Source organism: Hordeum vulgare, chromosome 5H, assembly GCF_904849725.1.
Source record: "Hordeum vulgare subsp. vulgare chromosome 5H, MorexV3_pseudomolecules_assembly, whole genome shotgun sequence".
Taxonomy (NCBI): Eukaryota; Viridiplantae; Streptophyta; class Magnoliopsida; order Poales; family Poaceae; genus Hordeum; species Hordeum vulgare.
Window position 1 is genome coordinate 127,884,132 of NC_058522.1, and position 72,089 is coordinate 127,956,220.

The following is a 72,089-nucleotide window of genomic DNA, read 5'->3' on the forward strand; positions in this document are numbered from 1 at the left end:
AACATACACGGAACTCAGTTCTTAAGGACGGTCTCAATGAGACAACCCACCATGTACGCCTACATGGCCTCTCATCACTACCTTTACCAAATCGTATTCACACACTTTACACTTACAAAGTAGGGCATGAACACAACCATTCCGATTCATCGTCCAAATGGCTCAGACCCGACACAACTCTAAGCATAGCAGGCACAATAATCAAGCATGGATGAGTAAGCACAACAAGGCTCAAGCAGTTGCTACTCATGCTAAGTGTTTTCAACTATTTACTGTGGCAAAATCAGGTAATGCAAAGGAATGGGTTCAACTAACGGGAACATGTAACAGTTGAATCGTGTTTGTCCTAATGCAATAAAAGAGAGCAGGAGCGAGAGAGTGGGTTTATATCAATATGCTCAAGGGGGTTTGCTTGCCTGACACGTCTGAAGATAGCAATGAGTCTTCATCAATGTCAATGATCACATCATCGGAACCATCGTCTACCGAGAGGAAACAACACCGGCAAACAAGAAAGAACAATAATTACTTCATGGAAATGCAACACTATGCTGCATGATCATGATATGAAAATGAGAAGTGGCAGGGCTAATATAGCTACCATTTCTTAAGTTGAAGCTAGTTTGAATTAGAATTCAAATATCACTTTAAGCAAGGTATTTTCCAGATAGCATTTTAATTGATTCGACCTGATGCTCAGGCATAACTTGTTTTATCATGCATGAAGATGGCATATTGAGGTACTGAGTTTTCCTAGCTCAATGTTTGGTCTTATTAATTGAAGTGGAATTCAAATGTATACCAAATTGTAATTCCAAACTATTTATTAAATTTACCCCAATCATCATTTTACCTACTTAACGATGTTAACTTTCTCAACCATGCATGAAAATGCCATAATCCGATTCCTTGAATTTTTCTGATCATTTTTCATATACAAATTATTTTCATTGGACTTACATATTATTTTCTATTATTTTTTGAAGTTTTCAACATTTTTTTCAAATTATTTTTTAATAGAAAATATATTTATTGCATCAACTCTGTGTCAGCAATGCGTCAGCACGTCAACTGGCCGGCCAGGTCAACCCTGACATCCTGGGCCCACCAGTCAGTGACACAAGGCTAATACCCGCTCAAACCAGATGTTAACTAGGCTTTGACCCCATGTGGGGCCTTGTGTCAGTGACTGGGGGGGGGGGGGGTTATTAGCGGTTAATGGCTGGCCACGTCGGCCCCCACCGGAGGGTGGTCGCCGACAACCATAGCCGCGGAGGAGGGCTCGCGGGAGTTGGCCTTACCGAGGCTACAGGGCACCAAATCGAGCGCGCTTTGCGTCTAAACGAAGCTGACGAAGTGGCCGATCTGGCAGGGGTAGCAGGAGGGGCTGAGGTGGCCGGAGAGGGTGCCGGCTACGAGCACTAGCGGCTGCCGGATGTCGGGCTCGACGGGGAGGTGTCTCTGGAGGGTTACTCACACGGGCGAGAGAGGGGAAAGGATCAGGGGCTCACTTCAGTTCCGGTTTTAGCATCGGGGAGGTCGGAGAGGCCCGGGGTAGACCAAATCGACGACGGTGGATCTCGGAGACCGGAGGAGGAAACCGCGACGATGGTAGCGATGCAGGGGGCTTCGGCTCGATTCCGATGACTGGAAGGTGCGACATGTCGTGGCGGAGAGGATGGGCAGTTCAGGGAGGCGCTTCTCTGGCCGGAGGGGCGTTGTCGACGGTGAGCTTGCTACGGAGTCAATGGCGACAGAGGAGAGGGAGAGGGAAGACGAGTGAGAAGAGAGGGGGAAGATGGGGACGACTCCCCTGGAGTGTATCCACTCGCCAGCTCGACGAGGAGGAGCGCCCAGGCAGGCAGCTGTGTGCTCCTACTCTCGAAGGCGGCGGCCACCTCCTCCTCTGCCTACTAGCAGTGGTGGAAGACAACAGGGAAGGGGGAATGGGCTGGGCCTGCAGTGAGCGTCAGGTAATATCCTACTTTTTTTTTTCTTTTTTTATTTGTTTTCTGGCATTTGATTTGAATTAAAAATGAGATCATATCATTTTAGAAAATCCTAATGACATCTTTATGTGACATAACTTAATTGTCCAATGCCACACAAATATCTTGAGAGTATATGACACTAAATTTTATATCTATAGAAAATATAATTCCACTCAAAATAATTGTTTGATTGAAACAAAAGTCCAAAATCAAATGTTTCTGTGATCAAAGATTTTGGTTGACATTTTTATAACATGCCAATGTTTTCACACAAAATTTGGAACATTATCTTGGATCATTTTAAGGCAGTTTTTATATTGCCTTTTGTCAAAATTAGTTTCTGAGGCTTGATCACTTCCCCATTTCAAATTCAAAGCAAATAAAAATGCATACAAGAATGCTTGGCTAGCAAAGTAAAATTTGGGTTGTGACAACTCACCCCCACTAAACAAGAATCTCATCTCGAGAATCAAGCGTAGGATAGGAGTAGATAGGGGACACTAGCAATCAGAAACTTCTCGATCCAACTGCCCTTCTCAAAGATGTTGATTCGTTGCATCAGGTTGATGTTGACATATTTGTCTTTGAGGTCTTCATCTAATATGACGACAAGAACATGAAGACTCTACAAGATTCGATCTCCTCAAAGATCGAGCAACTCAAGATTAACTCGTAGAATGAGAAGTAGGAACGTCCCTTGAGCTGAGACACAAAACACATAACACAGATGAGGGAATGAGGCATATGACAGAGGTTCAATTGGTAGGCAACAATCCCACGCTTAAATAGATGGTGACAAGGTTTCAAAGTAGCGAGGATTAAGTTGCCCTTCATACCATAATGGGGCACCTGAGGAGGGTGACTCGTAGAGTTATTCCCTTCAGTGAAAGAATTACTTTTGATGCAAATATCATTAAAACTCTTCATACCACGGTAAGGCAATTCACAATTGATCCTTTGAAAGAATTCGAAAGAATGGCATACTCAGTTTGGAAAGAAACTAGAGTTATAGAATAACTCGGCAAACGGAAGGCACATTCCAATTGATATCGAGGGTATAACCTTGTGTCTGAGCGTGCTCTCAAGAACTTGAGCATTTCCATATTCATGAAGGTTTACCAACATCCGTGCCAAGGATCCTAGTGACACAACATACTGCCATGATGAGAGATAATGGAGAATGTGAATGCAAGGAAGACAACACTTGCTCAGATTTCACCTTAGCTATGCCAAGGAAGCAAAATCTGGACGATCGGCCGAGATACATTTAGCCCTCCGCTTCTAATGTTCTCCTTGATGTAATAGAGTGACTCAACTTCTTGGTAACTATAACATCAAGTAAAGGTCGGACTTCGAGGCTTAAACGGGGTCCATGAGGAACAACTTTCAAAATAAGTCATACAACGTCCTCACGGGGAGATGGCTAAGGTTGCTGATACAAGATATCATAATATTAAGTCTTCCGGCTAGGTGTGTTAGCCACGACATCACTTTACCGGGTTACAAAGAGACCAATATTATAATTCTTGAGAAAAACCCTAACCATTATAACTGCCTGAGATTCAGTTCCGGTTGGTGACATGATGTTTCAGACTCAACATGTCTGAAAAGAAAGTTAGCAACACCAATCGATGAGATAACGTTGCGAGATTCTCAGAAAATGAACAGAAGACAACTCCAAAACATGAGATGGATTGCAAGACTCACGTGAACACAGTGTCCATGACAAACGTGAACACATATAAATCTTACAACAAAACACTACCGAGTTCTGGGTGGGAATCATCATTGCGGGTAACGAAGCCATGTGCAAATCCGTCTGGTACCTTCAGGAATGGCACTTAACTTCTTTTCCTCGAACAAATCAATCAGTGGCTTGGTGTGCTAGGAAATACATATGGAGAGAGAGGTTGCAAAGCTATCAAACCACAACATACTTCGCACATGCACGAATGATTTGGGATGATTCCGAAGAAAACAAAATGACCTTCTCAAATTCGTGGCAGCAACTTGCACAAATGCACATGAATTAGAGGAAGTCACTTCTTACACCTAACATATACTCGTGCACGAGACACGAGGACAATGTCTACAAAGGTTCCAGCACTAGCTTAATGTCCAACATAAATGAAAATGAAAATGTTGCCGATGGACTCAACAACAATTCATCGAGCTATCCATATAAATGGATTTCCACAACTATGTAAGCAAGGTAATAGCATTGGTCAGATCAAAGAATATAATGGTGTATTCTCAGAGAAATCCATGAGTAAGTCACCGTTACTAAAATCTTTGGTTCTGAGTTTGATTTGACAATAGCCCATACTCAAATCAAAATTGAATAAGATAATATATGAAAAAATTGATCACACAAATCAACCAATTACAATATAATCTTTCTTCAAGACTCACACAACAGGAAAGATATCCCTTTAAACTGAACTAGGTTTAGGCGAAGCTTTTATCTTCCAACTCCCTAAGTTGTTGATTAGCTTAACCAACTAGCTCGGGGTATCCAACACAGATTTCTTGGAGAAGGGTGGCTTATAGAGAAACCAACTTGATCATGAGCTCTATCATAATATTCAGGAAACAACCTGGTGATACTTCCGAGAAGATATTCGGAAAATCACGAACCAGCTGATATGTTATTAAGCTGGGGAACAATCTTGCTTTTCAGGGCAAGATGATATGATCAAAGAGCGGAGGATTGACACAATCCTAACCCATTGATCGAAAAGTGCACCATGAAACATGGACTAGGTAGCACGGTCATTCTTAGGATGATGACTCAATCACCATCACCATAAGAGTGAAATTATTGTCCAATAGATACCAAGCAATAACATTGCTAGGAGTATTGATTTCTCATATCATGGTTCACTTGTCGATATTCCGGTTACAACCAATACGGAAACCGAGGGATCAACAATGATAGCGAGGAGTACCACTACATCAAGGGTTCATAAGAGATGGTGCAATTCTCATGACATTCTTGACAAAAGAAGATAATACTCTAAGATAGAACAGAACAACAGCCAGATTGGCATTTTGATCTGCGGAATATAACTACTTTAACCCAATACAAGAAATGGATGTGGTACTGGAGTTTTCTTCTCCAGTCATTATGAAATAGAACAACTTGACAGACCACAGGAATAAAAGACATCGATGACACGAATGTACAACTACTCTTGACTATCCTCTCATAATGAAGGTCAGAAACAATTGAAGATGGCCAACCCAAGAGCACATGATTTTTCTGAATTGTGGATGCATAGATTAGTATGTCGAACGAGTTCAACATAATTCTTCCAGATAACCCATGCAGAAGGGCGGAGTTGGCAGAATGACAATATAGAGTAGAGAACTCATCACGAGCACTCTTGTTATGATCTTTTGTTCACAAAGAACTTCTGCCAGAGACGATCCATGGTATTGGAAGAATGATATACCATGAACCTTGGGAACTACAACAAGGTTACTAATCATTCTAAAGGAACTAGCAACACTATCAACAGAAGTGAGCAGAATGATCCTTGGATCCAAAGACCCAGAAATAGAATACCTACTAGCTAAATAATATCACGAGATGTTTTCGAAAATGATGGACAAAATTATCACACTAGGAGCTGATACGTCTCAAACGTATCTACAATATTTTATGGTTTCATGTTGTTATCTTGTCTTCTTTGGATGTTTTCTGTACCTTTTATATCTTTTTTGGGACTAACTTATTAATTCAGTGCCAAGTGCCAGTTCGTGTCTTTTCCGTGTTTTTGACTCTTTTCAGATCTGATTTTGGAACGGAGTCCAAACGGAAGAAAAACCCCGAAATGATTTTTTTCCCGAACAAAAGAAGACAGGGGCTTTTGGGCCAAGCCAGGTAGGCTCCAGGGAGCCCACAAGCCCCCACTCTGCCACCAGGGTGGAGGCGGCGGTGGGCAGGCTTCTGGCCTCCCTGGCCGACCCCTGACCTAGGTCTTTGGCCTATAAATTCCCAAATATTCCGTAAAAAATCAGGGGAGCCTCGAAAATACTTTTCCACCGCCGCAAGCTTCCATTTCCGCGAGGTCTCATCTGGAGACCCTTCCCGGCGCCCTGCCGGAGGGGACATGGGAGTTGGAGGGCTTCTTCTTCATCATCATCACCCCTCCAATGACTCGTGAGTAGTTCACTTCAGACCTACGGGTCCGTAGGTAGTAGCTAGATGGCTTCTTCTCTCTCTTGGATCTTCAATACAAAGTTCTCCATGATCTTCATGGAGATCTATCCGATGTAATCTTCTTTGACGGTGTGTTTGTCGAGATCCGATGAATTGTGGATTTGTGATCAGATTATCAATGATATATATTTGAGTCTTTGCTGATTTCTTATATGCATGATTTGATATCCTTGTAAGTCTCTCCGAGTCTTGGGTTTTGTTCTGCCAACTAGATCTATGATTCTTGCAATGGGAGAAGTGCTTGGTTTTGGGTTCTGCCATGTGGTGACCTTTCTCAGTGACAGTAGGGGCAGAAAGGCACACATCATGTAGTTGCCATCAAGGGTAAAAAGATGGGGTTTTTTTTATCATTGGTTTGAGATTATCCCTCTACATCATATCATCTTGCTTAAGGCGTTACTCTGTTCTTATGGACTTAATACACTAGATGCATGCTGGATAGCAGTCGACGTGTGGAGTAATAGTAGTAGATGCAGACAGTATCGGTCTACTTGTTTTGGACGTGATGCCTATAGAAATAATCATTGCATAGATATCGTCACGACTTTGCGCGGTTCTATCAATTGCTCGACAGTAATTTGTTCACCCACCGTCTACTTGCTTTCATGAGAGAAGCCACTAGTAAACACTACGGCCCCTGGGTCTATTCACATCCATCGTTTACATCTCCGCTTTTACTTTGCTTTGTTACTTTGTTGCTTTTAGTTCTCACTTGGCAAACAATCTATAAGGGATTGACAACCCCTTCATAGCGTTGGGAGCAAGTTTTTGTGTTTGTGCAGGATCTTGAGATACTCCTCCACTAGATTGATACCTTGGTTCTCAAACTGAGGGAAATACTTACCACCGTTGTGCTACATCACCCTCTCCGCTTCGAGGGAACACCAACGCAAGGCTCCAAGGCCACGTGGGGGGGGGGGGAAATCCTTTGCATACTTTCCTAGGAAGTCCCTTAAGGCGTAGCCGCAGCAGAAAGATCAAGCCAAGTATTCTCCCGTCGACGTGCCTATTTCTGGCGCCGTTGGAAGGTCTTTTGTTGCAGTAGCAGAAGTATTTCCGGCGCCGTTGCCAGGGATACACAGCAAACATCAGGAGCCAAAACACATCTAGACTCTTGGGTACTTTTCGGAGGTAACATGGTTTCCTATCACTTTAACAAATATGTCAAGGCAATAGAGTACCTCAACACAATGATTAGTGTGCTTTGTCTGGCCAAAAAGACATTAACTCGGGATGAGAGGATTTACAATTGCATTAGACTATTTAGAAACCTTGGAAAACTCGGACATCATAACGACTGCACGGGCATGAAATATGAGGCAGCCTGCAAGAAAACTGACAACATAACAATTGAATTCTTATGGAGACACTGATCCCGGATGACACTCCAGCATAGTAACTCTTCATCCTAATGAATGGAGGAGAAATCCTAATTCTTAAACCCTGTAGAATAAAGAAGAGGGTGACTCAGAATAAGAATGACACAAGGAAAGTACTAAAAGAGCCTTACGTTCCCTTCCACAAACAATTCCCTTAGATAAGTAAAGAGTTGCTAGACTCAACATCGACCAGTTTGGCTTGGTTATCCTACAAGCAATCAAGCTCTGATACCAAAGCTTTCGGGACCCCGATCCTGAATCATAAGAACCCAGCCTGTAACACATCACATCACTTTGAGGCCTCACGCACGGTAAACTCCACGGCTGCCACCTTACCTTGGCCGGGACCGTTTGCGTCTTTTGGCTCACGTATATGGATGTTACGCTAGTATTCAAATGACAAAGTACCCGGGTCAACTTGACTAGTTATAAACCCAAGTGGTACATCCGTACAGGGACAGGCATACATAACCCAACAAAGCAGGTGTTGGTCATCAGCGTGTGTAGACGAGTCGTAGCAAGCTACATGGACTCCATTACACCGCGTGGCATTTCCTCGAAGGGACAGACACAACAGCAAAGAAGGATACATGCCGGTGAATCAATGTGTCCGGAGCAGTAGCAAGCTACCAAAGCTCGGTGGAAACACAAAGAGGCATTTCCCCATAAATAGTACGACTAAAGGCACACAACTAGGTGTCGAATCCCACACATATAATGCATTTCATAACATACACACAATATGCACGATATGTGTATATACAACATGGTATCACAATATAACTCTATGACTCAAGCTTTTAATATAGGCTTATAGAAGTCAACATAGTATGATATTACAAACAGGGGTCTCGTGACACGTCACTCAAGTCATAAAACATCAAGCGGAAGCACAACATGTCTGGGTACAGACATCTACTATAAATGGCTAGAGGAGCCTGAAAAGCTACAACGACCCTACCAAAGGAACCAGACCTCTGTCTGGGATTCCCAAGCTATTCCGGTCAACATCGAACAGATCGCGTATAACCTTTTAATGAGACTAAATCTTCTCTGTAAAAACATAAATAAAGCAACCATGAGTACAAAGGTACTCAACAAGACTTACATTAGAACTATCTACATATGCATCATGTATCAATGAAAGGATTGTGGGGTTTGATTGCAGGAAGCCAACTTTGACTCTTGGCTAACCTGTACTACGACTACAAGTTTTTCTTTGAGGTGGGATAGCGCACACGAGTCCACATATTCACCAATTCAATACACCACTATGGATCCAGTCTTGTCTCCCTACGAGAAGGGCATCCATAGCACTCACACTTATCTTGCATGTTGTAGAGTATCCATTTAAATTGTCTATGTACCACGTAATGTTTCCAAGTAGTTCATATCTGAGGATGCGGCTATTCGAACAGATTAAATCACCCTGCAGGGGTATACTTCTTCACACATGCTCTCACCACTTAGCACCATATGCACGTCATGCATCTCGTCAACCTTCAAGCGGAAGCACTGGCGTGGGTGTCGGGCACGACCGTTAACCACACAAGACCCTAATCCAGGTTTATCGCCTATTTGAGACTGAACCCGCAAGGAAGTTCGGCCGAGGTTTCCTCTACGGCCCCAAACGATGTGCGCAGGGTTCCCAAGCCGACCATCCGGGTGACACTTGGTACACCGTGCCACTGTGTATGTACCGCACTGAAGCCTATCCCGTCGGGCAGAGCTAAACACGGCCGCCAACACTTTTCCTACAAACACCATAAACTAATTGCAACTCCTGGACAGAGGTCTAGGCGATTAATAAGCCGAGCGGGGCCATATTTCAGGGCCCAATGCATGGTAGTATCTTGTCTTGGAGAACATACACATAACTCAGTTCTTAAGGACGGTGTCAATGGGACAACCCACCATGTACTCCGACATGGCCTCGCATCGCTACCTTTACCAAATCATATTCACACACTTTAGTCTTACACAGTAGGGCATGAACAAAACCATTTCGATTCATCATCCAGATGGCTCAGACCCGACAGAACTCTAAGCATAGCAAGCACAGTAAGCAAACATGTATGAGTAAGCAGTTGCTACTCATGCTAAGTGGTTTCAACTATTTACTGTGGAAAAATCAGGTCATGCAGAGGAATGGGTTCAACTACCGGGAACATGTAACAGTTGAATCGTGTTTGTACTAATGCAATAAAATAGAACAGGAGTGAGAGAGTGGGTTTATATCAATATGCTCAAGGGGTTTGCTTGCCTGACACGTCTGAAGATAGGAATGAGTCTTCATCAATGTCAACGATCACATCGTCGGAACCATCGTCTACCGAGAGGGAACAACACCGACAAACAAGAAAGAAGAATAATTACTTCACGGAAATGCAACACTATGATGCATGATCATGATATGAAAATGAGAAGTGGCAGGTCTAATATAGCTACCATTTCTTAAGTTGAAGCTGGTTTGAATTAGAATTCAAATATCATTTTAAGAAAGGTATTTTCCAGATAGCCTTTTAATTGATTCGACCTGATGCTCAGGCATAACTTGTTCGATCATGCATGAAGATGGCATGTTGAGGTACTGAGTTTTCCTAGCTCAATGTTTGGTCTTATTAATTGAATTGCAATTCAAATGTATACCAAATTCCAATTCCAAACTACTTATTAAATTTACCCTAATCATCATTTTACCTAATTGGTGATTTTAACTTTCTCAAACATGCATGAAAATGCCATAATCAAATTCCTTGAATTTTTCTGATCATTTTTCATATATAAATTATTTTCATTGGACTTACTGATTATTTTCTATGATTTTTAGAAGTTTTCAGCATTTTTCTAGATTATTTTATAACAGAAAATACATTTATTGCATCAGCTCTGCGTCCGCAATGCGTCAGCAGGTCAACTGGCTGGCCAGGTCAACCCTGACAACCAGGGCCCACCAGTGAGTGACACAAGGCTAATCCCCGATCAAACCAGAGGTTAACTAGGCTTTGACCCTATGTGGGGCCCTCTATCAGTGACAAGGGGGAGGGGTTATTAGCGGTTAATGGTCGGCCACGTCGGCCCCCACCGGAGGGTGGTCACGTGCGAACATAGCTGCGGCAGAGGGCTCGCCGGAATTGGCCTAACCGAGGCTACATGGCACCAAAGCTGGCGAAGTGGCCGATCTGGCAGGGGTAGTAGGAGGGGCTGAGGTGGCCGGAGAGGGTGCCGGCGACGAGCACTAGCGGGGGCCGGAGGTCGGGCTCGACGGGGAGGTGGCTCTCGAGGGTTACTCATGCGGGCAAGAGAGAGGAAAGGATCAGGGGCTCACTGCGGTTCTATTTTTAACATCGGGGAGGTCACAGAGGCCCGGGGCAGACCGAATCGACGGGGGCGGATCTCGGCGACCGGAGGAGGAAAGAGCGACGATGGCGGCGATGCAGGGGGCTTCGACTCGATTCCGATGATTGGAAGGTGCGACACGTCGTGGCGTAGACGATGGGTAGCTCAGGGAGGCGCTTCTGTGGTTGGAGGGGCGTTGTCGACGGTGAGCTTGCTACGGCGTCAATGGCGACAAAGGAGAGGGAGACGGAAGACGAGTGAGAAGAGAGGGGGAAGATGGGGACAACTCCCCTGGAGTGTGTCCACTCGCCAGCTCGACGAGGAGGAGCGCCCAGGCAGGCAGCTACATGCTGCTGTTGTGGAAGGCGGCGGCCACCTCCTCCTCTGCCTACTCGCACCGGTGGAAGACAACAGGGAAGGGGGAATGTGTTGGGCCTGCAGTGAGCGTCAGGTAATCTCATTTTTTTATTTTCTTTTTTTATTTTTTTTCTGGCAATTGTTTTGAATTAAAAATGAAATCAAATCATTTTATAAAATCCTAATGACATCTTTATGTGACATAACTTAATTGTCCAATGCCACACAAATATTTTGAGAGTATATGACACTAAATTTTATATCTATAGAAAATATAATTCCACTCAAAATAATTGTTTGATTGAAACAAAAGTCCAAAATCAAATGTTTCTGTGATCAAAGATTTTGGTTGACATTTTTATAACATGCCAGTGTTTTCACACACAATTTGGAACATTATCTTGGATCATTTTAAGGCAGTTTTTATATTGCCTTTTGTCAAAATTAGTTTCTGAGGCTTGATCACTTCCCCATTTCAAATTCAAAGGAAATAAAAATGCATGCAAGAATGCTTGGCAAGCAAAGTAAAATTTGGGTTGTGACACTACTGCTAAGAATATAGCACATTGTTAATTTCATATTTATGATATTTCATTCATTCACAATTTACTCTGAGGATATAAGTAAAGCACAAGAGTAAACATCAAACTACTTTAAAAAGATATAAGTGAAGATCAATGAGTAGACAAATAATTAAGTAGCTACGTGAGAACTCTCTATCAATAAATATTTTCAGATCTGAGATTTATTTCGAACACCAAATAAAACGAAAATACATTCCAAGAATAGAACATGTCATGTGAACGAATAATAACTTAGGATCAGCGTAGGCTAACCGATAGTTGTTGACGAAGAGAGGTGGGAAGCATAGCATCCCCAACCTTAGATTCTTGAGACTTATTGTAATATTTACTTTGGGTGCCTTTTTCATCCCCAAGCTTGAGCTTTTATGTCTCTTTCAATCTTCTCATATCCCGGTTTCACCTAAGTCTCGAAAACTTCATCCATACAAAACTTGAAAAGAACTTGTGAGATAGGTTAGTACACATAAGAATAAATAAACACTTAATGTACTGAAAGGAAAATTTGCACCATATTTGTCAAACATTAGGTATTGTATACTATCATTTGCACAATTTTTATCTACCAATATAAGCCAGGAAAACTCTAGGATAAGTAGATAACAAAAATATGGTAGTAATTTGTCCAAACGGAACAGTCCGTAACAACCTATTTAAAAAGTGTACTTCTGTAACTCCAAAAAATCTTAAATTTTATTACATGATTTTTTTGGATGAATGTAGTGTTTGAAAATTTCGGGAACTTTCCACGTTTGAGTAAAATATCATAATTCAGATACTACAGCAAAAGTTTCTTTCTTTGTACAACACGCATCACATATGCAATTCAAGTATTCTACAAGCAATTATTGGGAATTTTTATTGCACAACAAGATAGTAAATAATATCTAATATGGAACAACAACGTAAAATGACGCTTGATACATCCCAAACATATCTATTATTTCTGCTTGTTCCATGATCTTTTGGGTGACATTGTTATATGTATTGACACTTTTATATCATCTTACACATATTTGGACTAACCTACTAATTCAATGCACCCAGTGCCAGTTTCTGTCTCTTGATGTCTATTTTGCAGGGACTTTTACCCAATTTTCCGAAGCCCGAAAAAATCCAGAAAAAATATATATGAAAAATCAGCAAAACAGAAGCTTCCGGATCACCGAAGGGGGGCCAGAGAGGGGCCAGGGGCCTCCCAGGCGGCCTGCTGGCGCGGCCAGGCCCTAGGCCGCGCCAGGAGGTCACCTGGGTGGGTCCCACCTCCTCCGGTGCCCTCCTTTGGCCTATATTTAGATATCCGTGAGGACACCCTCGTAGAATTTCTGGAACCGCAAATTGCTCCATCGTTCCGCCGCTACAGCGCTTCCGAGATCGGGAGTGTCAGGAGACCTCTTCCCGGCACCCTGCTGGAGGGAGGATTGACCTCCGGGAGCTTCTCCACCACCATGGACGCTTCTTGGATGTGCCGTGAGTAGTTTCCCTTGGACCATGAGTCCATGACCAATAGCTATGTGATTATGAGATTATGTTCAAATTGTTATATTTATATATTTGATTATCCTTTTATATTATGTTCCTTAGTGATTCATGCATGTTCTCCGTTGCTTTTTATTGCTTTGGCCAAGTAGTAGATCGTAACTCCAAGAGGGATCGTTTATTGTGGGTTCGGGCCCCTCGATGTCTAGATGGAGTGACAGAAACATGATACTAAGGGATGTGCTTGTTGCCACCAGGGAGAAAACAACGGTGCTTGTGACCACGGTTGCAAGGATTGTTTACCTTACGCATAGTTCGTTAATGCAACTATCCGTTGCTTTGAGTTTACACTTTGGATGGGGCTCGCAACTTAATACGGGAGAGATGTTCTGGATAGATATCTCAAGGTGGGTGATTAGTAAGTAGATGTTGATGAATAAACATTCTACTTGTATTGGTGTACTGCCCATTGCTATTGAACCTCTAACTATCAAGGAGAATAATTAGCATTGCAGTGCGATCATAACTCTGTCAATTGCGCAACTATGATTTGTTTACCCTAGCATAGTTTTTTTTCATATTTTGGCAGAGATACATCACTAGTGAACGTCATTTTATTCCGGTCCATATCACCATCATTGTTTACACCTCCATCATTTACCGCTTTCTTTACTTTTCCGTTGCAATCACTATTACCTTCCCGCTTGTGTTTTGATCCTTTGCAAACTATAAGGCCGGAGAGATTGACCACCTCTCTCAACTCATTGGGAGCAAACTTATTTGTTGTGTGTGCAGCTCCACATCTTCTGCTAGCGCCAGGGTGGAAGACACCTACTTGTTGAGCCTAGGAGTCCTCCTGGTTTGATAAACCTTACAATCTTCGTGTAAGGGAAATTTTCTGCTGACTACATCTCCACCTTCCACTTGGGGTAACCAACGAGGGGCGAGAAGTATATACATCAACTCGTCATCAACGCTCCAAGCAAAACACATATCCTGTTATGAATAAAATATATCTCCAAGTAAGATATATCGATAGTGTTGAAGACGAAAGAAGGGATGCCTTCCGGGGCATCCCCAAGCTTAGATGCTCGAGTCTTCCCTGGATATTACCTTGGTTATTCCTTGGGAAACCCCAAAATTAGGTTCTTGCTGCTCCTTTTTCTCCTCATATCGGTATCTCACCCAAAACTTCAAAATTTTCACACAAAACTTAACGAAACTTCGTGAGATGGGTTAGTGTAATACAGATATATCATTCACTCAGGTACTAGTAAGACAAGATTCATAATTTATGACGTAATACCTACTGTATTCTATCATTCCCATTATTTATATCACTAAATATAAGCTATGCAAATACTAAGGCCCTGTTTGGAACCATAATAGATTACAATAATCTGGATTATGAAGATAGATTATATAATCTGGTTTATAAAAATAATCTAGGTGGAGATGTTTGGAGGCCAAATTATATAAACTGTAATCCAGGTTTTATATTGTAAAATGACATGTCTGACCTCCGTTTTTTAGCTGCAAAGGTAATAATCTAGTATAGTCATGTTTGGAGGACGGTGGCGGTGGCAGTAGGTAATTATCTCCAAGTTTCCAAGGGTAATGGGTCATTAGTAATCCATAATCTGATTTTAGCTGGGGTAGAGTAGATTATGAGTTTTTAATAATCTGGCCATCTAGTTTTTATAAACTGCAATATAATCTGTCCTGTTTGGAGACATAATAGATTATAAAAATTGGATTATATAATCCGAGTGGTTCCAAACACGGCCTAAAACAAGCAAACTATGCATGCAAAACAGAATCTGTCAAAAACAGAACACTCTGTGAATATCTAAACAAACACCATACTTAACTGACTTCTAAAATTATGAAAACTTAGGACAACACATATATTGTTCTTAGAGAAACTTTGTAAAAATTTCAGCATTTTTTATGCTCCAGTAAAATCATAGAAGTCCTGCACTTGACGTAAAAGTTCTGTTTTTGCACAGAATCAAACAAGGAAGAATCCACACAACCCCAAAGGCTCGACTTGGCACTTTATTGAAATAAAAGACACAAAACATGATTACTACAGTATATTAATCATTTCAACACACAAAACAAGAAAGGAAAAGTGTTCGGTTGTCTCCCAACAAATGTTTTCCTTTAATGCCTTTATGTTAGGCATTATGATTTTAATGATGCTCACATAAAAAGTAATAGTTAAAAATGCAAGAGAGCATCATGAATCACGTGGAAATCCCATTTAAGTCTAACCCACTTCCTATGCATAGGTATTTTTCAAGCAAACAATTTATTGTAGGAAGAATCAACTTGCATAGGAAGGCAAAACAAGCATGACTTGAAAACTTTGAACATATAGGGAGGAAACTTTATATTATTGCAATTCCTACAAGCATATGCTCCTCCCTCATAATAATTTTCAGTAGCATCATGAAGGAATTCAACAATATAAATATCACATAGATCATTCTTTTCATGATCCACAAGCATACAATCCTTCTCAATCATAGTAGAGGGAGCAAACTCAACAAAATAACTATCATGAGATACTTGATTGATATAATCCAAATGAAAATTAAAATCATGATGGCAAGTTTCATGTTTATATTTATTCTTTATTGCATACATGTCTTTACAATAATCATCGTAGATAGCAAGTTTTTTTATCATAGTTAATTGAAACCCCTTACAAAATTGTGAATCCATCATTAAATAAAGTCACGACCTCTCCAAATCCAGTTTTATCATTATGAAAAGATTCAACACCCTCCACAATAGTGGGATCATTAGTACCTAGAGTTGACACTCTTCCAAACCCACTTTCACCAATATAATCATCATAAACAGGAGGCATACTTTCATCATAATAAATTAGCTCATCAAAACTTGGGGGACTAAAAATATCATCTTCATCAAATATAGCATCCCCAAGCTTGTTGTTTTGCATATCATTAAGATCATGGATATCCATAGAATTCATACTAGCAACATTTCTATCATGCTCATCATTCAAGGATTTCACATTAAGCATTTTTATAAATTCTTCCTCTAACAATTAAGCACAATTTTCTAAACCATCATTTTCATGAAAGACATTAAAAAGGAAAAGCAATTGAGGCAACCTAAATTTCATTTCTTGAAGTTTTTATTTTATAAAACCAAAGTAGTGAAAACAATAAACTAATAGATTTATTTGCAAGATCTAAAGATATACTTTCAAGCACTCACCTCCCCGGGAACGCCGCCAGAAAAGAGCTTGATGTCTACTACGCAACTTTATTCTTGTAGACATTGTTGGGCCTCCAAGTGCAAAGTATTGTAGGACATCAGCAAGTTTCCCTCAAGTGTATGACCTAAGGTTTATCTATCCATGGGAGGTTTAGGATGACGATCGGCTCTCTCAAACAACCCTGCAATCAAATGCAAAAATCCCTTGTGTCCCCAACACACCCAATACAATGGTAAATTGTATAGGTGCACTATTTCGGCGAAGAGATGGTGATACAAGTGTAGTATGGATATTAGATATAGGTTTTTGTAATATGAAAATAAGAAAAACAGCAAGGTAGTCAGTGCAAAACAACAAGCAAAATGTTGTATAAATGCTTGGAAATAAGGCCTAGGGTTCATACTTTCACTAGTGCAATCTGTCAATAATGCTAACATAATAGAATCATATGATCATCCCTCCACGTGCGACAAAGAATCACTCAAATTTCATAAGTAGGAGAGAACATAAGATGAAATTGTTTTTGGTAGTAGAACCACATGAAAGTTATCCTTTCCGACCAATCTATTGGGATATTCCTATAGGTGTCACCAACAGCCCTAGAGTTCATACTAAAATAACACCAATGATACATATCAATCGACCCAAATGTCACCTAGATACTCCAATGTCACCACAAGTATCCGTGGGTTGATTATCCGACATGCATCAAACAATTTTTGATTCATCATATTCAATCCAACACAAAGAACTTCAAAGAGTACCCCAAGATTTCTCTTGGAGAAAGTAAGACAAGATCGTGTATCAACCCCTATGCATTGATTACCCCATTATCACCAGGGAATCCACAAGTTTTGTACTAATAGATACATCAAGTGATCTCAAATCAATACTCAATCTGATATAACAAAATCTCAAAGGTAAAGATTCAATTCATCACATCAAGATAGCAAGGGACAAACATCATCTGATCCAACTATATTAAGAAAGCACGTGATACATCAAGATCATCGCATCTCAAGAACACGAGAGAGTGAGAGATATTAAACACATAGCTACTGGTACATATCCTTAGCCTAGAGGGTGAACTACTCCCTCCTCGTCATTGACACTGCCGGGATGATGGAGATAGCCAACAGTGATGATTTCCCCTCTCTAGCGGGATACCGGAAAGGCTCGAGATGGGGTTTTCTTTGATACAGAGAGTTACGGTGGTGGAGCAAAAGTTCTAGGTTAAATTTGGGGGGTTTATGGATTTATAACATTTTTCAGCGCTGGAAGCACACCACCCGGAGCCATGTGGGCCCCACAAGGTAACAAGACGCTCCCTATTGGCTTGTGGTCCATAGGTGGCCCCCCTCCGGTGGTTATTCGCTCCAGTATTTCTCATTTTCTCTAGGAAAAACACAAAAAAGTCTCAGGCGATTCTGAGAACTTTTATTTTCTGCACAAAAACACACCATGATAATTCTCGTGAAAACAACGTGAGTCCTCGTTAGTTCTAAATAAATCATGTAAAGTTCTTCAAAACCATATTAAAGTATTGTAAACATAGGAAAATATGGCACGAATACTTGATAAATTATCGATACGTTGGAGACGTATCACTCTTGAGTTGTGGACAAAGCTTCAAGATAAATATGGTGTGTCCAAGACTTGTAGGGATGATTGCTCCCCCTCCACCTTCGGCCGTGTTGTATTCTCAACTTCTTCTACTTCAGTGCATGTGATTTGTTGCAAGGTAATTATATGGTGAGTAGTGTTGGTTATTGCAATGATGACAATGTGCTTATCGTTGATGGTCCCTCATCACTATCTTATTGCAATGTCATATCTTTGGACTTTAACACATCGAGAACCTTATATGTGTCACATGCTTGTGTTCATAGTCCTTGCATATCATGTAGAAACTCATTGACCAAATCTCATGATGATATGCTTGCTATGTCTTGTTGCCTTGATAAAAATGTATCTATTCCCTCAATATGTTGTGCTAACAATGTAGAGGAAACCCAACACTCCATGGAACGAGATGTGGTCTTTAATGGTGCTTCAAGGGATCCTACATCATCATCTATTGTTTCTCACTTTTGTCTTATGGATAAGGCTTAAAAGGTATCTCCTACTTTGAACCCCAACATGTCTCTTGATGATGATTTTGATGCTAATGCGAATGAGCATATTGATGAAGATAATGATAATATTGCTTCCTTAAAAATTAAGGTGGAAATAATTTTTAAAGATCTTCATAAGAATAAAATTGTTCGTTCCAACTTCATGGAAATCATGTCTATTTCCATTGAGGGCAGGAAATAAATTGAGAATTTGGAAGCTCACCTCGAGGAGCATGAGGTCACCATTGAGAAAACGAAAGGACATGTGCATGAGTACACAAATGATATAGAAGATATTTCTCAAGCTCTTGAGGAAGAACAAACCACTAGGAATCTCTTGAGGAGACTTTTTATCCAGAACTGACTAGATTTAAGGTATATCATCATAAAGATCTTAAGATGGTTAATAATTTGAAAACTAAAAATAATAATATTGAAGTTCCACATTCTAAACTCATTGAGGACTATGAGCACCTTGAAAATGGCTCAAGGGTCATTAAGAGTTTGCTCATCGAACTCACCGAGTCTCATGCCCAACTTAAAGCTTCTTATTTAAAACAACTTTCCATGTGTCCTTATCCTCTTGTTGTTCGTGATGATGCTTATGCTACTAACCCTATATCTTGTGAAGCATCCACATTAAAGGAGAATGTTGAGTTATGGGCTCAACTTGAGTTGCTATATAGCAATTATGGGAAATTGGCAGAAATTCGTGAAAATCTCTTGAGCTCTTATGGTGATCTTCTTGTATCCCATAATGTCGTGAAGTTATCTCATTAGGATATGATTACTAAGGTAACAATTAGTGAGCCTCATGTGAAAATTAGCACTACATCTAGTTAAAATGCTATATTGCCATGTGCTAGTCCTTGTATCATCAACTCATAATGTGGGTACATCTTGTGATGAATTACATTCCTTGCCTTGTTGATGTAACAATGATGCATATACGTCATCTAGTATTTGTGTTGATACTAACCATGTATAGGAATTAAAGAGCTCAAGGCCCAAGTCACTTCTTTGAAGAAAGACTTAGAAAAGGCTCATAAAGTGAAGTCCACACTTGACAATATATTATGTGGGCAAAAATCTCCCAATGACAAGGATGGACTTGGATTCAACTCCAATAAGAAGAATAAGTCCAAAATCTACAAGAAGAAGGGACAAGAACAAGTGAAGAATTAGGAGAAGATTACTTATTTCAAGTGCAAAATAGAAGGGCACCATGTTAGATCTTGCCCATTGAAGAAGAAGCCCCATAGTGACAAGCAATAAGGGAAGCGACCACAAGTTCAATCTCATTCTCAACCTCATGTTGAAGAAAGGAATCTTACCAAGAAGAACTACTCAATGCTCGTCAAGTTAAGAAATCTATTGAGAAGAAAGTAAAGGGTAGATGTTGCTACTTATGTCACAAGAAGGGCCACTTTGCTTCTTCATGCACTAATGGTAACTTATCCAACCCAATTATTTTTTTATGATATCTATTCTCTTCGGAAGGAGAAGGTTATCAATGTGTTTTCCAAGGTTGTTGGTACTCAAAGTGGTGTGGTTAAAAGAACCACTTGGGTAGCCAAGCCTATTGTGACTAACCACTTCGGACCCAACTTAGTTGGCAACCAACAAGCTCAAACTGGATCAATAGGTAATGTTGTAGGGCATTGGAGACTTGGCTATCTCATGAAAAATTATAGGATCTTCATAACTTATATTTTTCTCAATCCAAGCCATTTGGATTATCATGTGTCTATCTTATATCCAATGTTCCTTTCCATGTTTTGGTTTTGTACCTTGCAAGTGTTTGTATATGTTGTGCTTCCTATTTGTTTATCTTGAGTAATAAAGTATGTATGGTGGTTTGAAAATCATGTATGTGTCAGTCTTGTGTTTTATCCTTTTTGTATATTGTTTGTATATTAGTTGTCTCTTATGAGAAATTAATGGATTATTCCATATTGAGAGAATGATGTGCTTTGTGCAACTCACGATCCCACAAATGTGTGTACACGGGGAATACCACCTAGTATTGATATTGCAAGACCATCTAGTCTCTATGTGGTATGTCTTACTAATGAGAAATTCAAATTCTATATAGTCCTTTAATTATATCTTGTTGGATTTTATGTGCCTCTTGTTAAGTATTTTGGGTTATCACATTATGGGGGAGTAATATGCTATCTGTACATTACAAGCGTAGAAAATGTGTACATTTGAGGTATTGCGAGTTAGTGTTGATATTGTAAATTATCTTGTTCCTAGTTGGAATATTAGCTCTATAAGGTCCAATTTGATTATCTCTTATCTTTGCGGCGTGAAGATGATATTGGTTATCTTTGCAATCTAACAATGGGAAATTATTTTCAAATACTGCTTGTCTTTTGACAATTGGTATTCTATTATGTGGTAAAAATTTCTAATGATCATTACATTGGACTTTCTCTATTTGTTAGTCTTCCTTGCCTCTTGTGGATCTTTTTGTACATATCTAGTGTTTCTATAGATATAGAGCAAGTGGTGATCCTATTTTGTGCATTTTTTTATTAAATGCAAATTCTATATAATGCTCATATCTTGGGAGAGGGGGGATATTTTTTTTTCTTTAGAACACTTTTATTATGCATTTATCATAAAAACCTTTGATCCTTATCAAGTGTGTCTTGGTGGAAGTCAATCATTTTATTTTTGTTGGTTTGTGCCATCATGAAAATTTTTCAAGGGTTTGGTTTGTTTAGAACCCACCTCTATTTTGGGAACCTATCATACATGTAATCACCACAATCATCATAGATAGGAGGCATGCCATGATCATAATAAATTGGGTCATCAAAACTTGGGGGGACTAAGAATATCATCTTCATCAAACATACCATCCCCAAGATTGTGGTTTTGCATATCTTAGCATCATGGATATTCATAGAATTCATACTAACAACATGGAAATCATGCTTATCATCCAAGTATTCAATGCAAAACATTTTATTAAATTCTTCTTCTAGCACTTCGGCACAATTTTCTGAACCATCATTTTCACGAAAGACATTATAGAGGTGAATCGTATGAGTCCACCTAATTCCATTATTTTGTAGTTTTATTTTTATAAACCAAACTATTGATAAACAATAAGCTAGAGGACTCAATTGAAATATCTAAAGATACCTTCAAGCACTCACCTTCCGAGTAACGGCGCTCCAAAAGAGCTTGATGTCTATTACACAACTTTATTCTTGCAGACGTTCCTGGGCCTCCAAGTGCAGAGTTTTGTAGGACAACAACAAATTTCCCTCAAGTGGATGACCTAGGATTTATCAATCTATGGGAGGTGTAGGATGAAGGTTGATGACCCAGTGGGACCAAGGGTACCACGACCCATCTACATGCCAAGTCAGGGTACGATGCATGCCCGTGTCACATCCCTAACCCTTAAGCAAGTTAGTCTTGTGCTCATGTCTTCTTTGCATTTGCATCTAAGAAGTTTCAACAAAAATAACAAAGTGGCAAAGGAAAAACCCAAAACCCTAGCCACTATTTCAATTAAAGGAAATCTCAAACTAGTTCAAATCAATGAACCCAAAATGGCCTCAAGAAATGTTCAAACTTTCTGATAAATCATGAAAGTAAATGAGCATTGGAGAAAACTATTTTCTTGACACCTTAAGCATTTTTAAATTAATACAAAAGCCACTGGTTTCAAAATTTAAATTTGAAATCAGAATCTATAAATTTCCAAAAATATTGGAAACTTTGGAAATGGTTGGGAATGCTATAACAATATTTCAGGAGGTCTAAAATAGTTTTTACTTTTTGTTTTGGAGCTGAAATAAATAGCAAAATAATAGTTAGCAAAATAGAAAAACAAAACAGAAAAAAAAATGGGAAACCCTTACCTGTCGCCTAAGCCTGGCCCGGCCCATCCCTGGCTCGTCCCCTCCCTCGCGCCAGTAGGAGCAGGAGGTGGCCGCCGCCTCCTCCGGCGCGGCCACGCACCTGTGCGCCTGCCTGGCCGCCGCCTCTTGCTGGCAAGGCCGGGGATAAGCTCCCCGAGGCCTCCCCTATCCATTCCCCGCATCGGCTCTCTCCCTCCTCCCGGATCTCTTCCTCCTCCTTGCTGCCGCCATTGGAGCCGAGCAAAGCTCGAGCTGCCCGTGCCCCTAGCCATAGGATCCCCTCCCAGAGCACGCTGTTAGCTCCGCCTCGTCGCCCTGGTCATCCCTGCAGAAGCCGAAGCCACCCCGAGCCCTGCAACGCCCGCGACACCATCGTCTTCCACCTCCGGCCGCCGGACCTCTCCCGTCGATTCGTCGCCCCCAGGCCTTCCCCGAGCCGTCTAAGCCCTGCTCTGCACTTCCCGTGAGCATGCGGTCGTTTCCCCTAAGTTTTTCCCGTCGATCCCCTCCTCTAGCTCTAGTTTCACCGGAGCCCGACGAGGACCGCCGCTGTCGCTCGTCGCCGGTAGCCCTCCGATGATCAGCTCGTCCTTCCGAGGGCACCAGCAGCTTCAGGTCGACGCGTAGATGCTGTAGAAGCTAAGAACCGAGCGTAGTTTCCTCTAAATCAAGGACCCCGATGACACCCGAGCCTTGGCCGCCGCTAAGCTCGTCGCCGGCGTCATCTCCGGCCAGATCAGCCCCGGCTAAGTGCAGAAATGAAGCTGCAGGAGGTGTGTCGTAACTCTGGTGCTCTCCGCGCAGCATTTGGACCCCTGTGCGCCGTTTCCGAGCCCCTCCGCCGTGCTGGTGGTCACCGGAGGCTCCCCGCCGGCGAGGACGACCTCGCCGCCGGTGGATCTCGGCTGGCCTGAGCCACTGACTGGTGGGGCCAGCCTCTGGCAAGTTTAAAACTAATAAAAATAAATCAAATAAGTTAATCAGTCACTGACATGTGGGTCCAACAAGGTTAATCAGTTAATTAAGTTAATCTTAATCAAAAAAATTGACCAGAGAGACTGACCAGTGGGTCCCACTGGTCAGGTTTGACTTTCAACGGCCAGATGGACCTGCTAATGTCATGCTGATGCAATAAAAGTATTTCTAGTATAAAACTAATTCAGGAAATTGCTAAAACTTGTAACAATCATAGAAATTAATCTGTAACTCCAATGAAAATAATTTATATATTAAAAAGTATCAGAAAAATTCAAGGATTCTGAATATGCTATTTTCAACTATGTTTGAAAAAGTTACAGAACCCTAAATTGTGGAATAAGGAATAATGCAATTCTTATAATTACTTTTTAAAATGGAATTTGGGAAAATATTCAAATTTCATTATGAATGCAATGATCACACACTGTCCTAGATACAAATCAGTACCATAACATGACATTTCATGCATGTTAACATCAGGTTGATCTGAGCATCAGGTCGAATCAATTAAACCGGTATCCGAGAATACCCGTTTGAATTGCTATTCAAATGTGATTCTAATCAACTCTAACCTAATACATGTTGAAAATAATAACTTATCACCTTGCATTCTCATGCCATGCTCATGCATCATTTTGAGTGCATATGATTGTTATTGAATGTTGCCATTCATTCGGTAGGCTCCGCACCCCCGGATTCCACCGAATATCCCTCTGACGGATATCGTTCCTCCTTTGAGCAACAAGGCAAGCAACCCTTTTGATCATCCCGATAATTCCCATGCTCTTGCTCGTGCACTTATTTATTGCATTAGGATCAAATGCTTCAACTTCTTTTGCCACGATAGTTGAACCCACTTCCTTTGCATGACCTAACCTTGTCATAGTAAATAGCCGAACCTTGCAACCTAGCATACCTGGTAGTTGCTTGAGCTATGATGTGCCTTATCCTGCTATGCATGCTATGCTTAGAGTTGTGTATGGTCTATCATCTGGGAGATGAACAGAATTGTGGAATGTGTTTGGTGAGCAAAGGTTGTGTGTTGAACTTGATTTGGTAAAGGTACCGGTGAAAGGCTGTGTAGGAGTACATGGCGGGTTGTTTCATTGGAACCGTCCTTAGGAACTGAGTTCCGTGTATGTATTCCAAGACTAGTTACTACCACATGCTGGGCCCTGAAATATGACCCCGCTCGGCCTATTAATCGCGTAGTACTCGGTCCAGGAGTTGCAAGTAGTTTCTGGTGTTTATAGTAATGCTGGAGGCCGTGCATGGTGCTGACCTGAGAGGTGGACCGTGATGCGGTAGGCAGTGGCACGGTGTACCAAGTGGCACCCGGATGGTGGGCTTGGGAACCCTGCGCTCACCGTTTGAGGCCGTGGTGGAAACCTCGGCCGGACTTCCGTACGGGTTACTCTCAGATAGGCGATAAACCTGGACTAGGTACTAGTGTGGTTAACGGTCGTGGCCGACTCCCTCGCTGGGCTTCCGCTTGAAGGTTGCCGAGGTGCATGACGTGCACATGGCGATAAGTGGCGAGAGCGTGTGTGACGAAGTACACCCCTGCAGGGTTATGATCTATTCGAATAGCCGCGTCCGCGGATATGGACTACTTGGAGACATATGTTGTTCATAGATAACTTCAATGGCTACTCATAAAATTGCCAAGATAAGCGTGAGTGTCGTGGACGGCATTTCCGTACGGATACGGAATGATTCCACGATAGTGTATTGTTGTGGTGTTAGTGGACTCATGTGCGAGAAATCAAGTTGTCAAAATTATTTAAAAATGCAAGTTGTCTAGCCACGAGTCATATGCTGGCTTCCCGCATGAAACCACACAATACCTTTTGATACCATGCATGAGTAGTTAGTTCTCCTAAAGTCTTGCTGAGTACCTTCGTACTCATGTTTGCTTAATAAATGTTGCAGAGGTTGCTAATGACCCTAATGGAGGGTTCTTCGTAGACATCGACGACGACGAGTAGCTGGTGTCCCAGCTACGATCTGGCCCTACGTCGGCTCTGTAGTATAGTCAGGCCATGTGCCTTCTAGTTGCCCTTTCTGTACCCAGACAGTTTATAACTCTTCCGCTGGCTTGTAATTGTATGACTGCTATTATGGGTCGTGAGACCCTTAATGTGTAATATTATGTGTGCGGCTCTTCCGAGCCTCTTAAATAAAGCTTGTATGTTTATGGTTATGTTGTGATGCCATCGATGTATCTATACATATCGATATGTCATGCGTACGTGTGTCTTACTTGATATGTATGGGGTTCGAATACCTAGTCGTGAACTTTAGTAGCACTCCTTACAAGGAAATGCCCCTTTGTGATCCAACGAGCCTTGGTAGTTCGCTACTGCTCCGGACACATTGGTTGACCGGCATGTGTCCTTCTTAGCTGCCGTGTCTGTCCCCTTTGGGGAAATGTCACGCGACGTAATGGAGCCCTTGTAGCTTGCTACGACTCGTCTACGTTCGCTGATGACCGACACCTGCTTTGTTGGGTCATGTATGCCTGTCCTTGTGCGGTACTGCCACTTTGGTTTATGACTAGACATGTCGATCCGGGTTCTTTGACATTGGATTGCTAGCGACACTATCGCATACGTGAGTCAAAAGACGCAAACGGTCCCGGCTAAGGTAAGGCTACAGCCGTGGAGTTAACCGTGTGTGAGACTACAAAGGGATGCGATGTGTTACAGGCTGGATTCCTATGGCTTAGGATCGGGGTCCTGACAGCGTTGGTATCAGAGCCTGACTGACTGTAGGATTACTAAGCCAAACTGGTCGAAGTTGAGTCTAGAATTGCTTTAGTTATATATAAGGGAATTGTTTGTGGAAGGGAACGTAAGACTCTTGTTCTCTTCTCAAGTTATTCTATTCTGGACATCCTCATCTTTTCTCCAGGAATTAAGGACTAGGTTACTCATCTTCTCCTAGGCTCGTGTTTCTGATCGGTAGATTATAGGACTACGGGTCGAGAGATATTGGGTTTGTTTTATTCCTAGGAAGCAGGAAGTAAGTTTGATGATCAGAGAGTTGAACTTGATAGTTGAGTGGTTACGCTATTCCATTTTTGGGTTGTCTCAAAATTTGTTTTTGAGCATTTACAGCCGTTATGCTGCCCAATTTTGCATTCGGAGCTCTAATGCTTTTGCATTACTCTCTATTACAGATGCCTGGCCGTCCTTCTCGTCAGGTGGTACGTCTGACCAGGTGCATTGATGTACCGGGTCATACGGCCATGCTGGTCAGGGTGATGTTGGTGTGCGGTTACCGCTGGTACCCCGAGTACACAGTGGAGGAACAGTACCGCGACTTCAACCAGAGCCAGTACATCTGCACTGTTAAGGTATTCCCAGACTACCCTAGAGCGGAGAAGCCAATCCATTGGTCCTATGGGTTGGGGGTCACTGTTGACATGGCAGTACAGGATGCTGCCTACTCAATGCTGACCATTATGAGAGCGAGACATGCACTGCTGCAGAATTCAGAGTTCTGCTATGTTCCGGCCTCTCAGCCTGGTGAAGAGGGATACCTCAGTGGAGTCTATTTTGATTCTTCTATGGAGGATCCACTACTGCAGTCCACTATTGAGATGCTAGAGAACAGAGACAGGGATGCTCGTGCTCTCCGCATGGAGCTTTATGCTACCCGTGCCCGTCTGTGGACAGCTTTGACGCAGCTGGCACCGGTAGTCCAGACAGGGTATGGAGAGATGGAGATGCTGAACCCTGTTAGGAACCATCTTCCGGCCCACGTTGACTGGCCAGCTATAGGAGGAGTCACACCTCTTCGGGGACCCCTCTTACCACCTGTCAGGGGACCAAGGCCACATCCGTGTCCTTATGGATCCCAGGGATCTCAGGCTAGAGTGTTTCCTGATCCGCAGGTTGAGCTTCCAGGTCATGGAGGTAATCTCTATGAGATGTTCTATGCGGATGCCTGAGCTGTGAGCGGAAGGATAGTATGGTAGTAGCCGTACGTTCACAGTCCTGCGTGACTTGTGAAGTGTGGTTGTAATGTGAAATGAATTCCGGAGGCCTAGATAAATAATGTATAGGCAGCTTGTAAGCCTCTGATGAGTAGTTTCACAATTTCAGTAGTTTGCTCTTCGGTTAAGGGTGTACTGAACTATGTAAGGGTGTGTATGAACCATGGTGTATATATAGCAGTTGCTTGTTACCATGCTGTTCGGATATTCATTTCCGCATTCCGTGTGTTCAGTACATTCTTAATCCATAGTTAGTATTGATATGATATTGGTCTAAGCTATGAGTTTGTTTGTCAGGATGGTGTTCACCAGGTTGAACCGTGCCCCTGCTCATGAGCAAGGTGAGGGTAGTCAAGCGTCGCAGGAAGACCTGCCTCACCCACCTTCTCTGGTAGAAGTGATGCTTGAGGTAGAAAGAAACAAAAGGGAGACCAACCGACTGCTAGAGCGTATTGAGCAGAATACGGCTCGACGACCTAGGAATGCTGCAGTGTCCCTCAATGACTTTGTGAAGCTGAATCCTCCAAAGTTTCATCATTCCATCGATCCCCTCGACGCTGATGACTGGCTGTGCAGCATCTCACGCAAGATTCGCTCTGCGAATGTGTCTGAGGCCGACAAGGTGACCTTCGCGGCGTATTTCCTGGAGGGACCCGCCAATCTGTGGTGGGAGAATTTTGAAGCTATGCGTCCCGCTGAACCAGTGGCCACATGGGCAGACTTGAGTGCAGCTTTTCGTCTGCACCATATTCTAGAGGGCCTGATGGATAGAAAGAGAGAGGAGTTCTGTGCCTTCACTCAGGGCAAGTTGTCTGTGGATGCCTATAGCCGCGAGTTCGGTAACCTCGCCCGCTATGCAACAGAGGAGGTGTCTACTGACGCCAAGAAGCAAGCAAGATTCCGTAAGGGTCTGAGCCCTGAGCTCCATCGTGATATGCGCCTCCATGAGTGTGCAAGTTTTCAAGCCCTGGTCAACAAGGCGATCAGTGCGGAGACTGGTCATACTGACTTCGAAGCCACAAGGAAGCACTCCCGTGACTTTGGCTCATCTTCTGGTTCCGCGTTTCCAAAACGCAGGCTGTGGGTTCCAAATAGTTCTCTGCCACCAAGATACACTCCGAGGCCATCCTACGTGGCGCCTTAGACGAATCAGGCCAACCCTCCAGCAAAAGCTTATGGTGGTCCAGCTAGCAATGCTGCACCACGTGCCAACCAGGTGATATGCTACAAGTGTGGAGAACCAGGGCACTATTCCCGTGAGTGTCCTCAGAATGTGGGTGCCAAGCAACCCGGAAAGTCCGTCGGGCAGGCCAAGTCGGGCAAAGCTTTTTATGTGAAGCCAACTCCTGCACGTGGCCGTGTGAACTATGTGTCAGCAGAAGAAGCTGCAGAGGATCCCGACGTCATGCTGGGTACGCTTCTTGTTAATCATCACCCAGCGTCCGTTCTCTTTGACACTGGGTCTTCTCATTCCTTCATTTCAGAAAGTTATGCACAGTTGCATAACATGTCATTTTGTGATATGCCCATCCCATTGGTTGTCCAAACCCCTGGTAGTAAATGGCAAACCTCTAGGATAACCTATGACAATGAAATTCTAGTAGACAGGCTAGTTTTTCTAGCCTCATTGATAGCATTGAAATCTTCGGATATTAATATCATCTTGGGCATGGACTGGATGTCAGCTCACTATGCCAAGATTGATACTCATTCTAGAAATGTCCAGCTTACCCATCCCTCGGGTGAGATAGTAAATGTCTCTACTCGAGTTGCCAAATGCCAACTCTATTCCCTAAATGCCAACACTCTTCCGGAACTTGAAGACATTCCGGTAGTCCGTGACTTCCCGGATGTTTTTCCAGAGGAACTGCCAGGAATTCCACCTGACAGAGATGTAGAGTTTGTAATAGATCTTGTTCCGGGAACTGTCCCAATAGCCAGAAGACCATATAAGATGGCACCCCTGGAGCTAGCCGAACTTAAGAAGCAATTAGATGAGGCCTTGAACAAGGGTTTCATTCATCCTAGCTCTTCTCCTTGGGCTTGTCCCGTCCTCTTCGTTAAGAAGAAAGACGGAACGGATCGGATGGTTGTAGATTACCGACCAGTTAATCTGGTCACCATAAAGAACAAGTATCCGCTCCCCAGGATCAATGACCTGTACGATCAGCTCGCTGGATCCTCAATCTTCTCCAAAATGGATTTGAGGTTGGGATACCATCAAATCAAGATTAAGAACGGGGACATTCCAAAAACGGCTTTTGTTACTCGTTATGGCCAATATGAGTACACCGTTATGTCCTTCGGTTTAACCAATGCCCCAGCCACTTTCTCTCGGCTGATGAACTCAATCTTCATGGAGTATTTGGATAAATTCGTCGTGGTATACCTCGATGATATTCTCATCTACTCGGAGAATGAACAAGAACATGCCGAGCATCTAAGGCTGGTATTGATGAAACTTCGAGAGCATCGCCTTAATGCCAAATTTTCAAAATGTGAATTCTGGTTACCAGAAGTGACCTATCTAGGCCATGTAATCTCTGGTAAGGGTATTGCTATCAATCTCAAGAGAGTTCAAGCAGTCCTTGATTGGACTCAACCTGAATCGGTTAAGCAAGTTAGGAGTTTTCTTGGTTTAGCGAGCTATTGTCGCCGCTTCGTCGAGAATTTCTCCAAGGTTGCAAAGCCTCTAACTGAACTTCTCAAGAAAGATAAACAGTTTGAGTGGACACCACAGTGCGAGCATAGTTTTCAAGAACTGAAAATACGCCTGACTTCCGTACCTGTGTTGCTACCACCAGATTTTTCTAAGGACTTTGTTATCTATTGCGACGCCTCGCGACAAGGATTAGGTTGCATTCTCATGCAAGATCGTCATGTGATCGCATACGCATCTCGGCAGTTGCGTCCACATGAGGATAATTATCCCACACATGACCTTGAGCTTGCAGCTATGGTCCATGCACTAAAAACCTGGCGACATTACCTTCTGGGTAATCGTTGTGAAATATTCACTGATCACCAAAGTCTGAAATATATCTTCACCCAGCTAGATTTGAATCTCAGGCAAAGACGGTGGGTTGAGTTGATCTCGGATTACGACTCAGGGATAACTTACACCCCGGGGAAGGCCAATGTTATGGCCGATGCGCTAAGTCGTAAATCTTATTGTAACAATTTGATGCTACAACAAGGTCAACCACATCTCCATGAGGACTTTCGGAAGTTGAATCTTCATATTGTTCCTCAAGGATTCCTTTCTACCCTGGTGGCGAAGCCTACTCTTAAGGATCAAATTATAGCTGGCAAAAAGCGTGACAAGGGTATATCACGGATCAAGGAGAATATTTTTAGCGGAAACGCTAAAGAATTTTCCATGAATGATCAAGGTGTTGTGTTCTTCCAGAATCGTTTAGTGGTTCCTAAGAACCCACATCTAAGGCAGTTAATCCTTAAGGAGGCTCATGATTCTCCTCTCACCATTCATCCCGGTAGTACTAAGATGTATCACAACCTACGCCAGAGGTTCTGGTGGACTAGGATGAAGAGAGAAATTGCTAAGTTCGTTGCTAACTGCGATGTTTGTCGTCGAGTTAAGGCAGAACATCAAAGGCCTGCTGGCACCCTTCAACCTCTAGCTATTCCTGAATGGAAATGGGATTAAGTTAGCATGGATTTCATTACCTGATTTCCCAAGACCAAGAAAGGAAAGAATGCTATCTTTGTGGTCATTGACCGTCTTTCCAAAGTGGCTCATTTTCTTCCCGTTCGTGAGAGTATAACAGCTAGCCAGCTAGCAGAGTTATATATCTCTCGAATAGTGTCTCTTCATGGTGTTCCCCTGAAAATTAACTCGGACCGTGGAAGTATCTTTACTTCTCGCTTCTGGTAAAGTTTTCAGAATGCCATGGGGACTCACTTATCTTTTAGCACTGCTTTCCATCCCCAATCAAGTGGTCAAGTAGAAAGAGTGAATCAAATTCTAGAAGATATGCTCCGAGATTGTGTTATATCATTCGGTATGAATTGGGAGAAGTGTCTTCCATTCGCCGAATTCGCTTATAACAATAGCTACCAATCAAGCTTGGGCAAAGCCCCTTTTGAAGTTCTCTATGGACGAAGATGTCGAACACCTCTTAATTGGTCAGAAACCGGAGTGAGGCAACTCTTTTGCCCGGATATGATCCAGGATGCAGAAGAGCAGGTTCGCATTATTCGTGAAAAGTTGAAAACATCCCAGTCTCGTCAAAAGAACCAATATGATCGTCATCATAAGGCTGTGACCTTTGAAGTTGACGAGAAGGCTTACCTTCGGGTTACACCTTTGAAGGGTACCCATCGATTCGGTATCAAGGGAAAATTGGCTCCTCGTTACATTGGTCCTTTTCGCATTCTTGCCAAACGAGGAGAAGTTGCCTACCAGTTGGAACTTCCTCCGCATCTTTCCAAGGTTCATGATGTTTTCCACGTCTCGCAACTCAGGCGTTGCTTTTCGGATCCTATCCGTGAAGTGGACCACGAAACGCTTGATCTCCAAGATAACCTTTCATACTGAGAATACCCCGTGCGTATTCTTGATCAAGCTGAGCGTACCACTCGACGTCGAAACCTCAAGTTTCTTAAAGTTCACTGGTCAAATCATTCCGAAAAGGAGGCAACTTGGGAAAGAGAGGATCGTCTCCGACTTGAATACCCTGCGTTATTCCAGACGACTTCTAAATCTCGGGACGAGATTCTTTCGAGTGGGGGTGAGCTGTCACATCCCTAACCCTTAAGCAAGTTAGTCTTGTGCTCATGTCTTCTTTGCATTTGCATCTAAGAAGTTTCAACAAAAATAACAAAGTGGCAAAGGAAAAACCCAAAACCCTAGCCACTATTTCAATTAAAGGAAATCTCAAACTAGTTCAAATCAATGAACCCAAAATGGCCTCAAGAAATGTTCAAACTTTCTGATAAATCATGAAAGTAAATGAGCATTGGAGAAAACTATTTTCTTGACACCTTAAGCATTTTTAAATTAATACAAAAGCCATTGGTTTCAAACTTTAAATTTGAAATCAGAATCTATAAATTTCCAAAAATGTTGGAAACTTTGGAAATGGTTGGGAATGCTATAACAATATTTCAGGAGGTCTAAAATAGTTTTCACTTTTTGTTTTGGAGCTGAAATAAATAGCAAAACAATAGTTAGAAAAACAGAAAAACAAAAACAGAAAAAAAAATGGGAAACCCTTACCTGTCGCCTAAGCCTGGCCCGGCCCATCCCTGGCTCGTCCCCTCCCTCGTGCCAGTAGGAGCAGGAGGTGGCCGCCGCCTCCTCCGGCGCGGCCACGCACCTGTGTGCCTGCCTGGCCGCCGCCTCGTGCTGGCAAGGCCGGGGATAAGCTCCCCGAGGCCTCCCCTATCCATTCCCCGCATCGGCTCTCTCCCTCCTCCCGGATCTCTTCCTCCTTCTTGCTGCCGCCATTGGAGCCGAGCAAAGCTCGAGCTGCCCGTGCCCCTAGCCATAGGATCCCCTCCCAGAGCACGCTGTTAGCTCTGCCTCGTCGCCCTGGTCATCCCTACAGAAGCCGAAGCCACCCCGAGCCCTGCAACGCCCGCGACGCCATCGTCTTCCACCTCCGGCCGTCGGACCTCTCCCGTCGATTCGTCGCCCCCAGGCCTTCCCCGAGCCGTCTAAGCCCTGCTCTGCACTCCCCATGAGCATGCGGTCGTTTCCCCTATGTTTTTCCCGTCGATCCCCTCCTCTAGCTCTAGTTTCACCAGAGCCCGACGAGGACCGCCGCTGCCGCTCGTCACCGGTAGCCCTCCGATGATCAGCTCATCCTTCCGAGGGCACCAGCAGCTTCAGGTCGACGCGTAGATGCTGTAGCAGCTAAGAACCGAGCGTAGTTTCCTCTGAATCAAGGACCCCGATGACGCCCGAGCCTTGGCCGCCGCCAAGCTCGTCGCCGGCGTCATCTCCGGCCAGATCAGCCCCGGCTAAGTGCAGAAATGAAGCTGCGGGAGATGTGTCGTTCCTCTGGTGCTCTCCGCGTAGCATTTGGCCCCCTGTGCGCCGTTTCCGAGCCCCTCCACCGGGCTGGTGGTCGCCGGAGGCTCCCCGCTGGCGAGGACGACCTCGCCGCCGGTGGATCTCGGCTGGCCTGAGCCACTGACTGGTGGGGCCAGCCTCTGGCAAGTTTAAAACTAATAAAAATAAATCAAATAAGTTAATCAGTCACTGACATGTGGGTCCAACAAGGTTAATCAGTTAATTAAGTTAATCTTAATCAAAAAAATTGACCAGAGAGACTGACCAGTGGGTCCCACTGGTCAGGTTTGACTTTCAACGACCAGATGGACCTGCTGATGTCATGCTGATGCAATAAAAGTATTTCCAGTATAAAACTAATTCCGGAAATTGCTAAAAGTTGTAAAAATCATAGAAATTAATCTGTAACTCCAATGAAAATATTTTATATATGAAAAAGTATCAGAAAAATTCAAGGATTCTGAATATGCTATTTTCAACTATGTTTGAAAAAGTTACAGAACCCTAAATTGTGGAATAAGGAATAATGCAATTCTTATAATTACTTTTTAAAATGGAATTTGGAAAAATATTCAAATTTCATTATGAATGCAATGTTCACACACTGTCCTAGATACAAATCAGTACCATAACATGACATTTCATGCATGTTAACATCAGGTTGATCTGAGCATCAGGTCGAATCAATTAAACCGGTATCCGAGAATACCCGTTTGAATTGCTATTCGAATGTGATTCTAATCAACTCTAACCTAATACATGTTGAAAATAATAACTTATCACCTTGCATTCTCATGCCATGCTCATGCATCATTTTGAGTGCATATGATTGTTATTGAATGTTGCCATTCATTCGGTAGGCTCCGCACCCCCGGATTAAACCGAATATCCCTCTGACGGATATCGTTCCTCCTCTAAGCAACAAGGCAAGCAACCCTTTTGATCATCCCGATAATTCCCATGTTCTTTCTCCTGCACTTATTTATTGCATTAGGATCAAATGCTTCAACTGCTTTTGCCACGATAGTTGAACCCACTTCCTTTGCATAACCTAACCTTGTCGCAGTAAATAGCCGAACCTTGCAACCTAGCATACCTGGTAGTTGCTTGAGCTATGATGTGCCTTATCCTGCTATGCATGCTATGCTTAGAGTTGTGTATGGTCTGTCATCTGGGAGATGAACAGAATTGTGGAATGTGTTTGGTGAGCAAAGGTTGTGTGTTGAACTTGATTTGGTAAAGGTACCGGTGAAAGGCTGTGTAGGAGTACATGGCGGGTTGTTTCATTGGAACCGTCCTTAGGAACTGAGTTCCATGTATGTATTCCAAGACTAGTTACTACCACATGCCGGGCCCTGAAATATGACCCCGCTCGGCCTATTAATCGCGTAGTACTCGGTCCAGGAGTTGCAAGTAGTTTCTGGTGTTTATAGTAATGCTGGAGGCCGTGCATGGTGCTGACCTGAGAGGTGGACCGTGATGCGGTAGGCAGTGGAACGGTGTACCAAGTGGCACCCGGATGGTGGGCTTGGGAACCCTGCGCACATCGTTTGAGGCCGTGGCGGAAACCTCGGCCGGACTTCCGTACGGGTTACTCTCAGATAGGCGATAAACCTGGACTACGTACTAGTGTGGTTAACGGTCGTGGCCGACTCCCTCGCTGGGCTTCCGCTTGAAGGTTGCCGAGGTGCATGACGTGCACATGGCGATAAGTGGCGAGAGCGTGTGTGATGAAGTACACCCCTGCAGGGTTATGATCTATTCGAATAGCCGCGTCCGCGGATATGGACTACTTGGAGACATATGTTGTTCATAGATAACTTCAATGGCTACTCATAAAAGCGTGAGTGTCGTGGACGGCATTTCCGTACGGATACGGAATGATTCCACGATAGTGTATTGTTGTGGTGTTAGTGGACTCGTGTGCGAGAAATCAAGTTGTCAAAATTATTTAAAAATGCAAGTTGTCTAGCCACGAGTCATATGCTGGCTTCCAGCATGAAACCCCACAATACCTTTTGATACCTTGCATGAGTAGTTAGTTCTCCTAAAGTCTTGCTGAGTACCTTCGTACTCATGTTTTCTTAATAAATGTTGCAGAGGTTTCTAATGACCCTAATGGAGGGTTCTTCGTAGACATCGACGACGACGATTAGCTGGTGTCCCAGCTACGATCTGGCCCTACGTCGGCTCTGTAGTATAGTCATGCCATGTGCCTTCTAGTTGCCCTGTCTGTACCCAGACAGTTTATAACTCTTCCGCTGGCTTGTAATTGTATGACTGCTATTATGGGTCGTGAGACCCTTAATGTGTAATATTATGTGTGTGGCTCTTCCGAGCCTCTTAAATAAAGCTTGTATGTTTATGGTTATGTTCTGATGCCATCGATGTATCTATACATATCGGTATCCCATGCGTACGTGTGTCTTACTTGATATGTATGGGGTTCGAATACCTAGTCGTGAACTTTAGTAGCACTCCTTACAAGGAAATGCCCCTTTGTGATCCAACGAGCCTTGGTAGTTCGCTACTGCTCCGGACACATTGGTTGACCGGCATGTGTCCTTCTTAGCTGTTGTGTCTGTCACCTTTGGGGAAATGTCACGCGACGTAATGGAGCCCTTGTAGCTTGCTACGACTCGTCTATGTTCGCTGATGACCGACACCTGCTTTGTTGGGTCATGTATGCCTGTCCTTGTGCGGTACTGCCACTTTGGTTTATGACTAGACATGTCGATCCGGGTTCTTTGACATTGCATTGCTAGCGACACTATCGCATAAGTGAGTCAAAAGACGCAAACGGTCCCGGCTAAGGTAAGGCTGCAGCCGTGGAGTTAACCGTGCGTGAGACCACAAAGGGATGCGATGTGTTACAGACTGGATTCCTATGGCTTAGGATCGGGGTCCCAACAGCGCGGCTCAAGAAAACCGATTCCCTTATTTCCTATCCTGGGCGATTTGCCTCCTGAGGGGTGATACGTATCCATCGTATCTATAATTTTTTATTGTTCCATGCTATTATATTATCATTCTAGGATACTTTCTGGGTGTTTATTTACAAATTAATTTTTTTTGAGCACTAAACTATTAACCCAGTGCCGAGTGCGAGTTAATGTTTTCTACGTGTTTTTGGCTTTCCGGGTTTACATTACCAAACGAAGTCCAATTGCAACGAAATTTTTTGGTGGTTTTTCTGGAAAAAAGAATACCTAGAAGCTTCGGGAGGAGGCCATATTCCATACGAGAGGAGCACCATGCAACCAGGAACGACCAGGGGGTAGGGCGCGCTTGGTTGCCTCGGGGTCCCCTCGGATGCCTTCCGGTGTACCTATTTGTACAATAAATTCACGTTAATCCCAAAAATCCTAGAGAGAAATCCGAAACACTTTTTTCGCTGCCGCAAGTTTCTGTTCCATCGTGTGCCCATCTTGAGCCCTATTTTGGTGCCCTGTCGGAGGGGGATCAATCACGGAGGGCCTCTACATCGTTCTTGCTGCTCCCATGGTGATGTGTGAGTAGTTCACCACAAACCTACGGGTCCATAGTTAGTACCTAGATAGCTATCTCTCCCTCTTTTGATCTTCAATACAATGATCATCACATGTCCACTTTGATCTATCCAATGTAATTCTTTTGTGAGGTGCGTTTGTTTGGATTTGATGAATTGTGGGTTTATGTTCGGATTATTCATGATAATTATTTGATTCTTCTCTAAAATCTTTGTGATTCTTATGTGTATGATCATTATAAATCTCTCTGATCTATTTATTGGCTTTGGCCAAGTAGATTGATCTTTCTTCACTGAGAGTGGTACATTGTACTGGGTTCAATCTGACGAGTCACTATATTCAGTGATAGAAGGGGACAAGATACACCTTTGTATTGTTGCCACTAAGGATAAATTGATGGGGTTAGTTCATATTAATTAAATTCTCTTTGTCTACATAATGCCATCGTTCCCCAAGCATTACTTTATTTTACTTAATACTCTAGATGCATGCTGGATAGCGGTCGACGGGTGGAGTAGTAGTAACAGGTGCAGGCAGGAGTCAGCCTATTTTATTATTGACATGATGCGTATATACACATGATCATTGTCGTGCATAATTATTGCATAACTATTCGCTTTTCTATCAATTGCCCAATAGTAATTTGTTTACCCACCGTACCATTACTTTCATGAGAGATGCCACTAGAGAAAACTATGGCCCCGGGGTCTATCCTCTTATATATTTACAAACTCTACAATACCTTTATGTTCTTATTTAGTTTTCATTATATTTTATAGTTTATAATTATATACTATCATCCACATTAGTTACAAGCTTGCAAATAACGAATCCAATGGGATTGACAACCCTCTTGCCCATGTTGTGTGCACATGTTTGTTTCTTTGTGTGTAGCCGCTGAAGACGAGGGTTGGTTGTGACTCCTATTGATTCGATAAACCTTGGTTCTCTACTGAGGGAAATACTTACCTATATTGTGATGCATCTCCCGTTTCTCTTCATGGAAAACCCAACGCAGATCACAAGCATGAGGAATGATTGCTGGCGTCGTTGCCTGGGAGTATCGTCAACCTACTATCTAGTAACTTCACACAAATTATCATTCACTGGTTCTTATTTTTATTTGATGTATATTTTGCTTTCTTCATAAAAATCAAAAATACAAAATATATTTATCTTTGCTAGTTACTAGTTTAATTCTTTGCTTGCGATACTTGCTAGGTACTTGTCCTACTTGTTACTTTGCTTACTTGGTCACATTATCGCAAGAAAGATTCTATAATATCTCCTATTACCAAAGGATGTTTGAAATTGAAAATTCGGTGAAAACTTTCATGACCTCACAATATGAGCACAACAAACTTTTTGCTGCTGAAATTAGGGAATATTCAACTATCCTTATGCAATTAGTAAACAACTTGATGAATTCAATCAAGAGGTATCTAATTTTCAACTACAGTTTGATCAAACTAAATAATTAATAGGGAAGATTTTGGATAAACAAACGACTCTAGTAAATAGGATGGCTACTAAACCGGAATATCTCTCAATTAATAATCATGATGAATATAAATGATAAAGGGATTGTAGATGAGTCAACTATAGTTACTGTCCCAATTGCTTGGAGGGTGATGATTCTAATGCTAAAACTCAAAAAGTGGGTTTTGAGAGGTCAAAGCTTTAGCTAGCTATGTGCCACTATCTTGGATCACAAGAACTTTAATTATGACAATTGCTCTTTAGTAGAATGTATATCCTTGCTACAATTTGTCATTAGCTCACCCAATGCTTATGAACAGAACAAAGCTTTTACTCAACATATAGTAAAATGTATGGTAAATGCCTATGATGAAAAACTTGAGTTAGAAGTCTCTATTCCTATAAAGTTAGATGATGAATAGGAACCTACTTTTGAAATTAATATCAAATAATATGAATTCAATGCCTTGTGTGACCTAGGTGCTAGTGTTTCAACTATTCCTAAATCTGTAAGTGATGTGCTTGGTCTCACTAATATTCAAGAGTGCTCCCTTAATCTACATCTTGCAAACTCCACTGTCAAGAAACCTTTGGGAAGAATAAATGATGTACTCATAATTTCTAATAGAAATTATGTGCCGATAGATTTTATAGTTCTTTATATTGAGTGCAAGTCATCTTGCCCAATAATACCTGGGAGACCTTTTCTACGAACTATAGGTGCATTAATTGATATGAAAGAGGGAAATATATGATTCCAGTTCCCATTAAAGAAAGGGATGGAACACTTCCCTAGAAATATAATCAATAACAAGGGATACTTATGGGTTCAGTGTCAAAGATGACAACACTTGATCATATGCCTTATGCGTAGCTAAGGGCATAAAACAGTAGCGCTAGTTGGGAGACAACCCAATAGTTATCTTTAATTTCTCATTTTACTTTATGTTTGTTTGTCATGATATGATTTTTTTACTCTATAGTTATTGCAATTTTGTGTTTAAATTAGTGTTTGTTCCAAGTAAAGCCTTTGGGATGATTTGCATGATATGTAGAATTGATACGGTGCAAAAACAAAAACTTTAACGTTGAGTGAAAACTTTCTCTGATTTTAGTGGAATGGCTTTTTAAGCTGAAGTTTTTACACCATATTTCTATACAAATTCTATAGGACTTCCTAATGTTTCATATTTTTTGGAGTTACAGAAGTATGGTACTCAACTATATCTTTATAGACTATTCTGTTTTAGATAGATTATGTTTTTTGCTTGTATAGTTTGCTTGTTTTGATGATTCTATGGATTATATAGGGGGTTATTAGTCATGGAGAAGTTATAATATAGTACCTTATGAAATAAAATAAGTAATAATCAATTTATAATAGTACCTAAAGTATTTGATATGTTTATTATACTAATGGATCTCACAAAGTTTGTCTCGAGTTTTGTGTGCTGAAGTTTTCATGTTTTGGGTGTTATCGTGATGGACGAAGGAATAAGAAGAGGTCAGAGCCTAAGCTTGGGGATTCCCAAGGCACCCCAAGGTAATATACTTGGAATACTCAAATGTGTAAGCTTGGGGATGCCCCGGATGGCATCCCCTCTTTCGTCCAAATCCATCGGTTTGTCACTTGGAGCTATATTTTATTTCATCACAAGATATGAGTATTGCTTGGATCGTCATTTACTTCAGTTTGATTTTTTACATTGAGTTTCCCACAACCATTGTTTTCTTGACATACCTATTTGAGAGACATACACTATCACCATGATTTGTTAGAATATTCTATGTGCTTCACTTATATCTTTTGAGCTTAGCAGTTGCTCTAGTACTTCACTTATATCTTTTAGAGCACAATGGCGTGTAAATTTTACTAAAAAATAATTTCACTCTCGTTATTCACTTATATTTATTTGAGAGTTAATAAATAAGATCAGTAATTTGCATGGGTTATAAGACTAGTCCAAAAATAATAGGTATTCAATGTGTGCATAATTAAAACCGCATGTAGCACATAAAAGAGAAATCATGGTTAATGATATTAAAGTGGTAATGTGAAAGAGGATGAGTACATGATCATTGGTTATAAGAGTATCATGAATTAGAGGTTGTTAACTTGTTGTTCATCAAAATATTGTTATCGCATGATGATGATGTGTGAGCATACTTATTCCTCGTTGAAATCCTAGTGTTGTTTAAGTCGGGGGTGCGCGATGGTTAACTCCTACCAACCTCCTCCCTAGGGGCATGCGAGTAGTGATTTTGCTTCGAGCGAGCTAATAAAACCTTGCAATAAGTATGTGAGTTCTTATGACTAATGTTAATCCATGGATATACGCACTCTCACCTCCACATATTTTCTAGGATCTTCGGTACCGTGCACTACCCGTTGTCACCTCGAGGATCGGTGGATCTTCCGTCGGTGCACCCAAACCCCGTGACATGATACTATTTGTTGCACACAAGCCGCATTATATTTTCCTCAAAACAACCACCATACCTACCTATCATGGCATTTGCATAGCCATTCCGAGATATAGTTCCATGCAACTTCGACCGTCACACTATATGACTTGTACTTTCATTAACATATTACTTTGCATGATCGTAATATAGCAAGAATGACATTTACATAGCCTGTCTGTTTAATGATATCTTTTGTTATGCTAGATCATTGCAGATCCTGATACACTTCTGAAGGCATTCATATAGAGTCATATCATCCTATAAGTTTTCTTATTGAGTTGTAATTAAATAAAAGTGTGATGATCATCATTATTTAGGGCACTGTCTTAGTGAGGAAAGGATGATGGAGTCAATGATTCCCCCACAAGCCGGGAAGAGACTCCATTCAAAAAATAAAGAGAAAAAACCAGAGATAAAGAGAAATAAAGAAAAAATGAGAGAAAAGAGAGAAGGGACAATGCTACTGCCACTTATTCCGCACTTGTGCCTCAAAGTGGCACCATGTTCTTCATATAGAGAGTCTCTTGTTTTGTTACTTCCATATGCTAGTGGGAATTTTGCATTATAGAACTTGGCTTGTATATTCCTTTCACGGGCTTCCTCAAATGCCCGAGGTCTTCATGATAAAGCAAGCTAGATGCACACCCACTTAGCTTCAGTTGACCTTTCATAACTCTAGTGCATCTGTTGCATGGCAATCCCTACTCTTTGCATTGATATCTATTGATGTGCATCTCCATATCCCATTGACACGCCTAGTTTATTGATAACCCACAAGTGTAGGGGATCGTGACAGTCTTCACGGGTAGTATTTCACCCTAATTTATTGATTCGACACAAGGGGAGCCAAATAATATTTATTGGCCATAACAGTTGAGTTGTCAATTCAACCGCACTTGGGATATCCTTATGTAGCAAATATTTAGTAGCACAACAAATGATAGTAGTAACAGTAACAATGATGTCAGCAATTTTGGTAACAGTATTAGCAGTAGCAATTTAGTAGTAGGTGTGGCAGTAGCAGCAACAATAGTAACTCAACAAGATTCAATATATGTAACGCGTAGGTGCGTGGATCAACAGTGAATAATGGTTTAGAAGACATTGATCATATAACAGTTACACACTACGGCGACGCAGAACTAGCTCCAATTCATCAATATAATGTAGGCATGTATTCCATAAATATTCTTACGTGCTTGCGATAAGAACTTGCACAACATCTTTTGTCCTACCATCCCGTGGCAGCGGGGTTCTATTGGAAACTTAGGGATATTAAGGCCTCTTTTTAATAGAGAACCAGAACAGAACATTAACACATAGTGAATACATGAACTCCTCAAACTACGGCAATCATCGGAAAGAATCCCAATTATTGTCACCTTGGGGTATGCGGTTCAAGACACGTAATAGGTAACTATAACTTGCAACATAGGATCCAACTCACTCTTATATTCATGAAAACATAATAGTTTAGATCTAAATCATGGCACTCGATCCCTAGTGACAACCATTAAGCGTAGCAAAGTCATAGTAACATCAATCTTAGAACATAGTGGATACTACGGATCAATCCCTATCAAACTTAACTCGATTACATGATCAATTTCATCCAATTCCACCGCTGTCCAGCAATCCTATATAGAAATTACTCACTCCCGGTGGTGAGCATCATGGTGGTGTTGATGGAGAAGGGTTGATGATGACGACGGGGATGAATCCCCCTCACCGTAGCCGCAAACGGACTCCAGATTAGCCCTCTAGAGGATGAACAGGAGGTGGCGGCGGCTCCGTCTCGTCAAACACGATGAAAAATTCTCTCGGATTTTTTCTCGGTAAATATGAATTTATAGGACTGGATATAGGGTCGGAGGAGCCTCGAGGGCCCCACAAGCTATCTGGCTACAACCTGGGGGGCTGATAGCTTATGTCGCCTGGCACTTCCTCTCCGACACGTCTTCTCTCCGTAAATCCTTATAAATCCCAAAAATAAATCACAAAATGTTTTGTCCAATTCCGAGAACTTCTATTCTGCACAAAAATAAAGGAAAAACCAGAGTAAAAGTGTATGGAAAACAAGATACGTTGGAGACGTATCAACTCCCCCAAGCTTAAATCATTGCGTGTCCTCAAGCAATTCAGTTGATAAATTGAAAGTGATAAGGAAAACTTTTATAAACTCTTTTATTCTCGTTATTATACACATGGTTAGCTAGTGTTCAAGTTACTAGCATAAATCGTAAGCAAACACATCCATGATAACAATTTAAGCATCATATCCAATCATGGCAATACATAACAATCTAGTAAGCAATAATAAGATATCTCACATGCCAACAATTTGTCAAAACAATATCGATATAATATGGCGGCATGGTATCTCGCTAGCCCTTTTTGAGACCACAAAACATAAATGTAGAGCACCTCTGAGATTCAAGCACTCACCAAATTTTATAATTCAGAATAGTAAAGAGCCTAGTCATACTCATAACCAATATTGACTAGACCGAATGCATAAAAATGACAATAGTGCTCTCTGGTCAGGTGCCTTTAGTAAGAGGGTGATGACTCAACATAAAAGTAAATAGATAGGCCCTTCGGAGAGGGAAGCATTGATTTACAAAGGTGTGAGAGCTCAAGTTTAACAAGATTGAAAATATAATTTCTGGGTGGTGTTCTTTATTGTCAAAGTTGCGACAAAGGTTCTCATTATCTTCCATGCTAAACTCTTTATAGGTGGTTCCCAAACGGGATTGTAAATTTTACTCCTATCCACCATCCATTCACAACCATGGCTAGCCGAATTCACTGGTGCCTTCCAACATATCATCTTGCCCAAAGAGTTTTTATTTGATTTAGTTTTGGTTAAGCAGGGTTGGGCACCCTTGTTACCAACCTCCCTCGTGCACAGACATCGAATAAACGCCCGTCTTGAGAGTAACTTACTTAACATAGAAGATACTAATGTCCCCCATCGCCCCATGAGTTGTACGAGTGCGCAAAATATTTGTTTATTTGAAGGTTTTAGAGGTAGCACATGCAAATTTACTTGGAACGGCAGGGTAATACCACATATAGGTAGGTATGGTGTCATGTGGAATAACTTGGTTTCAATATATTGGATGCACAAGTAGCATTCCCGCTTAGTACAGGTGAAGGCAAGAAATAGGTTGGTAAGCGACCAACTAGAGAGTAACAACAATCATGAACATGCATTGAAAATTATCAACATTGAGCACTAGCATGAGTAGGACATGAGCACTCTAAATTTAAACATCATGAAGGTTTCATTGGTTTTGAATTAACTACATGTTTGCACATGGGCCAAATCAAACCGCTTGAATTACTCAGAGAGAAATACCATACTGCCATATCACATCATAACCATTTTAATGCATGTTGCACAAAAGGTAAATCATTATTAACTCCTAGCTATTTAAGAATGGCATGAAAACATATGATCTCTAATTTTTATCATAAACATTCTCACTCATGATACACTGAATCAAGATCGAACGAGCCAGCATATTTACAAAAATGAAAAATAAGAAGAGTTCATTCCCATTTTCTTTGCCATGATCACTTACTTAATCTAATATAATCATTATTGCCTTTCATTTACGCGAATGAATGATGTGATAATAATAAAAGTGCAAGGGTGCCATGGACTAAGCTGAAATCCATAGGGCAGTTTTAAACAAACGACAAGACATGGTAATATTGGCTCTTTCTTAGATCGACAATAAAGCATATGAGAGCGACTCAACATTTTCATCGTGGCCTTCTCCTTTGTAACTCAACAAACGGGAAATAAGTTCAAAGAAACAAGCTGAAATATTTTTGGAGTTTTTGTGTTTCTTAAGCAAGAAGGTTAAGCTACGGGAAAACAAGAATGAGGAAAATTATTTACACGAGAAAGCTCCCAACAACCAAGATGAAATCTTTTTGTGTTTTCTTTTAAGACTACAACTAATTAAAGAGGAAAGAAAACTTAAAAGAAGCGAGAAATATTTTTGGATTTTCTAAAGTTTTATAAACACGGAAGAAGAAAGTGGAAAAATAAAGCTAACATGAATATACAAATGAAAGAGCATGAACACCGACAATTTGTGTGAAGTGTGTGAACATGAATCTAACGTCGATGAGAAATACATACTCCCCTAAGCTTAGGCTATTGCCTAGCTTGGTAATCTCCACCGGTAGTCTGGAAAGTGGTTGATATGGTAGCTTGTTGGTGAGTTCCTGGCTGCCTCTTCCGCCAAGCGAGCGGCTTCTACTGTAGCATTGTATTCCCATACTTCGTTCTCAAGAATTTAGTACCTCTGGCGAGCTTGAAAACTAAAGAGGGCAGGCGCAGGCAAAATAATAGGAAAATATGTATACTTATCAAAAATCAAGTTATACTCATACCTAGTAGCACGGTTTACAAAATTCATGATAACGCATAGCTTCAAAGTCTAAATATCTATTAGGCAAAATAGGATTATTAAATTGGGGTGTCACTCCAAATTGTGTAGCTACATGGGAGGCATAAATTCCTCCATATAAATCTCCGTTGCTAGAGTTGGAATGCAACCTTCGGGCGACAATTGCACCAAGGTTATAGTATCGCTCGCCAGTCATAGAAGTGTGAATAATGCTTAAGTCATGGTCACATAATGCACCGCAATCTTGTTTCCCAACTATGCCTTTTTCGTTCAATAATGCGAAGTAGCGGAGAGGGACAATGGATGCTTTTAATTCTAGCATGTGTTACCCCTCTATTTTCTCCAATGCAGAGGCTCTCAAGAAACATAATATAATCAGTTTGAGAAGGATTCTCTAGTGAAACCCAAAGTGGGAGCTTGCATGCAATGGAAAATTCTTCTAAACACATGCCATAGGCTTTATCATAGAGGGTAAATAACACTCTGGAGGTACTAGAGAAATAACAAAATCCATTCATGGAAGTGCGTGTAAGGTTGTAATGTTGGACAGACTTATCTTCGAGGAAGTCGACTAGGCCAGTATTGTAAATGAAACAATCAAATTCCTCCTTGATACATACACCATTCATGAACTCATCACTTGGCCATCGACACGATTTTGCGTCAGCCATGACTACTTGGTCGGCCCGAGGATCAATGCAGGCTTCTCGTGCCGAGCCCTCACTCGAAAATTCACGAGTATTACACCTTCTCGAGGAGCTCCTCCTAAAGAAACTCATTTCCCTGCACACAATTTCTGAAATTTATGGGCCAAAAAAATTACGTCAATAAAAATTTGGAATATTGGTAGAAACTACTCATATGGGTAATTAGAGGCTATATCAAGCATTCATGGTACTTGGAACTCAAAGATTTCAACATGCAATCTCATATTCTATAGCACCGAATGAAGCAATTTAAGCAAAACTTAAACTTCTAAAGCAAAAAACTAATTGGAGGGATGGAGGAGTCACATACCAAGGAGAAATTCCCTCAATACAATTTCCGAAACGGAGTCCCGAGCAAATAGATCTAAAATTTTAGTTTCTAAGGTAAGAACACGGGAAATAGAGTGCAAGTAAAAACAAAATTGGAGGTAGGAGATGAAGTGAGCTAAAGATATGAGGTAGGGGGCCCTATGGCCTCCACAAGCTATCAAGCCACGGCCCTACGGGATCGCAACCTGTTGTCTTGTGGCCCATAGGTGCACCTCCCTACTCCACTTTTTATTCCAAAAACACTTATTTATTCCAAAAACAAACCTGTTAAAATTTGGTGGCGATTTAGATTTTTTTATTTTTGGGTCATTTCATAATGCACGGAAAACTCAAAAAACGGGAAATTCATGGCATTTCAGTTTTATACAGCTAAAAGATTAGTAAATAAATTTGGGGTACACACATATGTGAAAACTAAATTCATCAATCTCATGTCTTTCGAAGAGGATCCATTAATAAGGTTGATCAAGTCTTATTAATAACCAATTCCGATTAACATGAAACCGAAGATCTTTCGTATCACACTAGGTTACCTCAATGGGGATTTGCATATCCCCAGCAACAAGATTATAATAATTCTTTTTCTAGGCATTAGGTATAGGGATTTGAAAGTCTCTGATGATGACCATGGCACAAGTCTCAATAACATTAATATTATTCACGAAAATTTGATTATTTGGAAAATGCACGGTATGTTGTTTTCCATTGACATCAAAGGTGACCTTGCTTTTATTACAATCAATAGTAACTCCTGTTCTTCCTGTGTCGGGATATCATGTCTATGTATTTCTTCGATCGGTGGTAACTTCTAAATATCCTCAATTTTAATACCTTTCTCCTTCCTAGTTCTTTTTTGCTTCTTGCATATCTTCAGACTGAGAAATAGAATATCTCTATTCTTTTGGATAGGTTCAGGTGGTGGTTCGAGGAGTGCCCAATCATCATCATTTTTCAGCATATTATTTAATAGCTTTTTGGCTTGTCTAACGGCTCTTTCCCTAAAACAAAATCAGCACAACTATCTAGGAAATCCCTAGAAGGGCATGTTAGTCCATTATAAAAGATATTCAAAATTTATTTGTTCTTAAGAGGACAATCAGGAAAAGCTCTTACTAACTGGAGAAGCCTCCCCAAGCTTGAGTTATATTCTCTCCTTTAATTTGAGCAGAGTTTAATATTTCTTGTAAGGCAGCTTGTTTCTTGTGAGGAGGACAATATTTTTCAGAAAAGTGAAAGAGCATATCTTGGGGACTACGCATGCAGCCATGAGCAAGAGAAAGGAACCATTCCTTGGCCTCACCTTACAGCGAGAAAGGAAACAGCTTAGGGATATAGTAGTATTGCATCTTTTCAACATTGGTAAACAAGGAAGCAATATTATTTAGTTTCACAAGGTGTTCTACCACAGTTTCATTTTCATAGCCATGGAAAGGATCAGATTCCACTATAGGAATTAGTTCATGATCTATAGCAAATTCATAATCTTTATCAATAACAAGTATAGGAGAAGTGGCAAATTTAGGATCATATTTTATTTTCTCCATCATAGATTTTTCTTTTAGTTTGCCTAGTAGTTTCTTCAAATCATCTCTATCATTACAAGCAAGAAATTCCCTAGATACTTCACCATACATAACATAACCTTCAGGTAGATAAGGCAATTCATATCTATTAGGTGGACGACGTGTAGCAAGTAATTCAAAGTCTTCACCATTTTCAAGTTCACTAGCTCTAGCAATATGAGCATCAAGTAAATCTCCCAGTGGCACGGTTTCAGTTTCATCATGTGTAGAAACAGTATCATCATTAATTTCAGAAGTAGCATCATCAAATTCATGCGCCATATCAGGTCTAACAACAAGTGGCAGTATAACAAGCGATTCAAAATAGTGGGTGAATCAAAAGCAAATCTAGATGGCAGTTCCTTACCTCCTCTGATGCGAGAGGGGACGATCTCGGTTTGATTATATATCATATTATTCATAATAGCAATTGAATATCCTCAAGTCAACACTACAAGTATAGTTTTTCTCCCCAACAACGGAGGGAGAAAAAGGTCTTGCTAACCCACAAGGGTAGGGGATCACGACAGTCTTCATGGGTAGTATTTTACCCCTATTTATTGATTCGACACAAGGGGAGCCAAAAAAATTATTGGCCATAACAGTGAGTTGGAAATTCAATCGCACATGGGATATCGTTCTGCAGCATATATTTAGTAACACAACAAATCATAGTAGTAAAACTAATAGTGATGGTAGCAATTTCGGTGACACTAGTAGAAGTAGCAATTTAGTAGCACGTGTGACAGTAGCAGCAATGATAGTAACTTAGCAAGATTCAATATATGTATCGCGTAGGTGCGTGGATTAGCAGTGAATAATGGTTTAGATGGCATTGATCATATAATAGTTACACACTAGTGCGACATAGAACTAGCTCGAATTCATCAATATAATGTAGGCATGTATTCCATAAATAGTCGTACGTGTTTGCGATAAGAACTTGCAAGACATCTTTTGCCCTGTTCTCCCATGGCAGCGGGATCCTATTGGAAACTTAGGGATACTAAGGCCTCTTTTTAATAGATAACCAGAACAAAGCATTAACACATAGTGAATAGAAGAACTCCTCAAACTATGGCAATCAGCAGAAAAAATCCCAATTATTGTCACCTTGGGGGTATGCGGATAAAGACACGTAATAGGTAACTATAACTTGCAAGATAGAATCCAACTCACTCTTACATTCATGAAAACATAATAGGTTCAGATCTAAAATACTGGCACTCGGGCCCTAGTGACAAGCATTAAGCATTGCAAAGTCATAGTAACATCAATCTCAGAACATAGTGGATAGTAGGGATCAAGCCCCATCAAACTTAACTCGATTACATGATCAATTTCATCCAATTCTACCGTTGTCCAGCAAGCCTACAAAGTAATTACTCACACTCGATGGTGAGAATCATGGTGGTGTTAATGGAGACGGGTTCGTGATGATGACGATGACGAATCCCCCTCCTTGGATCCCCAAACAGACACTAGATCATAACTCCGAAGGAATAACAGGAGGTGGAGGTGACTTCGTCTCGTAAAATGCGATGAAAACTTCTCTGTGATTTATTTCTCGGTGCATATGAATTTATAGTACTAGAATTAGGGTCGCAGGAGCCTAGAGGGCCCCACAAGTTATCTGGGTGTGGCGTGGGGGCTGATGGCTTGTGGCCCCCTGACACTTCCTCTCCGATAGGTCTTCGCTCCATAAATCCTTATAAATCCGAAAAATAATTCACAAATAGTTTCGTTCAATTTCGAGAACATTTATTTCTGCACAAAATAAACACCAAGGTAGTTCTGCTGAAAACATTGTCAGTCCGAGTTAGTTCCATTCAAATCATGCAAATTAGAGGGCAAAATCAGAGCAAAAGTGTTTGGAAAAGTAGATACATTGGAGACATATCATTGATGTGAGATGATCTTCTCTAGTTTCACCCCTTTGACACCTACCACTATATTCTTTTACACCTTTATGCTATATCCATGGTTCACACTCCTATATCGTGCAAGTAATAAAAAGCCGAATCACGTTAAAAGTTACGATCCAATTGCCCAACTTGACACCGTGGTGCTTAACATTTCTATTTATGTGGTGAGGATGGATCCATGCTATACTTATAATATAAAATGAATAGGGGGCAAACATTCTTTATGATCGTATGCTTTGAAACTTGATGATTATGTTTCTTGTGTTTATAAGTATTACTATGTTGATGTTTATTAATTCATCATTTCTCAATGATCAAACCTACAAAAGATTACATGTTGGGTAGTATGTCACATGAGAAATTGTGTTTTTATCTCGAAGACGAGCATGAATTAAGCTTGGGGATGTTGATACGTCTCCACCATATATATAATTTTTTTTATTGTTCCATGCTATTATATTGTCATTCTAGGATACTTTTTGGGTGTTTATTTAACAATTAATATTATTTTTGAGCACTAACCTTTTAACCCAGTGCCCAGTGCCAGTTGTTGGTTTCTACGTGTTTTTAGCCTTTTAGGTTTACAATACCAAACGAAGTCCAATTGCTATGAATTTTTTGGTGCTTTTTCTGGACCAAAATAAGACCTGGAAGCTTCTAGAGGAGGCCAAAAGCCACACAAGAGGAGCACCACACAACCAGGCGCGGTCAGGGCGGTAGGGCGCACCTGTTTGCCTCATGCTCCCCTTTGATGCCTCTAGGTGTATCTCTTCGTCCTATAAAATTGCATTAATGCCAAAAACTGTAGAAAGCAACTCGAAACACTTTTTTACGTGCAAGTATCTATTCTTCCACATGTCCATCTAGATCCCTATTTCGGTGCCCTATAGGAGGGGGGATTGATCACGGAGGGCCTCTATATCATCCTTGATGCTCCCATTGTGATGTGTGAGTAGTTTACCACAAACCTGCGTGTCCATAGTTAGTATCTCGATGGATATGTCCCTCTCTCTCTCTTGATCTTCCATACAATGATCATCACATCTTTTCTTTGATCTATTCGATGTAGTTCTTTTGTGTGGTGTGTTTGTTTGGATTCGATGAATTGTGGGTTTATTTTCAGATTATTCATGACAAATATTTAGGTATCCTTTGAAATATTTTTTATTCTTATTTGCATGATCATTATAGCTTCATAAATCTCTCGCTTCTATTTATTTGCTTTCGCCAAGTAGATTGATCTTTCTTTAGTGAGAGGGGTGCCTTGTAGTGGCTTCAATCTGACGGATTTCTATATCCCAGTGAAAGAAGGGGACAAGATACGTCTTTGTATTGTTGCCACTAAGTATAAAATGATGGGGTTACTTCATATTAATTGAATTCTCTATGTCTACATCATGTCATTATTCTCCAAGCATTACTCCGTTTTACTTAATACTCTAGATGCATGTTGGATAGCGGTCTATGGGTGGAGTAATTGTAATAGGCGCAGGCAGGAGTTGGCATGTTTGCTTATGGACGTGATGCCTATATACACATGATCATTGCCATGAATAAATATTGCATAACTATCCACTTTTCTATCAATTTGTTTACCCACTATATGCATAGTTTCATGAGAGATGCCACTAGAGAAAACTAACAAAAAATATTCTTGTGGATTTTTTGGAGTGTTTTGGAAGGTCTCCTTTATGTGTTCCTTTAGTGTCATGGTTTGAATAATATTTGTTTCAATGTTAATAGGTGTACTTGAAATATAGTGCTTTATTCTTTGTCCATTGACCACCTTCGGGTTAGTGACTTCGGGATTGTTGATCTTAATGGCTCGAAACCGATAAACGACAATGATGATATATGGTCCTTCCCATTTGGTGAGAAGTTTTTCTAGTAAAATCTAAGACGAGAATTGTACAATAGAACATATTCACCGACATTGAATTCTTGCTTTTGGATTCTTTTGTCATGCCATCTTTTAAATTTTTTCTTTGAACAGTTTGGCATTTTCATAAGCTTGGGTTCTCCATTCATCTAATGAGCTAATATCAAATGACCTCTTTTCAACAGCAAGTTTGAAATCATAGTTGAATTCTTCAATTGCCCAATAAGTTTTATGTTCTAACTCAGGAGGTAAATGACATGCTTTTCCATAAACCATTTTACTAGGAGACATACCAATAGGATTTTTATAAGCTATTCTATAGGCCCACAATGCATATCTAATTTCTTAGACCAATTATTTTGGGACCTATTAATAGTCTTCTGCAATATTAATTTTATTTCTTTGTTGGCTAATTATAGTTGACCACTAGATTGAGGATGATAGGGAGATGCAATTCTATGGTTGACATCATAGCTATTAAGCAAATTACAAAAAGCACCATGAATAAAATGTGAACCACCATTAGCCATTAAGTATCTAGGGATCCAATACATGGGAAAATAACTTCCTTAAGCATTTTAATAAAGGTGTTATGATGAGCACTACTGGTTGGAATAACTTCTACCAACTTAGTGACATAATCAACACCAACCAAAATATTTGTATACCCATTAGAGGAAGGAAAAGGTCCAATATAATCAAACCCCCAAACTTCAAATGGTTCAATAACAAGTGAATAATTCATAGGAATTTATTTACATCCATTAATATTACCAATTCTTTGACATTCATCACAAGAAAGAACAAACTTACCACCATCTTTGAAATTAGTAGGCCAATAAAATCCAGACTATAGTACTTTCTGTGTTGTTCTTTCTCCCGCGTGGTGTCCTCCATAAGCCTTGGAGTGACACTTCCCAAGGATTTGTTCCTATTCATGCTCATGTATACATCGTCTAATAATACCATCTACTCCCTCTTTATAAAGATGTGGGTCATCCCAAAAGTAATGTCTTAAATCAAAGTAGATTTTTTTCTTTTGCTGATAGGTGAAACTAGGTGGTATGTATTTAGCAACAATGTAATTACCTTCATCAGCAAACCACGGTGTGTTATGATAATCATTGACCACATCTAGTTGTTCACGAGGGAAGCTATCATCAATAGGTAGTGGGTCATCAAGAACATTTTCTAACCTAGACAGGTTATCTGCTATGGGGTTCTGAGCTCCTTTCCTATCAATGCTATGCAAATCAAATTCTTGTCGCAAAAAAATCCACCTAATAAGTGCAGGATTACCATCTTTCTTTTCCATAATATATTTAATAGCAGCATGATTAGTGTGAACAATTAGTCTAGAATCAACAAGGTAAGATCTGAATTTATCACAAGCAAATACAACTCCTAATAATTGTTTTTCAGTGGTAGCATGATTTCTCTGGGCACTGCCTAGAGTTTTACTAGCATAATGGATAATATTTAATTGCTTATCAACTCTTTGTCCTAGAACAACACCAACAACATAATCACTAGGATCAGACATAATTTTAAGAGGAAAGTTCCAATCATGTGGTTGAACAATAGGTGCATAAGTTAAGGCTTTCGTAAGTGTTTCAAAGGCTTCTACACAATCATCATAAAAACGAAAGGAGCATCATTTTGTAATAAATTAGTAAGAGGTATAGATATTTTAGACAAGTCTTTAATAAACCTCCTATAGAAACCATCATGACCAAGGAAATTACGAATACCTTTAATATCTTTAGGGCATGGCATCTTCTCAATTGCATCAACTTTAGCCTTATCCACCTCAATACCTCGTTCAGAAATTTTATAACACAATACAATACCTTCAATTACCATAAAGTGGCACTTCTCCCAATTCAAGACAAGGTTAGTTTTCTCACATATCTACAGAACTTGATCAAGGTTGCTTAAGCAATCATCAAAAAAGGTTCCATAAACGAAACAATCATCCATGAAATCCTCAACAATCTTTTCACAAAAATCAGAGAATATAGAAATCCTACATCTTTCAAAGGTAGCAAGTCCATTCCATTATCCAAAAGGCATACATCTATAAGCATAGCTTCCAAAAGAGCAGGTAAAGTTGGTTTTCTCTTGATCAAGTTGTGACACCGGTATTTGAGAAAAACCAGAATAACCATATAGAAAGCAAAAATATGTGTGCTCTGATAATCTTTATAGCATTTGGTCTATGAGAGGTAAAGGATAATGATATTTTCTAGTAACTTTGTTTAGTTTCCTAAAAAGAATTACCATTCTATAGCCAGTCACAATTCTTTGTGGAGTGAGTTCATTTTGATCATTAGGGACAACAGTAATACCTCCTTTCTTAGGAACACAATGAACTGGACTTACCCATCTACTATCAGCTATTAGATAAATTATACCTGCTTCCAGAAGCTTTAACATTTCATTTCTTACCTCTTCTTCCATTTTGGGAGTCAGTCTGCATTGGTGATCAACAACGGGTTTAACATCTCGTTCCATATTAATCTTATGCTAACAGAGAGTGTGACTAATTCCCTTAAGATGATGAAGAGTACATCCAATAGTACCTTGGTTCTTCCTTAAAGTTTTTAACAATCTTTCTTCTTCATGCTCTGGAGGTTAGTGATAATAAATGGATATATCTTCTTTTCATCAAGATAACCATATTTCAAAGTGGTAGGTAATTGCTTTAATTCAAACGCAGTATCACCTTCGGGTGGAGGAGGACCTCCTAGAGTTTCAACAGGCAAGTTGTGTTTAAGGATAGGCTTTTTTTTAAAGAAACTTTTATCTAGCTAGTTCATTTCCTTCACTCATATGCATATCATTTTCATCATCTAGCAAATATTGTTCTAATGGATCAGTAGGAGAAATGGAAATAGAAGCAAGACGAATTGCTTCATCTTTACTAGACAATTCTTGATGATGGGGTTGCTTACTGAACTTGGAGAAATGACACTCATGAGACATACCACCAAAATTAACACTAACAGTTTCCGTTTTGCAATCTATTTGAGCATTGACAGTGTTCAAGAAGGGTCTACCAAATATTATGGGACAAAAATCATCTCTTGGTGACCCAAGTAACACAAAATCTAGGGTATTTTACTTTTCCACACAAGACTTCAACATCTCTAACAATCCCAAGTGGTGTGATGGTGTCTCTATTAGCAAGTTTAATAGTAACATCTATGTCTTCTATTTCAGAGGGTGCTATATCATGCATTATTTTTGTAATAGGGCAAAAGGGATAAAACTAACAGTAGCATCCATATAACATAAACCATGATAAGAATGATCTCCTATTCCGACTAAGACGACATGCATGCCAACAACGGTTATATTTTTGTCTTTAGTATCAGGTTTGGCAATTCTAGCAGCTTCATCAGAGAAATAGATAACATGCCCATCAATATTATCGACCAAGAGATCTTTAACCATAGCAATACTAGGTTCTACCTTGATTTTCTTAGAGGGTTTGGTTGTTCTAACATAACTTTTGTTTACCACGGTTGAAGCTTTAGCATTTTCGTTTATCCTAACAGGGAAAGGTGGTTTCTCAATATAAGTAGCCGGGACAACTGGGTCAACATTGTAAATGATAGTTTCATCATGAACTTTAATTGGTTCTTCAAATTTTTCTTTAATAGGTGGATGATATTTAAACCATTTCTCTTTAGGGAGATCAACATGAGCAGCAAAGGTTTCACAAAATGAGGCTATTATCTGAGATTCAAGTCCATATTTAGTGCTAAAATCAATGAAAGCATCGATATTCACAAAAGATTTAACACAATCAAACATAAGTTTTATTCCCGACTCTTTACCTTCATCAAGTTCCCAATCTTCACAGTTGCATTTAATTCTTTCCAAAAGATCCCATCTGAATTCAATAGTCTTCTTCATAAGGGAACCAAAAAAGGAAGTATCGAGCATGGTTTAATCATTACGACAAAGACGAGCGTAAAAATTCTGAATAATAATTTCCCTCCAGAGCACTTGACTAGGGCACGAATATAACATTAACTTCAGCCTCCCCAAGCAAGAGCGATACTTTCTCCTTCCTGAGGCCAAAAATTATAGATAAAATCCCAATCACGATGAACAAGTTGCACAGGATAATGTTTTTGGTGAAACTCCAGTTGCAATGATTTTAGTTCCAAGATCCTGTATCATCATATAGCCTATACCATGTCAATGCTTTTCCCCCAAATATAAATGGAAAACCTTCTACTTGACATCATATCCGGATAAACCTGCAAGCTTAAATAATCCACAAACTTCATCCACATAGATTAGGCACATATTGGGATGTTTTATTCCATCTCGTGCATAAGGATTAGCTACCAGTTTCTCTATCATACCCAAAGGAATTTCACAATAAACATTTTCAGTAGGTTCAGCAGGTTGAGGGACAACTCTTGGTGTTTCCGGTCGAGGTGAAGATACCCCGAACAAACCCCTCAAAGGATTACTTTCAATAGTGACAAGTAACAGTAAATTTCAGCACATAATATAAATTTTTCCTTACCAAATTCCGCTTACCAAAGGCGCTTCACTCCCTGGCAACAGTGCCAGAAAAGAGTCTTGATGACCCACAAGTATAGGGGATCAATCGTAGTCCTTCCTATAAGTAAGAGTGTCGAACCCCACGAGGTGCAGAAGGAAATGACAAGCGGTTTTCAGCAAGGTGATTTCTGCAAGCACTGAAATAGCGGTAACAAGGTATTTGATACCAAGATAATTGTAGCAAGTAATGAGTAGAAATAGTAACAATAGGTGCAGCAAGGTAGCCCAATCCTTTTGTGGCAAAAGACAAGCCGAACAGTTTCTTATAACAGGCAAAGCGTTCTTGAGGGCACATGGGAATTTCATCTAGTCACTTTCATCATGTCGGGTTAATTTGCTTTCAATACTTTGATAATGTAATATGTGGGTGGACCGCTTCTTGTGTGCTTTTCTTACTTGAACAAACCTCCCACTTATGATTTACCCTCCTACAAGCATCCGCAACTATGAGAAAAGTATTAAGAATAAATTCTAACCATAGCATTAAACATAGGGATCCAAATCAGCCCCTTACAGAATAGCGCATAAACTCGGGTTTAAGTTTCTGTCCCTCTTGCAAACCACCATCTAATTACTACTCATCAATGCATTCCCTTAGGACCAAAGATGGTGAAGTGTTATGTAGTGTGTGCCATGTGGTGTGACCCGACAAGTTCAAGCGAGAGTTTCCTCCTCGCTGAGATGACATCACCAACACCACAAAGTTCCTCCTGCTCTACACCCTCAGCGTTCATGCAACGAGAGGGGACGAGCGGGTCATGGCTAACTGGTTCATCATGGCCCTGAAGGACGTTGCATGCTCGTCGCTTATGAACCTCCCCGAAGCATCCATCCCCTAATGGAACAACCTGCGCAAGCAGTTCATCGCCAACTTCACAAGCACATGAGATTGCCCCCTCAAGCTCAATGACTCGCGGGCCATACGCCAGCGCCGAGGTGAGTCCCTTCATAAGTTTGTCCAGCATTTCAGCCAGGTCCACAACAGGATTCTGAAGGCCTTTGACGCTGCCATCGTCTCCGCCTTCACCAACGTCGTAATGAACGTGACGATGTGTGAGAAGCTCTTCGTCAGGGATAAGCTCGACTCCGCGGTGGAGTTGTTCTTCCTCGCTGACCGCTCCAGTAATGCCGAGGAAGGGCACCTCTCCCTCCTGGACGACCCTAACGTAGATCCTGGCACCAAGAAGTTCAAGGGGAAGGATGTCAAGCACAAGGGCCCTGTTGTGCTTGCGGCAGACCGAGACGGCAAACGCGATGGCAGCAACATAGATGTGAAGAAGGAAGGGCATCCCCTCTGCGCCTACCACAACGTGAACACCCACAACACTAACAACTTCTACGGGCTCGCACAGCTTCACGAGGGCAGGTTTGACCACCTGGGAAGTGATAAACCACAAGTATAGGGGATCGCAATAGTTTTCGAGGGTAGAGTATTAAACCCAAATTTATTGATTCGACTCAAGGGGAAGCCAAAGAATATTCTCAAGTATTAGCAGTTGAGTTGTCAATTCAACCACACCTGAAAGATTTAGTATCTGCAGCAAAGTATCAGTAGGAAGGTAGTATGATAGCAGCAGTAGCAACAGTAACCAGTAGCAGCAAAGTGACCGCAGTAGCAACAGAGTAACGTAGCAAGGACCAGTAGGAAAAGACCCGTAGGCATTGGATCGGTGATGGATGATTATGCCGGATGGTATTCGTCATGCAACAGTTATAACACGGAGAGATATGTGACTAGCTCCAGTTCGTCAATGTAATGTAGGCATGCATTCCGTATATAGTCATACGTGCTTAGGGAAGTGAACTTGCATGACATCTATTGTCCATCCCTCCCGTGGCAGCGGGGTCCTAATGGAAACTACGGGATATTAAGGTTTTCCTTTTAATAAAGAACCGGCCCAACGCATTAACACTTAGTGAATACATGAACTCCTCATAGTATGGTCATCTCCGGGAGTTGTTCCGGCTATTGTCACTCCGGGGTTGCCGGGTCATAACACATAGTAGGTCACTACAACTTGCAAGATAGGATCAAGAACACACATATATTGGCAAGAACATAATAGGTTCAGATCTGAAATCATGGCACTCGGGCCCTAGTGACAAGCATTAATCATGGCCTACGATTACTAGGGATCAATCCCCGTCAAAACTAACTCGATTACATGATAGATCTCATCCAACCCATCACCGTCCAGCAAGCCTACGATGAGATTAGTCATGAACGGTGAAGAGCATCATGGAATTGGCGATGAATGAAGGTTGGTGATGACAATGGCGACGATCTCCCCTCTCCGGAGCCCAGAACGGACTTCAGATCTGCCCTCTAGAGGAAGAACAGGAGGTGGCGGCGCCTCCGTATTGTAAAACACGATGAACTCTTCTCCTTAATTTTTTCCGGACGAAAGGGACTAAATATACGTGAGATTGGAGGCGGTGGAGCAACGTGGGCCCCACATGCCTGCCAGGCGCGGCCAGGGGGGCCCGCGCCTGGTGGGCTTGTGGGCTCCACGCTCCACTTCCTCTGTTGATTCTTGCGCCAGTATTTTTTATATATTCCACAAAAATTCTTCATAAATTTTCATGTTATTCCGAAAACTTTTATTTCTGCGCAAAAACAACACCATGGCAATTCTGCTGAAAATAGCGTTAGTCTGGGTTAGTTCCATTCAAATCATGCAAATTCGATTCCAAAACAAGGGCAAAAGAGTTTGGAAAAGTAGATACGACAGAGACGTATCAACTCCCCCAAGCTTAAAACCTTGCTTGTCCTCAAGCAATTCAGTTGACAAACTGAAAGAGACAAAAGAAAAACTTTTACGAACTCTATATGATCTTGTTGTTGCAACTATGTCTAACTCATAACCAGAATTTCAGCAAGATCACAAGCTATCCACATAAGCAAATGACATCTAGGTCTCACGGTAAACTCATATCAATGGCATAATCAACTAGCGAGCAAATAATAATAAGTCTCAAACATCAACACTTCAATCAAAACAATCAAGAAGCAGTACGAACTGATGGTATCTCGCTAGCTCTTTGTGAGACCGCAAAACATAAATGCAGAGTACCTTCAAAGACCAAGGCCTGACTAAACATTGTAATTCATGGCAAAGAAGATCCAATCACGGTCATACTCAATATCAGTCAAAAGCAAAGCATAAAAATGACAGAGGTGCTCTCTAATTGGTGCTCTTATAAGAAGAGGATGACTCAACAGGAACATAAATAGACAGGACCTTCACAGAGGGAAGCATTGATTTGCAGAGGTGCCAGAGCTCAAGCTTTGAAAACAGAGATAGTAATTTTGGGTGGAACACTTTCATTGTCAATGCAATGACCAAGAGTTCTCACCATCTTCCACGCTACACATGCTATAGGCGGTTCTCAAACAGAAAAGTAAAGTTTTGACTCCCCCACCACCGGTCAATCACACTCCACGACTAGCCGAATACTCGGGTGCTGTCCATACCAACATCAATGCAGGGGGAGTTTTGTTTGCAATTATCTTTTCGATTTGAGCATGGAACTGGGCATTCCAATTGCCGGCTCCTTTCTCGTGAATGATAGTGAACAAACACATATCGAGGATAACACGCCTAGCATGGAAGATACTGATAGCCCCCTGTCACCACATGAGCTGTTCGGGCATGCAAAGCAGATTATTTCTTGAAGGTTTAGAGAGCGGCACATGCAAATTTACTTGGAACGGCAGGTAAATACCGCATATAGGTAGGTATGGTGGACTCATATGCAACAACTTTGGGTTTATGGAAGTGGATGCACAAGCAGTATTCCCGCTTAGTACAAGTGAAGGCTAGCAAAAGACTGGGAAGCGACCAACTAGAGAGCGACAACAGTCATCAAAATGCATTGAGATTAACCAACATTGAGTGCAAGCATGAGTTGGACATAAATCACCATGAACATGAACATCATAGAGGCTATGTTGATTTTGTTTCAACTAGATGCGTAAACATGCTCCAAGTCATGCCACTTGAATCATTAAAAGGAGGATACCATCCTATCATACTACATCATAGCCATCTCAAAATTCATGTTGGCATCCATGAAAAACCATTATAAGCTCCTAGCTAATTTAGCGTGGCATCAGAAACTATGATCTCTAAGTTGTCATTGCAAACATGTTTCTCTCACAACAAAGCTGAATCAGGAACGATGAGCTAGTCATATTTACAAAAACTAAATAGATCGAGTTCATACCAGCTTTTCCAGGCTCAGACACTTCATCATATATCGTCATTATTGCCTTTCACTTGCACGACCGAATGATGTGAACAATAATAAGAGTGCTCGTGCATTGGACTAAGCTAGAATCTACAAGAAAACACAAAGGAGAAGACAAAGTAATATGGCTCTTTAACAGATAAACAAATATGCATGCGAGAGCCACTAAACATTGTAACCATGGTCTTCTACCTTGACCCAAAGAAAAAGAAAACTATTTACATGGGAAAGCTCCCAACAACCAAAAGAAGAACAAGAAAATCTTTTTGGGTTTTCTCAAACTAGACAGACACATGAAAAGAAAACGAGAAAAAGAAAATAAACTAGCATGGATGATACAGTGGCAAAGTGTGAACACCGACTAACAAAGTGAAAGAGTAAGCAAGAATATAAAGTCAATGAGAAACACGTACTCCCCCAAGCTTAGGCTTTTGACCTAAGTTCGTCTACTCCCATGGATGGTCCAGGCGATACCCAAAATGATAATGGGGGTTATACGGGAGCGCTGCAGCGACTGCCTGAATAGCTGCCTCACGAAGACGAGCAGCCTTTGCCTCCCTGTCATACTCCTCTACCTCTCCTCTGGTTATGTAATATCTCCGTTTTACCTGAAAGTCAAAGAAGGCAGGAGCAGGAAGGGTAATATGGAAAACACGCTGCCGGTTAAATATTAAACAGTATAGGAGGGATTCATCATCCCTCTCAAGGAACTGGTAGCGTGTCAAAGCGGTGCGATCAAGGAAAGTTGTATGTAGCGGGGGATCTCCTTCGCAGATGGGTACTCCAAGAAAATTTGCTATGCGAGTGGCATAGATTCCACCAAAGAAATACCCTTCATTAGCATTATTATTCAGCCTCCTTGCTATTATAGCTCCCATGTTGAAACTTGTATCATCCGTTACTGCGCTCTTAAGAATACTATGGTCAGGTGCGCAGAGGTGACAATGCTCAATCTTGCCGTTAATGCATCTCCCTATGAAGAGGGCAAAGTAATGCAAGACAGGAAAATGAATGCTCCCCATGGTAGCCTGTGTAATATCTCTAGTTTCTCCGAGAGTTATACCAGAGAAAAAATCTCTAACCGAAGATTTAGGAGGATCATTGAGACTACCCCAAACAGGTATCTTGCAAATTCTATTGAAATCCTCTAAATCCACGGTGTACGATCTGTCATAGAGATCAAACAGTACAGATGTATCACGGCCAGCTGAAAATTTGAATCTACGAACAAAAGAGGCAGTGATAGTAACATACTGTTCACATTTATCGGAGATGAATTCTTCGAGTCCGACGTTGTGAACAAGTGTATCAAACTCGTCTTTGAAACCTGCCTCAATCATGAATTCATGAGAAGGCCATTCACATGGTTGTACCTGTGCGTTCCTTGGTTGGTAAGCATCGGGCTCCCGAATCGCGAGACGGGGACCTCTCTTGCTTGAGGAACCACCATGATAGTTTCTCCTGAACATCTCCCGTTTCTAAAATTTTCAGTGACTCAAAGGAAAAGTGAACAAGGCTCAACTAAACTCGTAGCAACTACTCCGAAAAGTGCCTAGAGGCCATATTACGCATCAAAACTACTTGGGACCAGCTTAAATTAGCATGCAAAGCTCAAGAACAGGGTCACCAAGGCAGCAAAAATACGCGAAGTATAAGGCACTAGAGCAAAAACTAATTGGACCAATGGAGGAGTCACTTACCAAGGAGCAATTTCCCCAAAACAGCTTGGTGAATGGTGGTTTGCACAAGGAGATCGAAAATCCCAGCAAGAATTGCAAGAACACAGCTTTGAGCTGCGGAACGATTTTTTCTGGAGGTACGAGAAGCAGATGGGAGCTAGAATGAGTGGAGGGGGTGCACGTGGGCCCCACAAGCCTGGGTGGCGCGGCCAGGGGGGTGCCCCGCCTCCCGGGCTTGTGGCCCACTAGTGCAGGCCCCTGACTAGCTCTTCGTCTCAGTATTTTTCAAAAATTCTAGAAAAAATCATACTTGATTTTCACGGCATTCGGAGAACTTTTATTTTCGGGGTGCTTTTCTATGGGACGCTAAAAGCAGAAAACGGGGAAAACTAAACTAAATCTATCATTTTTCTTCTAAGCAACCGAAGGTGAGAGCTTGGAACAGAGGTTGTGACTCCTCGATTCATCCATCTCATGGTCATCGAAAGAAATGTGTCAATAAGGTTGATCAAGTCTCCTTGACAAACTTTTTCGAATCGCAAAAGAGAACGGAGAATTTTCGAATAGTCACTAGGTTACCTCAATGGGGATGTGTATATCCCCAACAATCAAATCATACTTCATCTTGACAGGAGGTATAGGGCATTCAAAGCTCCCAATAAGAATCGATGAAGTTTTTTCGATAGCATTGATGCAATGTACTCGATATTGTTTCTTCGGAAAGTGTACCGTATGCTCATTACCATTGACATGAAAAGTGACATTGCCTTTGTTGCAATCTATAACAGCCCCTACAGTGTTTGAAAAGGGTCTTCCAAGGATGGCCGCCATGGTATCGTCCTCGGGAATATCCAGGATAACAAAGTCTGTTAAGATAGTGACGTTAGCAACCACAACAGGCACATCCTCGCAAATGCCGATAGGGAACGCAGTTGATTTGTCGGCCATTTGCAGAGAGATTTCAGTGGGTGTCAACTTATCCAGTTCAAGTCTACGATAAAGAGAGAGATGCATAACACTAACACCGGCTCCAAGGTCACATAAAGCAGTTCTAATGTAGTTGCCTTTAATGGAGCAAGGTATAGTAGGCACTCCGGGATCACCTAGTTTCTTAGGAGTTCCACCCTTCAAGGTGTAATTGGCGAGCATGGTGGAAATCTCAACCTCAGGTATCCTCCTCTTATTAGTCACAATATCCTTCATTTACTTAGCATACGGAGACATTTTGAGCATATCCGTCAAACGCATTTGCAGAAAGACATGCCTAATCATTTCAACAAATCGCTCAAAATCCTCATCATCCTTTTTCTTGGATGGTTTGGGTGGAAGGGCATGGGTTTCTAAACCCATGGTTCCTTTTCTTTACCATGCTTCCTAGCAGCGAAGTCATTCTTATCGTATCTTCTATTCTTAGGCTGTGGGTTATCAAGATCAATAGGTTCAATATCTACATCCTTATTGTTGCTAGGTTGAGCATCTTCATGAGCATCACTATTGATATTACCATTAGGCTCATGTTCTTCACCAGATTGTGTTTCAGCATCAGAGGCAGAGACATCGTTTGGACTCTCAGGTGTAACAGCAACAGGGTTGCTAGCGTGCAAGTTCCTATCATCTTTCTTCTTCTTTCTAGGATGACTAGGTGCTTCAGTTCTAACTCCTTGAGAATCTTGTTCAATTCTCTTAGGATGACCCTCAGGATACAAAGGTTCCTGAGTCATTCTACGGCCTCTAGTGACGACTCTGACAGAATTGTCATTCAACTCATTGAGCAAGTCATATTGGGCCTTAAGCACTTGTTCTACTTGAGTAGTAACCATAGAGGCATGTTTACTCAGGAGCTTAAGATCATTTACATTTCTGTCCACACAAGCACTTAAATGACTAAGCATACAAGCATTCTGTTCCAATTCTTTGCTAACATAATCATTGAAACTTTGTTGTTTGGCAACAAAGTTATCAAATTCATCGAGGCATAAGCTAGCAGGTTTATCAAAAGGGGTATCACTCTCATCAAACCTATGTAGAGAATTTACTTCTACTACCTATATCGGGTTATCAAGACCATGGATCTCTTTGATAGGTGGTAGATTTTTGACATCCTCAGATTTAATGCCTTTATCTTTAATAGATTTCTTAGCTTCTTGCATATCTTCAGGACTGAGGAATAGAATACCTCTTTTCTTCGGAGTTGTCTTTGGAGGTGGTTCGGGAATAGTCCAAGCATTCTCATTGCACAAGATAGTATTCAATAGGATATCAGCTTGTTCTACAGTTCGTTCCCTAAAAACACAACCAACACAACTATCTAGGTGGACTCTGGAAGCATCGGTAAGTCCATTATAGAAGATATCAAGTATTTCATTCTTCTCAAGAGGGTGATCAGGCAAAGCATTTAGTAGCTGGACGAGCCTCCCCTAAGCTTGTGGGAGACTCTCTTCTTCAAATTGCACAAAGTTGTATATTTCCTGCAAGGCAGCTTAATTCTTATGGGCAGGGAAATATTTCTCAGAGAAGTAGTAGATCATATCCTGGGGGCTACGCACACAACCAGGATCAAGAGAAGTGAACCAAGTCTTAGCATCATACTTTAGTGAGAAAGGAAACATCTTGAGGATATAGTAGTGGCGGATCTTTTCCTCACTCATTAATAGGGTGGCTATATCGTGCAGTTTGGTAAGATGGGCTACAACCGTTTCAGACTCATAACCATGAAAAGGATCACATTCGACCAGAGTGATTAACTCAGGGTCGACAAATAATTCATAATCCTTATCGGTCACAAAGATAGGCGAAGTAGCAAACTTCGGGTCGTATTTCATCCTCGCGTTCAAAGATTTTTCTTTCCACGTGGGCAGTAAGTTCTCAACATCATAGCTATCCTTACAAGAAAGGAAGTCCTCAGCTATCTCTCCCTTCATAATCTCTCCCTTCATAACATAACACTGAGGCATATCAGGCAATTCATATCTAGGAGAGCTAGTTCTAACAGGCAAAATAGCAGGTTCTACTTCAATAGTATCAACAGTTTCAGAAGTATCATCACATCTAGCAGCAACTCTAGCAATTTTTGCATCAAGGAATGCACCTAGTGGAAAAGCAGTATCAAGCATAGCATCATCATAAGCATCATGGGCAGCAGAAGTAGCATCATCAAGCACAGGCGACATATCAAGATTTCTAGCAGGAGGTGGTGTCGGAACCTTACTCATAACTGAAGGTGAATCAAGTGCAGAGCTAGATGGCAGTTACTTACCTGTCCTCATAGCTGAGGGAAAGACTTTAGTTATTGGATCTTTCGGATTCCTCATATTGACCAGCAGACGTAAATCCCAAGTGACTCAGACAATATAGTTGTGCCTCCCCGGCAACGGCGCTAGAAAATAGTCTTGATAACCCACAAGTATAGGGGATCGCAACAATTTTCGAGGGTAGAGTATTCAACCAAAATTTATTGATTCAACTCAAGGGGAAGCCAAAGAATATTCTCAAGTATTAGCAGTTGAGTTGTCAATTCAACCACACCTGAAAGATTTGGTATCTGCAGCAAAGTATCAGTAGGAAGGTAGTATGATAGCAGCAGTAGCAAAAGTAACCAGTAGCAGCAAAGTGACAGCAGTAGCAATAGAGTAACGTAGCAAGGGCCAGTAGGAAAAGACTCGTAGGCATTGGATCGGTGATGGATGATTATGCCGGATGGTATTCATCATGCAAAAGTTATAACACGGAGAGATATGTGACTAGCTCCAGTTCGTCAATGTAATGTAGGCATGCATTCCGTATATAGTCATACGTGCTTAGGGAAAAGAACTTGCATGACATCTATTGTCCATCCCTCCCGTGGCAGCGGGGTCCTAATGGAAACTACATGATATTAAGGTCCTCCTTTTAATAAAGAACCGGACCAATGCATTAACACTTAGTGAATACATGAACTCCTCATACTATGGTCATCTTCGGGAGTGGTTCCGGCTATTGTCACTCCGGGGTTGCCGGGTCATAACACATAGTAGGTGACTAGAACTTGCAAGATAGGATCAAGAACACCCATATATTAGCAAGAACATAATAGGTTCAGATCTGAAATCATGGCACTCGGGCCGTAGTGACAAGCATTAAGCATGGCAAAGTAGTAGCAACATCAATCCCATAACATAGTGGATACTAGGGATCAATCCCCCATCAAAACTAACTCGATTACATGTTAGATCTCATCCAACCCATCACCGTCCAAGAAGACTACGATGAGATTACTCACGAACGGTGAAGAGAATCATGGAATTGGCGATGAAGGAAGGTTGGTGATGACGATGGCGACGATCCCCCTCTCCGGAGCCCAGAATGGACTCCATATCTGCCCTCCAGAGGAAGAAGAGGAGGTGGCGGCGCCTCCGTATCGTAAAACGCAATGAACTCTTCTCCTTATTTTTTATCCGGACGAAAGGGACTAAATAGACCCGAGATTGGAGGTGGTGGAGCAACATGGGCCCCACAAGCTTGCGAGGCGCGGACAGGGGGGGGGCGCCTGGTGGGCTTGTGGGCTCGACGCTCCACTTCCTCCGTTGATTCTTGCGCTAGTATTTTTTATATATTCCACAAAAAAATTCGGTAAATTTTCAGGTTATTCCGAGAACTTTTATTTCTGCGCAAAAACAACACCATGGCAATTCTGCTGAAAACAGCGTTAGTCCGGGTTAGTTCCATTCAAATCATACAAATTAGAGTTCAAAACAAGGGCAAAAGAGTTTTGAAAAGTAGATACGACAGAGATGTATCAGGAAGCCGCAAGCCGCTCGGCAGGGGCCATGGCAGTGGTAGTAGAGGCGGCCATTGGTGTGATGACAATGGCAATTACGGCCACTAGGGTTGGCAGGCGAGCGGAGGAAGGCGGACCCTCGAGCCAATGCCCTGCCGGCCCGCCCTAATGACCAACCTCTTGTTGAGAATAACGAGGGCTACCAGGAGACTTGTAGGGTGGCCCGCATCCTCGGTGGGTCCTGTACCCCCCATCCAACTGCCACTTCAAGTGGTTCTCTCATGAGGTGAACGCTGCCCTCCAGTGGCCTGAGTTCGTCACCCGTCTTAGGTGGTTGGAGTGCCCCATCACCGTCGACACGAGTGATCGTCCCAAGTCCATCAGGACCGTGGGCATCGTCCCCCTGCTGTGCATGCCTACCATCAGAATGTGGTTGTTACCAAGACTCTCATCAACGGTGGTGCGGGCCTTAATGTGCTCTTCATAGAGATCTTCGAAACACTTCAAGTGCCGTGTGAGTGTCTGATGCCCACCAAGCCCTTATCGGGAGACACTCATGACTCCACCCTCATAATCGGCCAGGTGCGCCTCCCCATCACCTTAGGCACACGCATGAACTACTGCGCGGAGTTCATTGACTTCTACGTGTCCCACATCAGCCTCCTCTATAACACCATCTTAGGCTACCCCGCACTCGCCAAGATCATGGAGGTGACTCATCACGCTTATAGTCTCGACAAGATGTCGGTAGCCGCAAGACCCTCGCCATCCGCTGCAATGAGAAGGATGCGCTCCACACCCTCGAGCACGCCTACAAGGTCGCCTCAACCGACCACCAACCGACGAAGACCTCTTCACGCTAGCTGAGGAGTCACCCGCGAGGAAGAAGCCCCTGCTCCCTCAGGAGCACGCTGTAATCGAGGAGGCATCACCCAGTGGGCACGGTGCCAATAACTATCTCACAAAGAGCAGTGGCCCGCCTTCCAAATAGGAAGGCACACTCGGCGCCTCCCTCTGGGATATCCCCGGTGTGTCTCCTTGGACAACACCAGCAAAGCCCGACCCACAAAGGAAGGTGATCGAGCACCACCCAGTTGTGTTCCATCACGCACGGATCGTCGAGCATGATGGGCATAAAGTATATGGGATCTATCATAGTCCTTTTGATAAGTAGGAGTGTCAAACCCAACAAGGATCAGAAGGAAATGACAAGCGGTTTTCAACAAGGTAATTTCTGAAGCACTGAAATAGCGGTAACATGGTATTTGATAATGAGATAATTGTAGCAAGTAACGAGTAGCAATAGTATCAATTGGTGCAGAAAGGTAGCCCATTCCTTTTATGGCAAAGGATGGGCTGGAATAGTTTCTTATAATAGGCAAAGCATTCTTGAGGGCACACGGGAATTTCATCTAGTCACTTTTGTCATGGCAGGTTAATTCACGTTCGGTACTTTGATAATTTGATATGTGGGTGGACCGGTGCTTGGGTGTTGTTCTTACTTGAACAAGCTTACCACTTATAATTAACCCTCCCGCAAGCATCCACAACTACGAGAAAAGTATTAAGAATAAATTCTAACCATAGCATTAAACATAGGGATCCAAATCAGCCCCTTACAGAATAGCGCATAAACTGGGGTTTAGGTTTCTATCACTCTCACAACCAACCATCTAATTACTACTCCACAATGTATTCCCTTAGGCCCAAAGATGGTGAAGTGTTATGTAGTCAACGTTCACATAACACCACTAAGGGAATCACAACATTCATACCATCAAAATATCGAACGAATATCAACTTCACTTGACTACTTCCAACATGACTTCTCCTGTGGCCTCAAGAACAAAAGTAACTAATCACAAGCGATAAACTTGCTCATGATCAGAGAGGTATTAAATAGCATATTGGATCTGAACATATGATGCTTCACCAAATAAACCATAAAGCATCAACTACAATATGTAATCAACACTACTAGTCACACCCCAGGTACCAGTCTGAGGTTTTGGTAGAAGATTGAGCACAAGAGATGAATTAGGATTTTGAGAGGAGATGGTGTTGTTAAAGATGTCATTGAAGATTAGCTTCCCCAAAATGAGAGGGTTGTTGGTCATGATGATGGCCTCAATTTCCCCCTTTGGGAGGGAAGTTCCTCGGGCGGAATTGCTCCATCAGAGGGCAAAAGTGCTCCGGCCCGGGTTCCGCCTCGAGACGAAGTCACTTCATCCCGAAAGTCCTCTCCTGATTTTTTCCAAGTCAAAAGAGAATATATACCAGAAGAGGGTCACCAGAAGTCGGCTGGGTGGCCCACTATCCACCAGGTCGCGCTAGGGCGGGCTGGCGCACCCTGGTGCCTAGTGGCAACATGGCAACTCTCCTATGGTGCAACTTTCCTCCATTCTTTCTTATTTATTACATATCAAATCCTTGTGAATTTTCAGCCCATGTGGAGGTGTGCAGAATAGGGATCTCTAACGTTGCCTTTTCAGGTCCAGAATTCCATCTGTCGGCATTCTCCCTCTTCGTGTAAGCCTTGCATATTATGAGAGAAAAGGCATTAGAATTACTCCATAAAGTAATATAATGCATAAAACACGTTAAATAATAGTAGAAAAACATGATGCAAAATGGAAGTATGAGAGCACCAGGAGGGGCCTCAGCCACCTCGGAGGAAGGAGGACGGCGAACTCCAAGGTGCGGCAGGCGCTCGCGAGGCTTTAGGCTTCAGGTTGACCATCACCCCCACCCCCGTGTCTGAGTGGAGCATTTGCATCGACTATATCTCGATCAACCAGGATCACCTCGCGAGGCCTCTCTCTCCGTCTCCACTCATGTGCATACCTTTCATCCTGAAGGGGGTTGTGATCACCTTCCAAAGGCTGATGCACATGACTCTGGAGTCCCGCGCCGCAAGGCATGGGGAAGTTGTCCATGACCGATCTCCAGCCCCATGTGACATTCCTCACAATGGCGATGGGTGTTGTGGTGCCAAACGCATGGAACACACACCATCACCGAAAGCCCTATTTGTTCTCATAGATATGGTCGAGGCAGAGTTGTACACGGTCAAGGGTTCTCCCTACCCACGCTACCGCCGACACGTGAGAGTCCCTTCCCATTCTCGTGGAAGCCACATGCTCTGTGTTGGTGGATTCTCCTACCCACTTATGTGGAATACCTATGCTTCGTGCTAGCGGAAACCCCACACTCCGCATTGGTGGATGTTGAAAATAAGGTCACTTTTCAGTGATACCAACCTGAGGCTGACCCGTGTCCGTCACAACATCATTATTCATCACCTCATGAGGGTGCTTTTCAGATGCGTCAATGTCAGGCTATCTTGTGTCTGTAACGGTAGTGTTTCTATCATAATTTGAGGGGGGCCTTTTGTCCACAACCTCAGCCGACTCATTTCAAACATGGCAGCATGTATCTTTTTCTTATATAATGAACTTGCTTCATGCATCAGTAAAGCTTGTTCTCGCCAAGATTCCTTGTGTATTTGGGGCCAGACATGCCTCAAGAGAGACGCGCGCTCGTGATCTCCCTGTGTCTATCACGTGAGAGCGGGCTAGGCATGTTTTTTGTGCTCGGGTCAGCCCCAACAGCACTGCAAAACCTAAGCAACTGAACTCTGTCTCGCAGGCTTGCTCCCATGTACGACACCTCACTAGGTCCTCGATGCCTTTGTCTCGTTGCATGACACCATTAGGTGACTCCACGAGCGTGCCCCGTTGTGCCAGTTGGTAGTTTCCACAATTTACGATGTAGCAGGCGTCAGGAGCACTCGCCTCGGGAGACCGGGAGAGCGACACTCAACTTGGTAGTTTTCACAATGCAGGGACACCCCAAGTCGTGCGCCTCGAATGATCTAAGTAAAAAAATATACCCCTCATGGTTTTATCTCCACGACACCCTCTCAAGACAACCTAATTATCTGGTGTGAGCCGCCTGTGCGTCAAGGGGGGTCTTGAGCACTGCGCCTCAGGGACTCCTACTGCCCCCAAGAGCCCTACACCCTCGGCCTTGCTAAGAACGCGCTCCAAGCATACCAACGATGGTGTATCTTATTTGAAGGGATGGGTCCCAACGATGCAGGGGCAAAGGCGATGCAAAGAAAAATGGGAAACATTAGAGGGAGCGAAGTGAGGCACAATAAACCCGTTAAGAATCCACTTCTTGAAAACAAAAGCACTCCACAAATGTCTTTACGCCCCATGGGGCCACGTGATTCATGATGCAACGGGAAAGAAGTAAGAAAATTCTCAAGCAAAGGAGGTGTTGTCTTCGCCCCTAGTGCTGGGGAGGTCCGCGCCAAGGCTGCCGCTCTCCCCGAAGGGCACAACCTAGGTGAACCGCTCGTCCAGAGACTCCACGTGCTCATGCACTTTATCTCTGAGGGGGGCCTAGAGCTCCGTGGGCACCGGCTCCATCACGTGGGAGATGTCAAAGGCAGGGTGAGGTGATGAAGGTTGGAGAATACACGCATCACTGTGCAGTCTAGGAGGTCCCGGGCGCCCGACTTGATGTCCTCGTCCACCTTGGAGGCCTCCAACTCCAATGCCTACACCACCTTGGTGAATAAGTCGAGGTAACCCCGTCGTTGTGCGATTGGGGAAGCTCTAGGGTGCCCTCGACTAAGCATTCGCAGCACGCCACCAGCGCACGTGGGAAGGCCCAAGAATAGCTTGGCGTGCTGCAATTCCATCAACCGTGCGAGCGCCTCGTCGTCCTTGGCCTTCTGCACGGTGTGAGCGGCCACACGGACCTGAGCCTGTAGCGACGCAGCTCTTCCTCGACGGCCCCCTTGGCCTGTACGATTGCTTGGAGGTCGTCTAGGCATCCTGCAGCAGGGCCTTAAGATTGTCTACCTCCTTTTGGAGATCGTCGCGGCGGAGCTGGAAGAAAGTATCCT